Genomic DNA, 72,089 nt, shown 5'->3' with positions numbered 1-72,089 from the left:
AAATGATTTAATACAGCCAAAATTAGTCAGAGGGGGAAGGGATGGGAGGTGAGAGAGAAGGAAAGCTTTCCCTGGCAGCCTTTGAACCTGAAATTACTCTTAAAGTCACTGTTTGGGTGCAGAGGAGGGTGAACTTTAGCACTTTGCTTAAAGAAGTCCAAGAAGCATGATCTCTAGATGCCCCTTTGAATTGTCAGATCAGCTCCCCAGAGGTGTTTATGTGCTTTGTGGAGCTCTGTGAGAGCTGGCACCTTGAGCATCCTCATCGTGGTGAGGCATAGAGGTCAGTGGAGGAGAGGGGTGCAGCGTATCGGAGCATGGGATGGGAGTTACAAGAAAAGAGCTTACAAACAAAGAAGGGAAGCAGAAATCCAGAGCACTGACAGTCACTTGGACTGGGGCTGGGAAGTCATACATAATCCTTTCGAAGACTAGCCCTCCAAAGAAGCCATTGTTTGAGTCCTGGCATGATTTGTGCCTCTACTTACTATGGAAGAGTTTGTCTAATCATGTGAGGTCATGGGACTGTGATTTAATCGTTGTCAATTCCACTGCTAAATAGTATTGAAGTACTACAGGGGAGAAGATAGCACAGCTGACATTATGCAGTCTTAAACCTCTCTATGTCTATAGGTATCTGCATTCTTGCAACGGATTGGAGAAGGGGGGGTTTTCTCTCAAAACCTCAGGTTTACATTGAGACAAGTCATTGAAAGTGGAAACCAAACCAGTTCTTTGGGAAAACATTTTTAAGGAATGCTGCCAACTAGTATGTACTGGCCCTTGGTTTTGACATACACCCAGAGAGTGTTTTAATTAACTTTTCAAATAACCAAACAAAGAAACAGAAGAAAGAATGATGTCTCATCTTTTAGAAGGTCAAAATGTGCTCAGATGTCATAGAAATGGATACAGTGCAAGAGCCTAAAGAGACGTAGACATGTCAAAACACTTGGATCCCGCATCCCCTTAGAGTAGCTGTTTTCTTTCTGTTATCATGTTAAATGGAGGTAGAGCAGAAATGAATCTCCTGTTCAGACATGCTTAAGAGATAAGGCAGAGGTGGTGGTAGGCATCTCTTGTTTAGAGTGCCTTTTGCTATGTTGGGCCAAAGCGATGCGGGTGCTTAAAATAAATAGTCATATGATTATTTTGTAATGTGTTGCCCTGTTGCAATCATCAGCCCTATAAATGGATGTCAGCAGTTTTTATGAAGCCTTGGCATTCACCAGTGTGAAAGGTTAATGAGATTATTCTTTAGCTGGCACACTGCAGGGCATCTCATGTCTTCTGTCTGGGAAGTGATAAAAGGAGAAAGGTTGCAATGGGAAAACCTTTTAAACTCCAGTTTCTGTACTTGCCTCTAGCAGAGACCATCAGTCATGCTGAACTTTACTGAGAGCTCCCTAATGCACTTCACTTGAACTTGTAAAGTGCTCAAGTCAGCTTTTGTCCAAGCTGGGACCCCCCGATCAAACTGGTTCTATATGAAAGAGGTTGGTTTAGCAAAGGGAAGCTCATCCAATTTACTGAGCTAACCCCGGAGCCTGTACATAAAGAATTAACCAGTTCTACTGTGCATAGAAAATGAATTATATCAAACTGTGTGTCTGCACATGTGTGACCCCCCACTCATGGGGTGGATGGGCACTGCCTGGTCAAACAGCACTGCAACACAGCAAATATATAGTTAAAAGCAGAAATTGCTCTCATCTTGTTTCAGTGATCAGGAAGGCAATAAGTAAAGCTCTCTCAAACATGAAAATCAATTTATAATACTCAAGCTTACCCTGGGTGCAGGGTGGTTATAATAAGAAGGTGATGCTATTGTGAGTCTTTTTCTTCAAACCTCTAAACTGAATGATGAACTTACTGCAAGTAAAAATTGAGCCCAGCTCCCAAACTCTCACAAAGAACCTGCACACCTACAGGAAGGAATTTTTATGAAGGCGAAGATGTGACAAGAGACCTGTGACAGCTCTTAGGGGTGCTGAAAATAGGTAATTTCCCGAAGATATTTCCGTATCCAAGGCAGTGCATCTATTCAAACAGCTGAGGGTACAAACGGCTTGCAAATAAAATGTTTGCAGGTACCTGTGGCTGAAGGTGATTCAAAGGTTAGAAGACGAGAATAGCAACAGGAATAGCTGGGCTCTAATCCTGCAGGTGCTGTGGTGGCTTCACCTGCGGAGCTACTTGCATTTCTTCAGGGAATCCTTTTAAACCTGTCCTTCTGATCCAAGCTGATCCTTTTCTATCTCCATTTCCACCTCGTATCAGCACCAACAGCCTTTTCAGTTGTACCAGCTGAGCTGCCCAAAACAGAGCTGAGAAATGATCCAGGAGGAGGAGAGCGAGTCTCAGGCTTGGAGCATGGATCTTGCAGCATATATTCAGATCCAGCTGAATCCAAACAACTGGATGGGGACTAATTGTGAATAGGTGGTAACAAATGGGGCTGGAAACGTCTCAAAAAGCTGTCAGAACAGTAACGTGCTTGGTTGGCCCATCAGAGTATAAATTATTCTCACTTCTGGAGTGCCTTGTGGTCTTAGTACTTAATATACTCAGGTTTCCCAGAGCCCAGGGAAGGAAGGGAGCTGTAGAGGTACAAAATATCAGCGTTACAGTAAATTGCAGAAGGGAAGCACGTTGTCATTTCCATGTAAAAACAAATTGGAGCTGTGTGCTGACTGCCTGGTGGGTGGCGAGAGCAGCGCTGATGCTGTGATCTACAGCCTGCTGGAAAAGCAAAACCTGCCTGAGTAAACCTCACGTTTCTCCCCAGTGCTAAACAATTAAGCAGGGTGGAGGCTGGTTTCAAGCAGGCATAAATCTTTCTTCCCTCTGCTTGAATCTCACGCTGATAGGAGTGAGTTTTCTTATCGGCCTCTGATGGTAAGAAACAAGGATCTAGATAAAGTTGTTTATTCCAGTCAGGTATTGGCATGATGTGAGAAAACACACTGGGAGACCAGATGTTCGGGAGCTGGCCACCGCAGGCTTTTGCTCGGGAGCAGGAAAAGCGATTTTCCCTCCTTTTCCTTGGCCTCGCTTCGCCTGTTGTTATTTCCTACAAGCACCTCGACCTCTTCCTTGGTCAGTCGGGGAACTCATTAGAGCAAAGCACAGCTTCTCCTCCTCTGCACCCTCTCTTTGCAAGGCAGCTTTTGAATGCCATCAACACACAAATGATAAATAAGCCCCAGGACTCAGGAACACATTCAGCTGAATATAATGAATAGAATTTAAGCACATTCTTAGCAATCCGTTTGGCCACACCAGTAACCACCAATCTCGTGTAGGACGGTGTTGACAGCTCAGCTATTAGATAGCTTGTATCTCCTATATGTCAGAGAAATCGCCTGGCACTTGCAATCCCCTGGACACCAGTTCAGCAGGAATGGGCAATTAAGTTCCTTTAAGTCCCTATGGGTGGTTGGAGCAGAGTTGGCAGCATGGGCCAGTGGAAACTTGCTTGCTACTAGCGAGTTTCTTCCCCAGATGCACTAAATCCATCTCTTTCACCATGGGGAAGATTCACTCACAAAATAGGACCGCTTTTGTGGATGACATTGTTCTTTTGGGGTTTGCTTGGAGGAGTTTTTTTCCCAATTAATAGTATTTCAGTAGAAGCCAGACAGGAGAAAAACCACAATATGAGAATGTTCTTTAATCTTGATCAAATGTTTATTAAATCACTAATTACAGACAATGAGTTGAGTTGCGCAGTCTCATCTTTCTGTAAAGTGTCTGTAGTCTGCAAACACAATAGGAGTTAATCAAATGCCTACATAATCGTCCCTTTTAACCTTCTGATAAGGAAGTTCTTCCAGCCTGGCTGTACCTGCAGCAGTTCCTAACAGCGCATCTCAGCAGGTAGGATTCCTTCTGAGGGCAGCCTATTGTGCGCGGCATAGAAAATATTAGAAAGCACTTCATTAACCAATCTGAAATGAAAGCATTCAATCTTAATCCTGTCATCAGGGTTGCCTAATTAAAGGAACGGGCAGATTTATGGAGCTGCTATTTTTAACGGAGTCCCAGCACATCCAGTGCCTCGGCCCCTCGGTGGAAGTGATGTCAGCGGTTGCCCGAGCGAACATGAATTATGTTTACAATATCCCAGGAGAACTTTTGTATTTTTCAACTCCCACAGAAAACTATCATATTGAGCTTCAAATAGAAAACCTCAGGCAGGGCTCCAAGTGATTTACACAAGCTGAAGCTGCGGCTTTATTTTCCTTTCATATTTCATTGTACAATATCTTTTCCTGATTCCTTTCGGTGCCGTAAAATCCCGGTCTTTTGCAAGTCCCGGTTAAGGCAATTGGATACGTTTTCTTCTGGAACAAATTTTAGGGGTTCCTATAAAGTCGTCGTACATAACCCACATTTCTCTGGGGTCAGTGGGGAGAACGTTTGGTCAAACGAGATTAGGAATTTGAGAGGGTGTGCGCTGGGACACCTGTAAAAAGTGAATGTAGATCGTAACAGATGGGGAATGCATAAGAGAGAGCAGTCCCCTCTTGGCACTGTTGGCACCATCTCTGCTTCTTCCACCTCTTAAAGCCACGGTAATTTATTGAGAAACTTCCTTGTAAACAACTTGTTTATACAATGAGGGATCTCCAGGAGCATCTGTGAAACAGCCTCAGCCCCTTCCTTCCACCCTCTGTTTGAAATTGTTGCCTTTAGCGATGCTAAAGTGGAGAGGGGAAAGGTCCAAGTTTCAAAATGCAGCAGTACTCCAATGAGTGCTCAAAACAATCTCGATTTCAAAAGGCAAAGAAATCTGCCTCCTTCAAAACAAAAAACCCCACAAATCCAAACCCAACTGAGTAAAACCGTTCACAGAGGACAAACATTCAAGCTCAAACTACTTTCGGTATTTTGTTCTTAACATGTATTGATGAAAACCTTTTAGCATTATCCCTATATTTAGCATCGCAATAGATGTTCCACATCCCCACACTGCCATCGCTGCTCGTTTAAAAGCCTAATAGCTTAATTTATGACAGGTTTTCTTTCTAATGCCACTGTTTTCATTCTCATGAATTATAGATCCAGCTCTATATACAGTGTTGGTATCAGATGAAAACTAATAACTTCTCTTGATGAAGAAAAAGCATTAAGATAGAAAACTGCACTATTACAAAGGACAAATCTATTGATTTGGTTGGAAAAAAACAGGTCCTTTCTGGTTCCTGCTTGCAACAAGGCCTCAAACCTTCTCTCAGATTTTGCCTTCTTAATGCTGGGGGAAAGGAGCCATTGACTTCAGCAGGAATTTGATTTCTTTCTTACAGCAGACTAAAAAGCAGGATAAATGAATAAGAATCACAGCACTTAGTGGGCTAAATCCCTACTCTCTTGTCTAGCTGGGATGACCCCTGACTTTACTGTAATTTGTCATGACCTCTCCCAGCCTAAATATTCCTTCATGTATTCTGACCTGGACATTATCCACATCCATAGTTCAACATGTTTTACTACTATTAACCAACATTTCACTGCTATATCTGGACTCCTTCTTCCAGGGGATCCTATTAGCAAGAAATAACATTCCTTTTCTTGAATTCCTTCCCTCCTACGATAGCTTATGTTGGTAGAAGAGTGCAGATTGTTACACGTTGTAAACCAACGCAACAAAATACAGAGAAAGAATAAAACATCTAAGTCGTATTTGTTCTGAAGTTTGGAGAGAAAAACGCTGTCACTCGTCTAAATGTCTGCGCTTCCATGAGATGTTTCACTGTCTCCAGCGTGGAATTTGTGAATGGCTTGGGGGTGCTTCTCACTGCTTTTTATATTTATACCTTCTTCTTTTCTCCTCTTACACAAGGAATCTTGCCAAATTGTGCTTTTTCTCTTCTCTATCTCCTACCTCCATATCCTTCTTTTCACATTAGCTGGCAGCCTGTTATGTCCATATTCTGGCAATTTCTTTTGCAACCTCTTCATTCCAGGAGGAAGGAATGCAAAGGCCAGATAGTCAAGCATATCTTTGCAAATACTTCCAAGCTTCTTTTCCTCTTGTCAGACCACCCTAAAATAAATGTATTCTACACCTATAGTCTGAGGAATTTTTACAAGGCCACGCTTTCATGAAAAAGCATGGATCACAGTTGAGATAAGAATGCAAATGAATGCAGTTGTATATACAGTTGAATTGCAGAGGTATGAAGGTCTGGCAGATGTAACCAAGATGCTATTTTCTAATTGTTTCCTCACACAGAAACCATCTTCTTCGTCAAAGCCTGAGCAACTTACAGGAATACAATTTATCCCAGAGCCTGCTTCTGCCAGGAATAACTTTGCTATACTGACCTTCTGCCTAAACCCACTCAACATGGGCTGGAAAGCTGAATGGGTTTTTCTTGCTGTTTAGTTCTGTCTGTTCTGCTACTATTAGGGCAGCAGAATTGAATGACAAAAATTGCAATTAAAGGAGGAAAAAAGGGAAACAAAGAAAGTAGATTTAGAAACCAAAATGTTTTTAAAAATGCCATCTAATGTAGGTAGTGTCAGGTTGGGTAGGCTGAAGAAACCACCTGGAGTAAACATGGAGTAAATATCCTACAGGTTGAGGGAGCTCAGTGGATGTAGCGATACTATCACTCTTCCTAACCCCTGCTTTGTTCTGGAGGGCAGCAGAAATAGTCTCAGAACTAAGCAATCCCACCAAGAGTTTTCCATGAGACTCCTTTATTCAGCATTGCTGAATATTAGTTTACAGCAGCCCATGCTGTGCCTGGGAAATAGTAAATTAGTGGAGAATGGAGTGAATTTATTGCTGAATTTAATACTTTTTTGTTAGCATTAGTGCTCTATAGAGCTGCATAGCATCCAAGCAGCAACACCACATCTCCGAGCAAGATTCCTCTAATTACTTTATGTGGATCAATGTGGTTAGTTATTTCTTTCTCGGTAGCAAATATTGTGAGGTTGTTCTCGTTCAGTGGTAAATTGCATTTGTCAAGTACACGTTATGTTCTGAGGAGTGGTGGGTGATTTATCTTTACAAGGATCGTGTTGTGACTTGCTTGGACAATTCAGTGTTACTGGGGATGCCAGGTGAGCTACCTGCCAGGAGCTGATGGAGGCTGCTGCTGGTCATTTATCTCCAACACACACTGATGATACTGATATACTGCTATTAATTTTGTGGGACAATGGAAAGTGGCAAATATCGACAAGTTCCTGATGCTTAAAATGGAATTTTTGAGCAGTGGAAATGCTCACAGGATTTCACCAGTTGCTTATAAAAGAAGAAGAAAGCCTAAAAACTGTATTTCTGGAAGAGGCAGAAGCATTTGGTCTGTCAAAGCCTTGCAGAACTCTTTCATAGAAGACCAAAGCTGTGCTTGAAGGCAGCCCCTGCGGCTCGGTGGAGGCAGCCATAGGTCACCATGGTCCTTTCCCTGGGTGGCTGATAAAACCACCTCCATAAGCACAGTGCTCACTCCTCTGTTGCTTCCCAGGAGACCTCCGCTGGGCCCGTGGCACCTTCTCAGCTTGGACTCAGCCACGTCCACCCTCCAGCTCTGTCCGAGGGGCTGCTTGTCATTAGTTGGGCAGGCATGTGCCTACAGGAGACAATGAATGGCTTGAGAACAAACAAACCGACAATGTCACAGATATTATTGGATGTGAAACTGATATTTGAGATGAGCTAAATTTAACGGTGATTGTTTAAAATTCCTTCTATGTCTTTTCTATATTTCCTCCCCTGTTTCCCCACCGCCACCCGTGTTCCTACGGCTTTCATATTGCCGCACTGGGATGCGCTTGGCAGCAGAGGCTGCCTGGGAATCGCCAGTGCTGGAAGCCCTCAGATCCCCAGAATCCCATCATGAATCTAGGCATGGTTCCATTGGAAACCAGCCTTTGATTCACCAAAAGCTTGACATAGCCAAGATACATCAGATGAAACAATTTTGGGTTCTGCGGAAAAAGAATGACTTCCAAAAATATTCAAACCAGCTCTAACCACTACAACTTCAGCAGTGATGAGCTGCTACCTCTTAATCGACCCCGAGAATGGCTAGATTAGATATTTTGCTCCATTTTGAACGAATTATGGTCTCCTGAAACAAATACTTGTGGGTGGCTAAATTAGCCTTTGCAAATGTAGAAACTAATTTGGGTTAATTGTCAGTTAATCAGCTCAGAAAATGAACCTTAGGAGTTTCTCAAGAAAGGCATGCAACAAAGCCAGAAAGACAAGACACTTCTGATGTTTTTAAGGTAAAAGAATAACAAAGCAGGCTGGTAAAGAGCTTTTAGACTACTTTTGCACATCGTCAAAAGAATGGCAAGAGGAAAGAGATACGTTTTCCTCCTAGAAAGCAAAATCTTAGTGATTACTTACTTTCCTTGGAGCTGCACCTCTCTGTAATATCAGCTGTAGTAAGCCCTGATATACCTGTGACTAATTTGGGGGAGTAAAGAAAAGACAGTGAAGGAGGTTTCAGGATTGTTTTCAAACGACAAAAATTGGTATCTTAATTCCAGTTTGCTGAGCCACTTGCATGGGTTTGGAGATGATGGTCTTGAAACCCGTCCTCTCTTAAGGTAGCAGGAACATGTTACATTCCTCTGGTAGCCCAGGTTCCTCTACATTTTTTCATATAGAAATGATGGATGTGTTCATTCTGAAGATAACACCAAAGTGCCACGGACCATGTCAAGTTCCTCCACCACCGGCACACATCACCAAAACAAGGCATCTAGCCCTGTACCCGCTACTCCTGGGAAGCGCATCCTCTGGGAGACCGTGGGCTTCACCCAAACAAGTGGCATTAAAATCCAGCTGTGGCAGGGAATGGTGATTCAGCAGGTGCACTACTCCCTTTGAGAACCAGCACTCACATGTGAAGTTAGGAAGCTTCATGCTGCAGCACCTGGCATCCTTCAGGTGTCACATTAAAAAGGTTCTTACTCATGGAATAACACATCATTAAAGATCCTATGGCATGTTTCGCAAGTCGATACTCAGAAATGTTGGTGCACTGAGCAGATCTCATTACCTTCTGCCTCTTGAAATTTCTGTTTCCACTAAGGAAAGTGATTTCCTTCTTGTCAGGTGTGACTGGTAGCTGTATTTAACGGGTTCAAGCTTCCACGCTAGAAACTGTCTGCATTTCATTGGGAGGTTGTAGCTGAAATGATATGTTCTTGTCAATAACTGGATGCTTCTCAGGAGGGCAGTGTATCAATGTCAATCTGTTTTCCTCTGCTTCTCAAGCCGCTTTGTACACGGTACATGAACATACATTTGTGTTGGATGGAAATCCATGGGCAGTGGTATGAGCAGAGACCTCATTAGCAGGAACTGAGCACAAAGATCTGCGTTAGTTGCAGCGTGAATGTGTTGTATCGGTGTGAATTACCCGTGAAAGATTCAAATCGTTCATAGAGTGTCCCCAGGAGACAGTCAATGTCTTTGTAAGTGGTGAGATTAGGAAGGCTGGTATACTCCCTGTCATACAGGGATAATAAATTCAAACTGGAACAGAGAAGACATACTATTAACAGTAGGATTACTCTTATGAGATGAAGATAAAAACCTCCACCTATTTATCCTTGAAATGATGGCTCTGAATTAAAAATTGCATAAAGGTATTAAAGCTAACTGTTCAAGCTAAAGAAAGCATTAGGAGAACAAATGGCATTAAAATGGTGATGGGTATGATTAGGCTGAATACCAGATAACTTCCAGTAACCTGAGCAGAAAGATTCTGGAACTACCTTCCACTGGAGGCACTGGGAGCACAGAGGCTAATAGTTTTTAAGCTATAACTTAATCAGTTTATGTAATGGTTTATATGATGCAGCTGCAGAATACAAAACCTCTTTCAACCCGTATTTGTGGTCACACTTGAGCAAATAACTAAGATTAGCTCCCCAAGTACATTACCACACTGCTCATGCCCTCTTGCTATGTCTCTATCTGCTTATTGCTTGAACCTGTGACTTCCTCTGGTGCGTGTGGTATGCTTTGTACTGTGTGGTACCTCTAATCCCACTTCCTTTTGAATCACGCTCCATGCCAGTTTGTGTAAATCACTACTGATGTGGAAAAGAATGAATATGCATCTTACACAAAAGCAAAGACTCCTGTTTCAGGAATGCACTGGCAGTAATCCACCAGACAAAGATTTAACTTACAACCACAAGAATGGACATAACTGGTGAATGGTTGTCCTCCTGAGAGAGCCCAGGAATGCTGTTGGACTCCAGTCAATGCCACATACCCATTGCACATCTCTGTTACATATGCAGATCTACACAAAGCATGAGTCTTTGCTCTAGACGGACAATTTGTATGAAAGACAGGTTTTTACCACCCCACAAAAGCCTCTCAAGCCCATACCTTTTACTGGTACGTATTATTGCCTCAGGTGAAATGGTTGGTGATACTTGGTGTCATCAGTGGGCAATATTTGCTCCTTGAATATTAATACAAGAGACTGAGGAGCAGATGGACATGGCATGGTCTCTGCTTGCCTTTTCAAGGAGGTCCTCCCTCACCTTTGAGTATGTCTCAGGAGTATCAGACAGGGTTGACATCCCCTGTCATGATGTTCCAACTCCTGCTAAAATCCAGCCAGCAGAGCAGTGGTGAGAGCATTTATCCTCTATAGTCCAGTCTCCTGGTTGGCTCTGTTTTGGATCCAGAGAGACTCAACTTCATGTTGCTTTGTGGTTTTACTGTGGGAATACATAGGCCATGGATCAATGGAACTGCAGTCTACCTTTATGATCTCCTGGGGAGCCTGAAAGCCTTTTGTCTCTGTGATCAGCCCCTTTTCTTTGTCAGCACAGCAGTCTAATTGCTGGAGACTGTATCATGTTCAAACATTGCTGTGCAGGAAGCAAGTGGGAAATATAATGGGAATATAATCCCACCTGCAAACAGATCTCATTGTGGACTACATTTACATTGAATCGTCCAAAAATGAGTGTCTTTACTAGGAAAGAAGGTCCAAATATTAAGTGGTTAATAAGAAAACATGCTTGTGTTTGTTTGGATTTGGATTAGTTTAGCTTTCAGAGCTCAGATTGAATGATGTTGACCATATGGCAAATTATTGTTGTTTCTAGGGTGCTTAAGCAGTGTAATCAGTTCCAAGAAACTTTGCAGCACACCTCACTGACCAATTACCAGTGCTGGTACAGCTGAGTGGAAAGAGGTGGCAAAACATGGACAGGAGCTTGGAAGATGAATTCCTGATGTTATCCATCATTATGTTTTGTCAGGTGTCACTGAAGTTGTCTGCACTTTGAGTTTCTCTGCTTTAAAAACAGGCTTATAACATTGACCTCACACCCTATGAATTGATTAATTCCTATTGATAAAGTACTTTGTAGTATTCTGTTGGCAGGACTGAAGGAGTGCCCAGGGATGATACTGCTGTTCTGGCTCTTCTGGTGTGCCATTTCTTTTCACTGTGGCCTAATGGAGCCCCAGAGCCAGAGATGAAAAGAAATATGAACTTAGAAACAAGGAATCATTAGTATTGGCTGCTGTGAGCTTGATGACTATTTCAGAATTATTTTACTGCTATTAGTTATTATTTCAAATACATTTGCATTCATTCAAATCATCATAGAGTAAAAGAATGTAAACAGCATTTTGGACATAGCCAGACCAGCATCCATAGCTTTTTTTCCTCTCTCTAGTAGTAACAGGCTTTGAGGGCAATCCTGGAGGATGAACCAAGGGACTATCACCTAGTCTGAGAGCCCCCATTGGTTTTCATGTCTGAAAGACCAGGCTCTTCCATTGCCTGTATCCGTGGGATACCTTGGCAACACTAAGCTTCCACAGACTTTTCTTCATTTTTAAATCTCTCTCCTCTGACACTGCCCTTGTCAGATTGCTTGGAGGCAGATGATTAGCTTGGTGCCAACCATGCATCTAGCGCTGCGTGGTATATAAAATACCACCTCTGTCCTTTAAGATCCCGATTAAAGCTCCAGCTCTGCAGGATGCTGAGTGCCCTGGGAAATTCCTGCTTTCCTTCCGTTTCTTCAGCTAAAGTGTTGGGAAAACCATCATATTTCTCAAGCTGAGGTCCCCAAAAATTTTATCTAAGAGCTTAATAAATTAATTTTATGAATGGTTTACAGATGATGAAATGAGGAAACGTAACAGACTTGCTTTACACTCCCCAGGTAAGTTGCTATCAGTGCTAATGGGAAGTTGTAAAGTATTCCCCAGCTCTTACATTGCTCTCTGCATCCTGAATGAAGTCTCCAACATCCTTGTAACGATGCTTACAAAACTTAGCTTAACTTTCATTAAGAAAAATAAGAATCCTCACTCAGAGTAGATGCAAAGTACAGGAGTAGTGAGTGTGGTTCTCTCCTGCTATTTATACTGTACTTTCTGTCTGCTTTCTGCGGGTCAAATCCATTCAAACAACCGAAATCTGACCAGCGTCAGTTGTATCCCCTTCAACAAGCACAAGAAAGTCCCACTTAGAGAAGCTGCTGGCTCCAGGCAATGAAAACCCATGACCCACACAGCGGATGTGCTAATGGTCAGCTTCTGTATGTACCACTCCCAGCCTCTGCTCTGGCAGGGCGCGAGGACCGGGTCTCTGGTTTTATCCTCAGATTCTTACACAGCTGCTGGAGGGAAACTGAGTGACTCAGGAAATACATTGCAAATCTGTTCCATTCTGGCCACGCTCCAGAGTGAAACGGGGCTGTCCTGGCCGGCAGCACCGGGTGGGAATCCACACGGGACATTCTTCACATTCCAGGGCACGTGCTGCTAACCGAACAAAATAAACCCAAAACTTTCCACTGCAAACAGGCACTGAAAGACTTTCCCTCCCCGAGCATCCCAGGATTTGTATTGGGCATATTGTGGTACCAGCCCTTGTGCGAAGCAGAAGGGTAAGTGCACACTCAGAAAGGGCGAGTTGGTTTTCTCTCACCCTGCTTAAATATGTTGTTGGAGCAGCTTTGCAAATATAAGAAAGCAGACAGGTTGTCTTCATAGCCCTAAACTAAATAGTCGGAGCAGTCCCAGGCACAGCTACAGGTTGGGCAAAGAAGAGATTCAGAGCAGCCCTGCGGAGAAGCACTTGGGGGTTCTGGTCGATGAGAAAATGAACATGAGCCGGCTGCAGTGTGCGCTCACAGCCCAGAAAGCCAACCGTATCCTGGGCTGCATCAAAAGGAGTGTGACCAACAGGGCAAAGGAGGTGATCCTGTCCCTCTACTCTGCTCTTGTGAGACCTCACCTGGAGCATTGTGTGCAGTTCTGGTGTCCTCAACATAAAAAAGACATGGAACTGTTGGAACAAGTCCAGAGGAGGGCCACAAGGATGATCAGGGGACTGGAGCACCTCCTGTATGAAGACAGGCTGAGAAAGTTGGGGCTGTTCAGCCTGGAGAAGAGAAGGCTTCCAGTATCTGAAGTAGGCCTATAGGGATGCTGGGGAGTGACTATTCGTTAGGTACTGTAGTGATAAGACAAGGGGTAATGGGTTAAAACTTAAACAGGGGAAGTTTAGATTGGATCTAAGGAGGAAATTCTTTCCTGTGAGGGTGGTGAGGCACTGGAATCGGTTGCCCAGGGAGGTTGTGAGTGCTCCATCCCTGGCAGTGTTCAAGGCCAGGTTGGACGAAGCCTTGTGTGGGATGGTTTAGTGTGAGGTGTCCCTGCCCATGGCAGGGGGGTTGGAACTTGATGATCTTAAGGTCCTTTCCAACCCAAACTATTCTATGATTCTAATCCCTGTAAGGTCAGACCAAAGGCTCACTGACCCAGCACCTTGTCCCAAAGGGAGCCCATAGCAGGGGTCAGTGTGGAACAGGTCTATGTGTCCATTGGAATCCTTTATTTGCACTCTCTCCAGCCTCCAGCATTTAACAGATCAGGTGCTTGCCAGAGCCACCAGTAATATAATTTTATCTTAAAATACTCATACATGCAGAGCTGCTTATCCACAGCTGGTGAACAGGAGCACGTGAGCAGCACAGGGTGACTGCAATAGGTGACTTGATAGCAGAGGAAAATACAGCTGAAAGACTGCTCAGGAAGAGCTTTGTGTTTTAATTGCTGAAGACAGCTTTAATTGCCACCTTCAGCTGCTCGACAGGGGTTGCAGAGAAGGCAGACTCTACGTGCGCTGTAAGGACAAGCAGCAGCAGGGACAGGTTGCAGCGAGGGAAATTCTAGTTAGATGCAAGGGAAGAAATTTCACCGTGATAGTGATGAAGCTCACTCTGCTTTGAGCAGAGGGTTCCTTCTAGCCAGAATTATGCTTTGACCTGATGAATCTCTACCCACGATCTTTGACTTTACAAGGCTATAATCTTGATGAATTCAAAACTGTTTTCCCTAATTCTAGAGCCTTCGGTGTGCTGCCTGCATCCTCAGAGAGAGCAGTTTCTTCTGCATCACTCTGTACATCCTGAATGAATTTATTGCCCACCTTATTGTTAGATGTTATAGATCCCAGATTTAATTCAATAACTGTGTTGTTAGCCACCCATCACCAATACTTCCCTAGAATCCTCACTATATTTGTGTAATTTGTAGCTGCATCATTCCGTTGCTGTACCTCCCTCAGCTCTGTTTGTGATATGACATGTATTAGATACCACATTTCTTTCATCGTTAAGTCATTCCCTATTTCAGATGCAGAAAGTGTTGTCAAAACACTTTTAAAAAGAGAAATCAATGAAAACAAGGTCAAATCCCCTCATGTGAGTACAGATTTATTCATAGAATCATAGAATAGTTAGGGTTGGCAAAAACCTTAAGATCATCTCGTTTTAACTAGGGGATGGAAGACGATTGTCACAATAAAAGCGCTTTTAATCAGCAATTTTTGGTAACCTGTTCTAGAATGTTTCAGGTAGCATTTATTGTCTTCTATTGTCTCTGGTCCCAGATAACTGAACAAACACTTGTATGTCTGAGTTTCATCAGCTTCCCTGAGTGCCCTGTATCACACTGCGACCAGCTGGTGCCAAACTGCAAATGTACACTGCAGAACCATTGATGTCACAACTGGAATGTTTGGCTCACTGGTCATACATGGAACAGGGGAAGCAATCAGGACGGGGCTCTGAGCAGTGGGTGTTGTTTTGGCAGGCACAGCAGTGTGATGTGAAACACCACGTGAAATGCTGCTGAGCTGCGAGTGCAAACCCTGCCTGACCCCACACAGCTCCTAAAGGCTTGTGGGCTCCTTCCAAGCTCCTGATGTCTCTCACAATGGTCCTTTGATTCAAACCAGGGGCAGAATGAGTTAACATTTTGAATGACCAGTTGAAAAATTGGGCTGTGGAAGGAGCAGTCAATGCACGTGAGTCCCAAAGTCACCACCAGCCCACTGAGTTCATGCCAGCAGAACTATCCCCTCACCACCTCCTGTGCATAGGTTGCTTGCAGCAGTAGGCTAACCCATCTGGGGAGAAGCATTTCTCATCTTTTCACCATGGCTGGCATAAAAGCCAAAGTAAAATCACTTTAACTTCACCCCAGTCTTGCGCCCTGTTTGCAGCTTTGCTGACATTCCCAGAATCCTTGTGTCTTAGAGGAGCATTACCATTTCTGCTCCACAGATGAAGAATAGAGACGTGAAGGGATGGATTTTCAGCCATTCTCAGCATGCACTGAAGGGACCAAAGGAGGACAACTCTTAGATAGGCAGCCAGCTTTTTTCTTCCTGTTCTTCTCTTTTTTTGCCTCTTTCTTTTCAATGCTGAGCACTCAGCAGTTCTCAGCAGCCACATCTTTGAGAGGCTTAAATGGGCCTTGGACTTTTATATTAAGAGAAAGAAGCTGGCTGTTGAATGACTTGCCCAAGCTCACGCAGGGTGTCCATGGCAGAGCCAGCAATCGAACACAGATCTCCTAAGTCTCAGGCCAGCCTTAACCACAAGACCATTCTTCCTCTCACAAAGATGATCCCCATCCCATAGGAAAAATATTACAACAGGATTTAAGAAAAAATAAAATCCTATAAAAATACTTAAACCTGAACAAATATGTAATAATGGCTATTCAGAATCCATGCAGGGTCTAATCAAATCCATATTCCGTAACCTTAATTTAAAACAATCCCAATGTTATTTTTAGGTTTTGGATGTGGATTTATTGCTTCTATCAGCAGCATGTTTGGCACCCGATGCCACACAAAACTCTGCGTGTTTCATCAAAGAGCTGGCAAGGACCTGTATTTTCTGGACAGCTGCTGTGGGCTCGCAGCAAAGGAGAACTAGCAGCTTCATTTCCCTTACATGGTGGTTCGGATTAAAAGCCATCCCTGTTTGCTTATGCTTATGTTATTGTGCCATTAGAAATGCAGGGCCGGTCGTGTTACTGATAATGTAAGCAAGTCCTTGCTGATTTGTACTCCAAGCCACAATTTGGGATTAAAGCTTTAATTCCGGAGATAGGAGTTATGTAATGAAGCAGAACACGACTCCCCAAGCGATGCACTTGCTGACCTTCCAGGCCAGCGAGCAGAGGCTGCGGTGCTGCTCTCTGATACCCCACCTGAGCAATGTCTTCCAACCCCTTAGGACCAATTTCATTCTGCTCCTGGATTTCTCATGCGAGGTGTGCATGATGTGCAGGTTTGCAGAGGCCCCAGAGGTTGAGTCAAGCTGTAGGTGTTGTTTTCACATATGAAGGAGACAGTAAATGATGTTCTCTTCATAGTAATTGGAAGTAGAGGCACGTGGCGACGCATATCTTCTGATTCTTTTTCCTTTTTATTCATTGTTTCATGGCTCTGTAACTGCAGGATCAGTGAGAGGAACTAACCACAAAAATAGCGGTTTTTACAAGATTTATAACTTAATTTTGGTCAGGCAGGGACAAGAAACTCAAATACTTCTGGTAAACTAGAACAATGCGGCCGCTGTGAACTGAACTTGAAGGCTGCGCCCTGAAGAACTGCAAAGCATCTGTTTGTCCTTGTTTCCTCAGACCTTTTAAGCTTTCTTTATAGAAAAGGGTTAAAATCAACAGCAGAAAAAGGTGAGGTCATCAAAAGAGCTCAGGCCAACTGCAAAGCCAGGCTATTTCTCATGGTTTTACCCTGCATCTCGGTACCTGGTAGACCAGTGTCTCCTTTTTCATTATCCCACGAGTAATAAATACTCCATTTCAGCCCTCAATCACTGCTCTGGCCCGGAGCCTTCACAGCAGATGTGGTGGACAGCATTATAAAAATAGCAAGTAGACAGCAATGGCAAAGCTCAGGCTGGGCAGGAGGGGACCGGGAGCTCTGTGTGTGTTGTGTGGCTGTCAGACAGCCCTGATAATGGCAGTTCCTCTTTCGGGTTCATTCTGTGTCCTTCAGATGATGGGGCTGTGCATGCAAACTGTCTGAACTCACTCCGTTGTTGTTAAGGGACAACAATCAGTGCTTAAGTTTGTCATATCCATTTTAGAAACCTTTGGAGTTTGCCTTTGCAATTTCATATACTGTGCAGACTTAAGAATGTAGTCTGGGACAGAAAACCGTTTTGCTGCTGGATTAATGTAACATACAGAAGATGTGTCCTGCCCCTTCTGAAGCTTTTCCCTATGAAGTCAATGGTGTGCAGTGACTGAAGAGAGAATGTGCTTCAGAGAGCTGCAATGGTAGAAAATCTGATTCCATAACACTTTGTGTTCAGGTCAGTGGCAGCCCACATGCTGTCACAGCTGACCCTGGTCAGACCCTGGCTCCAAACTGATGCTTGGGTAGATGATCCAAGTTAAACATGCTCTTTCAGGGTGCTCCAAAACTGAATTGACACAAGCACATACTCCTGAAATAGGGCTCTGTGTAAGGTTTGTGATTTTGATGTATTATATGGAGAAAAGAAAGGCAATGTAAAAACAGCAGCCGTTGTCTGTCATTACCTCTTTATCTTGCTATGATATGTACGTCCAGCCTAGCTTCACTTTGCAAACCACTGTGGCTGAAAGCATCCATCATCCTGTCAGTTCAGCTGGATTAATTATGCTCAATCAAAAGGTTTCAGAAGAGGACAGAGGAGTCTGCAGCAGTTAATCCTGTCTGTTCAGGTTGTCGGGACATTGGCATTTTACACTTCAGTTCAATTACAAGACAAATCTGCTAATGGGACGTAATCTTTCAGAGTAAACAAGGAAGCAAAGCACTAATATTCTGGCAATTGATTTATGCAGGGTAAATGGCGCAGAGTAAAAGCTCCAGGAAGCCACACGAGTAACAACAGCCATAAGCTTCTCTAGTGCTGCTTTCCCTTCCCTTCTTCACAGGAAAAGAGAATCATTATGTGAAGTTTGGTTTTAATTGATCTGCATCCAGGCTTGGCCGAAAGGACGCACTGTACCTGGTGTGGTTCTCTCCCTTTTCTCTCTGCCCCCACTGTTTGCTTCCAAAGGGAGCCAGGATAACAAGTGAATCCTAAAAGCCTGTGCTGGAAAGGGTGAGACTCCAGGGCTCTATGTGCCTGCCCTGCAGGTGATGAGGGGGCTGCAGGGTGCTCGCTTGAGAGCTCATGAGCATGGGGCTGGGGATAATAAATAGGAACCCCCACCTCTTCCCTTTGGTCCTTCTCTCTCAGCTCATCTCTCCGTGGAAGGCACCAGTGAAGTCACCCAAAGCAAAGGCTCTGCAGAGGAATGAGTTGTGAGCTCTGAGCGCTCCTTTGACTAAACAGACCTTTAAAGGTTTAATTAAAAGCGATTTCAAAGTGATGTAATTGCCTTCCCACGCAATTTCCCAGGCGAGCTGATCGAACTATGGCTATGTAATTCCATGCACACGCACGTATCCACACACACACGCACACATCGCACACCCTGTTATCCCTGGCACATTTTTAGAACAGATGCAAGAGACATAAATGTGAATCCTTTGTAGTTTCTGCCTATTGCTTGGTTGCTTACAGCACGGCAGCTTTGTAACTCTGTCTAGTCACTAATACCCTCCAACAGCCATTTGGACATCATGTTTTCATTAAGCATTTATAGCAAACCAACTGCAATTAAAGATTTATAAATCCTATTGGATTACAGCGCAACCCAGAGCAAGACTTGACCCTGAGGTCAACTTTCCCGCTATCTTTTTCCTAAGGACAATAACATGTTGGGATCAGTTATCATCAGAAAGTGTGTGCGCTGCTTCTTCATGGGTTCGCCCAAGTGATTTTGGGTTTGATGGAAGCATTTTGTTTGGAACGTAGTATTGGTCAAAGGCCCTGAAAACTAGAACACACCAAAAACTGCAGTTCAGCTTGGAGAGACCTCCCAAACCGAACTCAGTTCTTTCAGCACTAGCAGGGATTCAGCATCTTATTAGATATAAATGTACTTTAAGCAATGCAACCGGGGCTCTCATCTGAAGGTTGATGCAGTGAGCTGAGCCCTGGTTTCCCAAGATCTGACCTCCTCTCAGAAGTGCTGCACCATCCAGAAAGCTGCACGGCACAGAGAAACGTGCTGCTGGATTAGCTTCAGGCATTCATCATAAGGAATTTAAGTGGTTATTTTGTTCTACAGGAGCCTTATGCCTCATCCCAGCAACTGTTGGTCTCGTTCATTCACCTCCATCTCCCATTAGCAAATTTCATTGGAAAGGATGCTGAAAGCAAAGAGTGAGCTATGGAAATCTGAAATTATACTGTGAAATGATGACATTGTCAGGATCAAAAAGGACTTTGCTACATCCAGACTTTTACAGCGCATTGGGAACTGAAGTCGTGTATAAATACTCTTTCTCAGAGTGCCCATGGGATTGGTTTTTTCCCAAGGACTTAAAGACTTTACAAGCTACTTTAAGGAAAATGGTATTTGCCCTTTCTGTTAAAAGCTGGACCACCCCATCCAGATTCAATCCAGCTTGATCTCTGCTCCCTCAGAATGAAGAGGGAGAGGGTTAAGGATTTGTTTACTGAGACTTTACCGACTGTTGGGTTGTGAATGCTTAAAATTACACCTCCAAATTCCCACTTAGTCATCGAGGAAGCAGACAGACTTCAGAACACTGCCCTCAATAAAGACCATGTGTCAGCGTAACCATGCTTTGGCTTGGAGAGAAGTCGTGCTCTGTTCACAGATGTATTTTTCCCTAATTTTCCAGTATTTTCCCCCTTTCTGGAAGACAAGTGTGTGCACGAGCTGTGCGGCACACCCCCAGTGCTCTTGCTTGTCAAAGGTGGGTTAATTGTTTCCGGAACAGGTATAGAAACGTGTGGGTCACAGCCTGATGGGTTCTATGCATTCATCTGCGGAGCAGATGAACTGCTGCACAGCTGGCTTAGAGCTCTGGCTCTCACTTTAGGGGGGGGGGGGGGGGGGGGTTGTGGAGGGTGGGCTTTGCCAGAGCAGAGCTGCAGCAGGAGGGACAATGGGGGCTGGCACAAGGCAGCTGATGTGGGACATGGATCTTAGCTTCATGTGAAAGTGCTCCTGTGCACCTCATGCAAAGCCGCTGCCCGCTTGCCATGAATATTCCCTGTGCATGGAAAAACTCCTCCTTTTCCAAACTTGGATTTGCAAGGGTTTCGTATGCTAGCCCAGGGTCAGGGAGGGGTGTGAGTTGTTCAGACCCAGCTTTTATAACGCAGTCTCCAGACCACAAAATCAACACTTTGCCTGTCAAAACTCAGCACTGAGTATTTCACTTCTGTTTGTACCTCGCCTGGATCTCCCCAGGGACCAGTGATAACATTTTGACTTGTGACAGATGCTTCCTTCATAAGGATATTTTCCAGGCTGACTTTTCCCCAGCTACCTCATAAAAATAGTCTCTTTTTATGTGAAACGAGTTATTGTAGCTGGGGATGTTGGTGGCATCCTTTAAATGTGTCTTTTGATTAAAAATGAAAAATACAATTCCAAAGTAATTAACATGTGTGTTATTGGATGTACACTGATGATTACATTATAGGACTGGTTATCAAAGGATTACAGTTAAGAGGTTTAATATTCTCCAGCTGATCCTGTAGTAAATTAATCTGGTCTGACCTTTACTGTTCTTTGTTATGTCACCATAGTATCGCTTCAGCTCTATCATCCCTTACCCCCTTTTCAGTGAAGTTAAAGAGTTTCAAAACCATATCTGTTAGGAGACAGTAACAAAGCAAAGCTTGGCTTGTTCATCGTATCACTGATCAGCTGAGTAAATCTGAACTGCAAACTGTTGCACCTCCACAAACCTCGTATTCTTGTTATAACCGCAGCAAACTGTGAAGAAATCCATCACCTCTATAGGGATTAGGTAAAATGGGAGTTGTTTGGTGCCACATACTTAATATATTAAGTGCTTTGTCCCTACAAGCAAAGCAAAATACAAGGCCACTACCTGCGTCTACCCACTCACATTCGAATCCCTCACGTTTAATTCCCGATGTCCACAAGAAGCCCACACAATTAAGTGTTTATATATGACAATACAATCTCACAGCCATGAGGTCGCACCGAGCAGAGTGGATTAAAAACCTGCTACCTCAATGTAATAGATTCAGACTTCATGGATAAGAAAAGCCGCATAATGACAGATTTCAGAGCTTTTTGTCTGACTCAGCAGAGAACAAAAGACTAAGCCAATTAAATAACTGACATCTGCTTTGATATACTTCTGCCTATCTCCATGTAAAGCAATCTTAATGGGTATATTTTACTACTATCAGAGCACATTTGTCACTGATCAGGTCTGTACAGATGACTTTTCCTATTGGAAGTGTTAAAATGCACGGCTGTTAGCAGTTAAACACACCATTGAACACGCACTCCAGGGCTCTGTACACCCAGGAGAACATCCAGCAAGCTCTCATGGAAACAGAGCCTGAGCCAGCTTTGCAACGTGCAAATACCTTGCTGATAAGCCACAGGGTGCACAAACCCAACCTGCTTAAAGGAGATGCAGAAGGAGGGAGTTTTCAGCCTCTGCTTCTTTCTCTCTGTGGGATATTTTATTTCCCTTTACTCTTTTCTGAGCTAAGGAGCCTGGGAGTAGAATGGCTGGGTTTTGGGTGAGGGTTTTTGCTCCCTTAGTCACTTATTGCTAGACTAGTGCTATTCTACCCCGTCCCTGGAGAATGCTCTTTATTAATCTGACATCAGTTTTCACATGCCCATCTAGCTGTTCTACCAGACCAACTCCTGTATCTCTCCGTACATAACTCCAGAGCATCCTCTGCTTCAGTTTTCCCTCTTGGTCTCTGAATTTGGATTGCCCATTTGATAGAAGGGACAGCACAAGTCTAGCACCTCAGAACAAATTGCCAGCTGAAATTTCTCATTCCTAAGGAAGAAAATATTCATGTTTCCCTGGAAACTTCAAGCATTGTTCAGTATAAATATAATCTTGGCATATTTGAGGAATTAAAGCTCCTCTCCCACCTCAGAAAAAAAAATATAGTGACATTTATCAAGCCTTTCCCCTGTAGCCTCTTCCTGGAAAGGGAATTAGATCTTCATTGTTCCCTTCAACCTGCCAAGGCCCTGACTTGAAATTGTTGCAGGGTTATCTACTGCAAAAAGCACCTTCCTCATGACCCTGAGGAGCTGTGGCACCACCCAACCTCATGATGAATGATGATGTAATACAGCAACCTGCTGAATATTCTTCTCATGAGAGCATCATCCTCTGGTACACCTTAAACCAAGCTTAGTAGAGCTGCAGAATACAGGGCAACATTATTCTCCCTTTCCTCTACAATCTAGAAGTTGGGTATTGGGTCTAAGCTAATCATCCAGGCCACTTCTTTGGTCACTTGAAAGGTAAAAGGCATCTTCAGGGAAGGATTTGTACCACCAACAGGAGTGAATCATCCCTTTCTCCTAGCTCACTCCAGGTGGAGCCTGAGACATCACCTTAGACACAATGCCCAACTCGTAGATGTTTAATATGATGTCACACAGATGCTTGTGTAGATGTCCTTGAAAGGAGGCAGTGTTTAGGGCCTGAGCTCTCATAGAGGCATTTTTATAGCCCAGAAATTATATTAATTTCCCCTTTCTCGTTTGGTTTCCTTTTTCCTACCTGTGCTCTGTTCACATGGGAGTTATCACTGGTCATTAAACCGAAGTATTCGCGTCGCAAAATGGAACAAGTGCGGAATTCCCAGCATCCATTTCATCAGGGCATGAAAACATGAAATCTGGCGTGTCATTCTCCAAAGGGTATGACTGTATTATATGTGAATCACAGGAGTTGGAAAGACACACCCAATCCTCCAGTTATGCAACAGTGTTTAAGAAATGAGGCTTTTTTGAGCTTCTATTCTTAATTTGCCAAAAGGAGTTGATTGCCCAAATCCATCAGTTGCCAGGAAATGCATGATGCTCAGTTCTGCTTTCATATGGCAACCTGAAAAATCTAATAAATAGGATTTATTCTTACTGATGCCATTTCAAGAAGTATTTCTGCACAATTGTAGGCACCTATAAATTAAGCTGTGCTCCTACAAATTAATCACAAATTTCCCAGTCTGTGTCTTAGCATTCCATTTGTTGATAGTAAGGATAATAAATTCACTTTATAGGTGCCCTGATAGTGCTATTGTTAGCATTGTCCTCATTTCCCTTTTATAAATTCCAGGTTTGGGTTACATAGAACACTGAAAAATTTTAATTGTTTGAACTGAAATTGTATGTGTGTAGGTTTCAGAACGTTTTTCATTGCCTTTTTCCCCCTCAAGCTAAGACAATTCACCTGTTTTCCCATTGTATAAACTAAATCCTGGGAACTGTTAAGCTACAAACTGGGAACCACAAAAAGTCTTCCACAAAACAAAAAGGCTTTATGAACCACCTTCTGATTTAGTTCATCAGCCAAGGGGTCCTTTCTCCAAAATAGCACAGTTTGTGGAAGTACTGCTCCATCACATATATCTCACTCCTTGTGGGATGTGATGCTCAGGTCCCAGAAGAACCTGGATACGTAAAAGTTGTAATAAGAAAGAAAACACTATTTAAATGTTTTTTATCAGTAAAAATAATGGAAACTTTGCTTGTTTTAGGATTATTCTGCTAAGAGCTGAAAACCAGACCCAGGCTGTTAACCCTCATAATGAGGAGTGCGGCTCTTCGCCTTTACCAGCACTATGTTCACTCACACCCACTGGTGATTCAGGCTTTGGTCATTTGAGTGCTACCTACACTCAGAAAAGTTAATTAAGATTAACAGAGTCTCTCCTGCAAACAATGGTGTCTCTGTTCTTTTAGTTCTTTTAGTAACTACTTCATTTCTGAAACCAGATCCCCTAAAACTGATTTGTGTTACAGGAGTAACTTTCCCTTATAATTAATTGATCGATTACTTAGTTAATTACTTAGTGATGTGATCATTCAGGTGTATTAGGGCAGCTGGTAGGGTTGATAATGATCTCTGACTAAGTGTATGGTTTGTACCTGCTTGTGTCTCAGCTTAGAAGATGAGGGGTGTGCTGGAGCAGAGGGAGAAGACTGGAGGGAGACCTGGAGCAGAGGGAGGGATTCCCCCCACCTCAGTCTGATCCTTCCTCTCATCACAATTTTTGTATTTTGAGGTCTTTTGATAACTTTTACTTGTTATTCAAAAAAAGTAAATATGGTGTCAAGTATGTGGGGTTTGAATAGAGGTTTTGCAGCATTTCCCTTCCTTTCCTCTGGCTCTATTAGTTCTGCAGCTCATCCTTCTCTTTCAGGGAAGTACCAACACAGTCTTAGCATTGAGCCACCAACAGTGTCCAAGGCCAGGTTGGACCAGGGCTCAGAGCAACCTGCCCTAGTGTAAGGTGTCCATGCCTGTGGCATGGGGTTGGAACTGAATGAGCTTTAAGGTCCTTTCTAACCCAAGCCATTCTGTGATTCTATATCATTCTCATGAGCAGGATGCCTGTGTACAGATCTGACACTGCTAGGTGCTGACACCACCAGAGATGCCGCTCGCTTACCATGATTCATCCTCTCTTGCTTCTGTACAGCCTGGGAGCAGTCTCACCAGCATGCAGTGAGCTGCTCGTAGCCCTCTGAGATCACACAGTCCTGTTGCATCATGTGCTCCAAGTGAAGAAAACTTTCTAGCTTTCTTATCCTACCACAGAATGGTTGGTTGGTTGGGTTGGGTTGGATTTTTGCTGTTTGGGGTTTTTGAAAGGAAGTTCAGTTGTCTGTGAATGGTATTTTACCAGTTGTCTGAAAAGTCTGTAAATGCATAATTCTATGCTTGAAGCATTCAATGAATAATCATGTTCTGGCTAGGAGACATAGAATCATAGAATAGTTTGGGTTGGAAAGGACCTTAAGATCACCCAGTTCCAACCCCCCTGCCATGGGCAGGGACACCTCACACTAAACCATCCCACCCAAGGCTCTGTCCAACTTGGCCTTGAACACCGCCAAGGATGGAGCATTCACAGCTTCCTTGGGCAACCCATTCCAGTGCCTCACCACCCTCACAGTAAAGAACTTCTTCCTTATATCCAATCTAAACTTCCCCTGTTTAAGTTTTAACCCGTTACCCCTTGTCCTATCACTACAGTCCCTAATGAAGAGTCCCTCCCCAGCATCCTTATAGCCCCCCTTCAGGTACTGGAAGGCTGCTCTGAGGTCTCCATGCAGCCTTCTCTTCTCCTTTCTCAGCCTGTCTTCATACATTTGTTTATTTCCCTTCTGTAAAGAATTGGATACATGATAACATCTCATTAATTGAAGTTCTAGTGCACCACTTTTAGAAAAATTATAGGCATTAAGGTTATTTTCTCCTAAAATGATCTGGGTTTATTTTGCTCTTAGCTGGCATTTCCATAAGAAAACGTAACAAACACTTAGTCCATTAAAGCTTCAGTGTGGATATTTGAATAGGATTCATTCCCTCTGGCCAGCTCAGCCTGCGATGATCCATTTTGGGTTATCATCAGAACCTGCCCATCTTCAAGCAAGAATTTGCAGCAATAGTGTTTCGAGTTGAGCATTTAATCTTCTTAACCAAATAAAAGTTGTTTTGTAGTGAACATCAGCTACAGCATTTCTAAAAATTAATATACCCAAATTGAAATGTCCATTCTTGAAAAAAAGGCTTTTTTTTTAATTTCCATTAAAACCTGGAATGTGCTCAGCTCCATTTCATCTCATAAAAGCCATCCTAATGGGGTTTCTATCTTTTGCCCTCTGCAATGAGTTTCAATTATACGTCGCCTTTGGTTTTTTCCATGTCTGGTTCATGATTTTAAAACAAGAATTCCTACTGTAACAGATCCCATTTTCCAAAGGCTTATTTTACAGTTGATTTTTGAATGAATTACAGCAAATCCCTGAACCTGCAGGAGTTTCAACCTCAGTGTCAAGTTTTGCAGGGCAGGCTTTCCTGTAGTTTTTAATATAACATTTTCCATTCACCTTTAACTAATCTCAACCCAGGATCATAAAGCAGAAGTACATGGAAAAAGTAGCTGGTGAAAAAGTAAGGGAGTCGTGCTTGAGTACTGAGCAGGTTTGTTTCATGGTTGACCAGTTCTCGTGTTCATATATAAAATGTAATACAAACTACTTGTATCTCCTTTCTTTCTAGCTGTAACTGACCTGCATTCACCTGGCCACTCAATACCCCTGGTTTTACCTTTCCAACACAATAGAAGTCCTTCTTTCCCCCCACCCTTTTCTCTTTCTTCTCCTTCTATTCAACTTCAGCACCATTTGGGAGAATGGAAAATTTAATTGATTTTCTCTAATGATGTCTCGGTGAGCGGATCAGGTTAACTGTGGACAGCAGCTGCAGTTTAATCTGTGAGTGTGCAGTTGGAAATCATGCACTCATTGGGTTACTGCACCTGACCAGGAGCCTGGCACACTGCCTGCACTGCCTTCGAAAATAAGACTCCGAGACAAGTCTAGAGATGTGCTGGTAGCTGTGTGCATGTATAGAATAAAGGAGGATAGAGAACCAGCCTTAGCCCTTTGAAAACAATATGGAATTTAGTGATTTTCTTAAGGAAGTCCAGAAAAGTTGCAGTTGAGAGCTCCTTTACTGTGAGGGTGATGAGGCACTGGCACAGGTTGCCCAAAGAAGTGGTAAATGCTCCATCCCTGCGGCGTTAAAGGCCAGGCTGGACAGAGCCTTGAGTGGTATGGTTTACTGTGAGGTGTCCCTGCCTATGGCAGTGGGTTGGAACTGGATGATCTTAAAGTCCTTTCCAACCCAAACCATTCTATGATTCTATAAATGTCATTATTGCATTTGGTGGTGTTAACCCTACCCTTACTGTACTATAATTGCCTCAAGAACCAGAAAGTGAAACAGAAACACTGAGGATAAAGGTAGGATAAATTCCAAACTACTTCATGCTGGTTAACAATCTAAAGGGTCAGGAAAGTATCAAAGTATTATGATTCTGAGCATTTGGATCCAGATTCTTAATTAAAAAGACAATTTCAACCCAATTGGAGTCATGATCTATATTTTCACCTTGAAACTGATTCTCTGTGTGAATACTGTTGAGGTTTGGGTTTGGGTCTTTTCCTCTAATAATTCACGTGTTTAAACATGAGTTATTTCACTACCAGAATATGCTTAGTTTCTCTTAGGAAACAACAAAAAAGCATATTTTAGGTGTCCCTAAAATAGAAAAGAGAAGCCAGTGTTTAGCTCATTAGATTTTTCCATTTGAAATCATTAATATTTTGCAATCTGGATGAAGCTGTGGATATTTGTACTCTGAAATGTCAGCCAGCATCTTGCAATTTCACATAGTCGTCATCATTTTACCGACTGCAGGTTCATATTACAAATTGACAGTAATACTTTTCAGGTCTGATTATTCCCTTTTTCTCTCTCCCTTACCCAAACTCTTAGACTTGAAAGAAAATCGAGATGCAGATTATAGTTCCAAGCAAATATATCACCTAAATACTGCAACGGCAGATGTCCTGCAAACTCTAGGGCAGGCTGGGCTCTTGTGCATCAGATACAGCTCTATAACATCAAAGGCAGTGGCAAACTTGAATTATTAAAGAAAGGTACCCAGATGATGCCCAAATGAAGGATATAGTTTAAAGGGTCAAGATGTAGTCTAACTTGTGGAATAAAGAGTAGCACATTAGTTATTTAAGAAAAGGTGGCAGAAAAACTGATACATGGCCATTATGAGATAACTTGTCCAAAGAAAAATCTCCTTCTCATCTCTGGGAACTTGAATTTGCCCCCAAACTCCATGTTTTCCCTGTGTTTTGCAAATCCTTTGCTTCCAATGCATTTTCTCACATGTCAGAGGGAATTCCCATGTGACATCAGCGCAGCACTCCAACAGGACTAGCAACCTGCAATGCAGGACAAGCTTGCACTTGAGCTCCCCGGCCAAATGTGTGAAGCACAAATGTACAAAGCACAGCTGCACTCGTACCCTCTAAACGTTTCACAAGGCTTTCTCTTCTAGAAAACGTGACCATTTGTCAGGTTCCAGCACTGAAAGCACTTTGAATCAAAGAACGCCACAAACTACAGCCTACAAACCCCTACTTCCATTTGTTCTTTCCTTTCTGCAGTCCATCTGGGAGGATTGGAGGGAGAAAACTCACCATCTTCTAAGGCACCGCAACAGGAGAGAGGGGAAGTTTAATGCAGTTCACCTATTCTGGCAGAGTAAGTATGTTCTCCTTTGCCTATATGTTCTCCAAGCCAATATAAAAGCTTTCTCTGTCCAAATACAGATACTTTTGTTGCTTTGAGCTCTGAAAGTGAGAGAATTTATTACTTGTAATTTTGCATTGTCCTGGATTAGAGGGCGATAGATGTACACTCGAGCCACTGTTGACATTCCTGGCATGTATAGATAGTACAGTCAGTTTACATTTACAAGCCAAAAACATAAAGAACAACCTTTTGTAAGCCGTTGCTTTTATTGTGACATCTCAGCTGCGCAGCTGTGCAGTCATCTCTGTGCCAAGGAGATGAAATCATCAACTTCTTTGAATTCTTGCTTTTATCAGAGCAGAGCTGCTATCATAATGGAAGGGCTAACTTCTTGCTAGGTTAATTGGGTTTCATTTGTCCTTTGTAGGAATCTGTTGACTCGACTGTCAGATGGCATTTATACAATGTTGATCCTCTTCAAAGCACTTCACCAGCATCAGTTATCTTGCAGACTCTTGCAAGCTCTGTGTTGCTGCTCTTTCCTCTGCAGTGTACAAAGGGGTTGTTGGTCTGATTTCTCAGGTCTAGCAGTCACACCTGAAAACTTATCCCAGGTTAACACAGGGAGAAACTGTCACAGATGAGGTTAGAAGAAGTAGGCGTGATGAGGTCCCCACTTGTACTCATACCTGAACGTTAATTCCCCAGCATCGTACAGTTCAGCCTGCCAGGGTATAGTGTATCCTGAAATGGAGGAAAATCACAGAACAAATACTTTTAAAAGGATCCTTAGCTTCAGGTATTTAGGATTAAACAGCATTTTTCTGCATTTCCCAAAAGGTTCGTCCAGAGCCAGACAAAACACCAAGGAACAGAACATGAAGATGGGTTTTCATTTGACAGGGACAAACATATAGAAGTGTTAGGGTTAGACTAAGAGTAATTAAACTAAGATGATGATTTCTTTACAAGGATTTAGGGTCCTGGGTACCAAAGTCACTTCTGATTGGGGATTTGGGAATTTGGTTGTGTCTTGTGTCTTTTAACTTTTCTGCTTCCCTGTTTGTGTCCTGTTCATCTCAAGTAACTCAGCTTTGGAGATGCAGCCTCAAGGACTGCTCGACTTCAGCACGGTGAAAAAAGGTTGACCACAAAAAAGAATGAAAACCTTTTAGCATCTTAACACTGATGCAGAAAAGCAGGCTACTATTACTGATAGACCTCAGAAATTATCTCTCTGCCCCAGTGTATTTGCATACAGTCAGAGAAGGAGGAGTACATACCTTCAACACTCATGAAAATGGGAGGAGAATCCAGGCTTATACCATGTCTGTGGTCAGATTTCTTTATCTTAAACAATTTCTAGGTTACAAGAGAACCAGTTGCCATCTCCCATGTGCATTGTATTGTTGTTGGAAGGTTAGCTTAGAGGTTTTTATCAATATGAAATAAGGTATAAAACTGGATTTCCTTTATCCTAGACTCCTTCTGTGGCACCAGGAGTCCTATGTAAGAGGAAATGTAATTCTAAAGCAAATTGTGTCACCAAGGCAGTCGGTGCAATCCCTGAGGGGTTAATATGTGTTTATAGCTTCCCTTTAAGGCTGCAGCTCTTCCTTGTAACAAGCAAAAGACAAATATTCCCAGAGAGGGAGAGGTGTGTGGCTGAACAAACACTTTGCTGAGGGCCAGAAGGCACTAAGGAAAGGAGCATAAGAAGGGAGACAACTCAGAGAAGATGCTGGGGTGGGGGAATGATTCACAGAACTTATGGGATCCTCACGAAAACATGACTCTTGGCCCATGGGAATTCTGCACAATGTTTATTCTTCCTTGCTTTACAAATATTCCTTTCTTTATAAAAATTAAGGAATTAATGTGATAGGATTGCACCGGGACAGACAAACTCTTTGCAGGATGTGTTTTGTGATGTTAAAGTAACTGTCCAACTACTGCAAGAATACTGATGACCAAAGCAGGGATGGATGCCCTGGACGCAGAGCATCCCCCTGTTCCCACTATTACACTAGTGGGAGCAGTGTCTCCACGCTTTCCTCTGCTGTCATTAGAGCTTAGAAAGGGCCCCTTTGCACCAGCTGTCTGAGTTTTTGAGAGCCTCTGTCACGCAGTTTCCAAACCGTAACGTTCTGCAGCGTTATTTCCTGCAAACTATTCCTAGCCGTTCCTAACTCAATTGTATTGAGCTCGAGCAGACTGGTACTGTTTCAGAGGAGTTTGCAGACAACAAATAGCAGCATTTGCTAAATACATGACTGCCAGATTCTACGTGGAAGAGTAATAAAATGCAAAGCACATAACTCAGCTCCACATAGCATGCTCTGGCTGCTTGCCCTTTTGCCTCTGAATTGCTTTTTGAATCCTTGCCCTGCCCAATACAAGTGAAATTATTCTAATTATACAGTTTGAAAGAGTCCCCGGTGACATGCTGGATACTGATAATTTCCTAGTTCACTGCAAAACAATTTCACATATAACGCAGATTACACAAAGGGTCATGAGCTCATAGAAACTCTGGAACTGTCTTGAAAGCTTTGTATTCTCTCTTGAGTCTAGGTCACATTTGGGTACGGATTAAAGAAAGATGATGAACCTTCTGTTATTTTTGAAGTGAGCTTCTAGATATTTTATTCTTCTTAATCTCAGATTTGCATCCTCTGAAGAAATAGAAATAGATCTGCTCTTTTCCTTATTCCATTTTCAGATGCCTGATGAATTAACCAGGTTGTGCTTGTCAGCTCTGTTTATTAAGATGGACCAAAACCAAGCCCCAGAGCCCAAACAACAACCAAAGCAAGTTCAACGTTGGATCCAGACTTTTTACCTGTTTTCCCTTTTGAATGACCCAAATCCAGTTTTTAAGGTAATTTTGATTAGGATTTGATCTATTTCTAATTGCTAAGAGAAGCAGAACCATAGTCTCGAGTACAGGAGATAAAATACAAAGATTTGGCTGTTTGTCAAGAACCTTTTTTCCAGAGTTATGCAACAAAGACTGTTTTTATCACCACTGTGGCAAAAATGAGCCTTCTAAATAGACACAGGAAGGTGGACATAGTACCTTCAGTCATCATTTTCTGTCTCTGCAGGTGACCATCCCAGCAGACTCAGGCAATGACAGGTTTTACACTAACATTGCCCTAATCTGCAAGAGCAGAAAGAGTGGGAATGTTCTTTTCCCTCACTGACTGTCTCACTCTCTGAGATTTGTTGCATCACTGAACATGTGCTTGTAACTACAACTCAGTATAATTGAGGTCATAAAATTATACAGCCAATTATGTAAAATGATCATTGTTAATCGTAATCATCTCTCATAGGATAAAATGGGAACAAACCCATTTGCACTTTGCAAAACTTGTGTTAAATAATTTTCTACGGCTGTTTATTACTTGCTGCCTTGAAGGTTGAATTTTCATCCAAATCTCAAAAATGGGCAATTGTCAGAGAGACTTCGTAGCCACATTGGGCTTCCCATCACAGAAAATCACCCACACGGAGTCGCTACTCGGGTGTCTTGGTCGTCTTGGTCTGTAATACCAAGCCTAAGGGATGTGACTTAACACTGGTCATCAGTCGCATCAAAAATATGAAGTGAGAAAGACCAGTATTCAGAAGAAGCAAAGGTCTCCATCCCCCTTTCCCTATTCCAAACTTGATGTATTTCCAAGAGTCAAAAACCAAAAGATGTGCTCTGTTGTTGTAATGTGCTCTGCTGTTGTAATGACCTCACCTGCAAAACACTACGCAGAGTCATGCCAGCACAGATTTTTCATGCATATGTAATATGCTGTTACCAAGCACTGGTTTTCATATTACTTCTTTGTTTGATCAACAGTTAAACAGCATTGCACCATGCAACAGCATGATGGGAGTAGGGAAACATGAAAACTCTGCCTTTGGTGACAGGGGTAGTGACTTTGATTAGCCAATAAACCAACCTAACTTTTAACAGAAGGCTACTCCTGGTTTCAGATGCACTGTTTGTATTTGTAAGCCTTGTTCCAGCTTCTTTATTCTCTTCTGTTTGTCTACTATTTTGTTATTTGAGTGGCTTTTTCGATTCTAATGTAGAAATGGGACTAGAAAAAGAAATAAACCTAGCACAGGGTAACTCTTTTTAGTCTCTGTAGGATGCACTGGCTCCAGTATTTTGAGCAGCTCTTCCTGCTTTGGAAAGCCTTTGGAAAGGAGTCAGTCTGGATAAAAATCTAACTTTTTGCTCTAAAACCACCTAAAATAGAAGACTAGTTGAATAGATCAGAGGAAATGCATTCCCCCTTTAAAATCAGGGACAAAAGTCAGTAATTTCTGGTAGGCCCAAGGGGTTCACCTGTGACATTTTAAAACCTAACAGAGCAATGTGGACATACTTTAAACTCATCCCTGATATTTTACGCTTCAGAAGATAACTGCAGGTAGTACATCTGTAAAGGCTAATAAAGTGCATGATATACCTGGTGGACTTGCTGTGAAAGGACCTGAAACAGGAGCTGAATTAATGCCAGAGATCCACTGCAGACCTATTGCTTTATCTCTGACCAGGATGGTCCAACACAGAGCACCCAGCTGCCCTTTTGGGGATGCTTTTGTTGGTCCTTTCTGATGTTAGGGAAATATCTCCACTGCTCTCTGTCTTTCCACTTGTAGTTACAAATAAGTTGGAGAGAATGATGTGCTGCTGTCTATTGCTCTTTGCAAAGAGAGGCCCCGTGCTCAAAGTTAGCCCTTTGGATGTGCTGGGGAGGAATTAAAAGCAAAAATAACTTTGGATCACAAAATCTGCAATCACAGTGCTTAGGCAGACAGGTTAAGGCCGTGCCTCCGTTGTGCTCCAGCTTACAACTGCTAGCAGGGTTTAGCAGGGGACTGCGATTTTTTCTAAGTTAAACTTGGACTGGATGTTATGGTGAACTTGTCTCTTTTATAATAAATATTTTCCCCCTAAAATTATGGAATTGTCTGTTTCATTTCAAACCGTTTCTTCACCCCAGGATTCAGAAAGAGCAATGTATTTTTAATGTGGAAATTTCTTGCACAGGTCCTTTCGTCCTTCGAGCCAAATCCCATTTTACATTTCTTAAAGATTTATTTATTGATACTTTTTTGGCCCACCTGATGAGTTACACAACTACATATCACAGACGGGATGTAACCACCAGTTTAAAAACCTTCTGAGAAGGGACTCGAAGCAGCCAAAGAAGCTTTATCAGTATCACGCTGATTTATTTAGCACGTACAGTGATTTACTACAGCGTTTGCTTTATGCTTGAAGAATTTTTTTCTTCACTTTTGGTCTTTTCTGAACAGTTGACACATGTAACCACTATTGTTTTCTAGTCTAATATTTTCAAGTTTTTAGGGTTTAAATCATCTCAATAAATAAAAACTTTCGGTTGAAACATGAGAAAGAAACTTTCTTTCCAACTACTCCTGACCATATGGCATGTTAAAGAGGGTTTTTTTTTTCTGTTTTCTGCTTCTGTTTGTTTTGTAATTAAGAAACTACTTGAATGAGAGAGAAGAAATACATACATCTTGCCAATCTTGGATCCTTTATTTCTTATAAAGCCAAACTTCTTTGAAGTTTCTGACAAATCTGGTTAATTTTGTTCCTATTACGCGCTAAGGTTCCAGTTCTTAGCTCAAGCTGGAAGTGCTGAAATGGCAGAAGCAGTTGGTATTGTAACTCTCATGAGATTTCCAGTAAAACCTTGGCAGTCTGGAAGGCTAAGCTCTGGACATTTTGGAAAGGTAACTAATTTAATATTTTCATACCTATGTCATTCATCTGTATGGATGGACAAGCTGTTAAGCTTTATCATTGAAGGAGGCATTGCCCAGAGCGTTTCTTGTGCTGCAGCATTCCTTCATTATTGCTGGGGAGCTGGCCCTAGCAGCGGCTTCTTGGAATGAAGAGATGCTCTTTTGCCTGGAAGAGCTTACATTTCAACAGCATTCTTTGTTAAAGGTCCTCTTATTTCCACAAACCCTTCTGTGAGCAATGCAGGTGGGGTCAGTCCTGACTGGGACGGGAAATCAAAGCTCACAAGTGTGAATGATTTGTTAAAAGCAATGGCAAAGTCAAAAGGAAAACACAGAGCTCTTGACTTCTCCTCTAGTGCCAAAACCACCAGGGCATCATTCTGCTCCCTTTGCAAGGAAAAAGCTGCTGGTCCATGTCTGGCTTTTCAAAGGCAGTGGCTATGGGGATTTTAAGACAGGCAGCTGTTGGGGAGTTTGGTACCCAGGCATGAGGCAGCCACGTGCTTTGCCAAACAAGTCCTTCCGCATCTTGAAAACCTGACCTTTTTCCTAGGCACAGAGCACTTCATAGTCCATTCTGTGAAGGTTTTAGAGCCCTCTCAGAGCTCCAGTTGTCATTTTTACCCTGTTGCTAAAATGTTTTCAGTGCCAAGCATGGATTCAGCAGTTTGCAGGGAGTGGAGGTTCCAAGCTCGTCGAGTGCAGTTCTGGTCATTTTTCCTATTGATAAATACACACCACGGATGACTCCCATCCCTTCCATTTCCAAAGACATAAACAAGCCACAGACCATTCTGAGTTTGAATCACAACCAAAGTAGCAAAGTCCCGAAATCCAGCACATTATCTCATGTTAAATACACTCCTGTTCGATATGATGAATATGCTTTCTACTTAATTGAAGTGTGACACACAAAGCAAAAAATGTTAATTGAATTTTATAGCCCATGAAAGTTGCCAGGTTCTGGGGAGATAATTTTGCTGAAGGGGTAACTTATCTTTTCAAGCTTTATTTCTTTCTGGGTTTGGAAGCATCGAAGAGGCATTAACTTGGAAAGGCAACACATTCGTTTATTGGCTTTGGGTTCTTGCAGCTAATGGCTATTTTATTTTTCAGAAAACATGCCTAACTTGGCTTTTAACTTCAGTTTGTGTAAAAATCTCATAAATGGGGAAAAAAACCCAACAAAAACCTGTTCATCAAACCTCTGAACTTGAGCCTTATCTCAGCTTTAATCTCAGCTTGAAATGGGGGCTGACTCCTGACCTGTTTCAGTTGAACATCCCATCACCTGCCAGACTTCTTCTCTGAAAGTACTTTTATGTTTCCTTGTAACTTAGACTGCATCAAATTTTACAGTAGTTCCTTCTGGGAAAGATTGCTGGAAACTTGTGCTTTGCTATAAATGCCCAATGAAGACAGGAAAAGAGCTGATTAGAGCGGTCATGATAGTAGTGACTGTTATAAACCATCGTGTATTGATTTGGGTTGTTTAGAAGGTTGGGGTTTTACACACCGAGTATTGATCAACGTATACAAATGAAGACATTTATAAGGTAATTGCTTCTCCTGCAAGTCCATGCAATATACTTAAAGTTTAGTAGCACTCTAACTGTGATCCTCAGTAAGCACATTATGCTGATGCAGAGACAGAAATTCTGCTCTAGGAATACGTGCACTCTCCATATTAAAAGACCCCTACTTGGCAAAACCTTTGCCAGTGCTGCCTGGAAGATCACATCTCACAGATCTCTGCCTCATGTTGTCTGTGTCACCAGCCTGAACCTCAGCTGTCAGAAAAAGCTTTGTAAGTGTATATAGAAAGGGGAATAGCTACTCTACTTATTCCCTCTGGGCCATTGGGGTGGGTAGTTCGTGCCTGTTCTATGCTTTGGGGAGATAAGTTTGCAATAAAAATGTGTATATTATGCACATGTATATGTATGTATGTGCTCTATAATAATACCAGAATACTTCTTGGGAAGTAGCGCTTCTTGATTTCGACTAGATTGGTTAAATTCGGGTCCACCATCAAGAAAAAAACCCAAACATGTCACTGACAGTAAAGTTCATCACTTTTTATCTAGTACATGACTGTTTCTATATGCAGGAAAAGACAGAAGACTGAGCAAACCCATATACTGGCTCATTGGCCAGTAGAACATGTTATTAGAGGAGCTATTAGCATTATTATTAAAGCATGCACTAGATATTAGTGGAGTCGCCAGACCCCTGTCTTGCTTCTTGTTACGCTTTTAGCCTTGGTGTTGATCAGAGGCACAAGTCAAGGTCAATTTAATTAGATAAAGCCAGTAGTGAATTTGGAACAGATCTAACACTGAGCATGGGGAGAAAAAAGAGACAATTAAAAAGAAAAGGAGATAAAAGGACAATAAAATAGTTCCAGCTGTTCTGTGGAATTTGTCATGTTCCCCCACACCGGCCAGGCTCTGCTCGGGGAGGGAATCCTGGACCACTTTGCTTAATGCACGCACCACCACCTGAAATGATGTTTGTCAACAAGCCAGTAACGACACATCCTAGCACCGCTGCTACCAGAAAAACTGCACTAACAACCTAGGAGATCTCTGGTACAGACCCAACCGCTTCTCATGTTTGCCTTCCTCAGCTTCCTTCGTGATAAAACAACCAGCTGGCAGATGTCTGCATGTCAAAGCATAGCGAAGTACAGTCTGTGGTTTTAAACTACATTATCCTCATCCCCATTAAGAAGAAATATAGCTCCTTATAATCCCCATTACACTCCTGCATAATTGTGAACAATCTGCTGTACTCTCTGGAGAGGAACCCGTGGATCTTAGCCTGTTTCTAACTAGTATTTTAAAAGCATCGCATTAAAGCCCACGTGTGTTCCTTGGGTTTTATGCAGAAATCACACTAATACACTTAAACACGAAATTCACTCATTTTCAATACGGAACATTTGTTTATCGATTCTTTTGCTACCCATTTGTTGATGTTACGAATCGTGACTCCCACAGGAGAAAGAGGAACAAGAACATGTACAGTCTGAGTGGAGAATTGTGATTCTGGTTGGGAATGGGTACTGAGGAAGCAGTAAACCAGCCATTAGGTAGAAGTACAACCTAGAGCACAGACCCATATATTTCCAAGCTCTTAATCAGCAAAACTCTGTATATGATTTCATAAAACAATAAGAAATCCCATGCTATTGGGTACAAGTTTCAAAACACTAATGCAGGGTCCTGATAGGTGATTCCTCTTTTTGAATTAATGAATAATATTGACTATGTGCTTGATAACCTGCTCCCACAGAACCATTTTCTGGTGTACCATGCAAGCACAGAATGTACAATACTAATTAGCTGCTTTGCCCATCTACTTAAAATGTTTTGCACATGCCAGCAAATGTAAATACGCAATTAGGGCGCATTTAGTTAAAAGGCAAAGGAAGATAAAGTACAACTATTATTAGCCAGAACAAAAATCTTCACAATCTTCATCCATATTGAAGGCAAATTAGTCTGCAAATCAGCTCAGCTGGTTATTTAAGGTTTGGAAAACAGTCTTAGGGTAGAAAGTACGACACTGAGTACTCTGATGGTGCGGGTGACTGTGGTTTTACGACTATTGTTACTATCAGCTCTTTGTTGTCTGCACACGTACTATTAAAAACACATAAGCCAAGTGTGAACGCAATTAGCATTAGGAAGTTGTGTTAACAAGAATGAGAAAAGTAGTCACAGGAGATCTTCATTACAGATGAGCAGTGTTAAATGTCAGTCGTATCAGATGGTTTGTGGTGTTGTGTGTTTCTCCTTAAATGTAGGAAGTAAATAAAATGCAGCTCATTGTCAGCTGAGTTTAATGGCAAAAACAAGTTTGAGGGGAAAAAAAGGAAAAAAGCATTTTTCCTCTTTCCTGTTGAGCATTTGCCTACTCCATATCTAGAAATGCTGCACTTCTCAGTGCTGGAGATTGCCTGGGATTATGAAATGCTGAAAGAGTTAGTGCCAGAGAAGATAAAAAGAACCTTCTTCCAGGGAATTTGAAGCATTCTTCACTCTGAAATGTTTCATTTTCAGGTTAGGGCTAATTCCCCTCTGTCTGAAACACAAGGACTTTTACAGGATCCTTGCTTCTGACCCCAAGGCTTGCTTTGCAGCAGCCTGACAACTTAGTTTCTTTCAAACTTACATAGGGAACTAATTAAAATAGAGTTGCTTAATTTCCATTGCAGGAAGTCTCAGCTTATGTCTAAAAGCTGACTGAAACATGGTGCTGTGTTATCCATTACTCCAGCTCCCAGTTAGCCCACTTGCATCCCAAACTTTCTCCACCTGAATTCCATGATTAAGGATGCACTGTGCTCATCAGTGAGGGTTTATCAGCATGGAAGTGATACCCAAGCCACAGCACTACCAGGATTTCCATTGCATTCCCTTGCTCTATCTGATGTTCTACATTCAGGCTCTGCCATCCCTGTGAGTGGAATCAGCAGCTGGGCTTTCCTGAGGAAGAAAAAGGTATGTTGATATGTAGACAAATAAGTTTGACATATGGAGGTGAAGCAGAGACTGCCACTCATCCTGTCAGTAAGAGTATTGCTGATTACCTTCAAGGCAAATTCTTACCTAGAATAATATCATTATTAAACACTACTTTCATTTAAATAAATAGTAGTTTTATTAGTATTTTATCTCTTCCCCTCTCTTCTTCTGAAGTTTAAATCCTACCTGTTTTGTACATAGCAAAGTGGTTTTTTTTCCCACATCCCTCCAATTCCAAGTAGGTTTCAGCAAAGCAAAACAGGGAGAAGCAGTTGAGAGCTAATGACTGATGCAGTCTGATATCAGACCCCAGATAGGCAGGGTTTATGCTTGTTAGATGTGTCTGCAAGTTCCAGAAAGCTAATTAAAGCTAAGCATATTCTTCTCATCTTACGGGTACGCTGTGCCTGTAAGATACAAGATACCAGAAAAGACTTCTGTTGCCCTGCTCCTTTAACTGTGTGTCAAAGCAGTGAACCCTAAATGAGTTTCATCTTTCTCAGGGTGTTGCTAGGCACTAATTAGCCTTGGGGCCTTGTAAAAAGGGGAGAAAGTGCAGTAAAGGATTTCTATGGAGATTGGTTTGTTGCCCATTCTAGAAATAAGCCCTACAGGAGCCTGTCATTGGAGGTTGCTGTGTCATTTATTCTCATGCAGTGGCTGTTCCAGGGATGGACTCTGGACTTACTAATACAGGTATATATTGCTGCTTCAGTGGGTATTTTAGCAAACTGATTTTCCTCACTCTGTAGCCAGGGATATAGCGTAACATCTCCAAAGCAGAGGGGAAAACAGAGCAAGATTCATCCTTTCCAGGTCTTTGTTAGTTTGGTTCAACTAAGGGAAACTTCCATCCTGGACCAGGATGTTTCTGATAACTGGTTTATTATGTCACTATAAAACAACAATAAAGCAGAGCAGATAACCCAGTCTCAGGTGAAGGAGGGCAGAGCTGAATAAAACCACAGGTCCTAATGTCCCACCCCTAATTAAATTCCTGATGACCTAAAGGGTGGAGGAGTGGGAATTGCCCTCAGTTCCCTGATAGCCTCAGCTCTATGTGCGCAAACCAAAGGCACTTTCGAATAAAGGGCTTTGGGAAACTGGATCTGGATTTGGCCTTACCCAGATACCCGCTTCTATTTATTTCATTTGAATGTTCCATTTACTGTGAAGGAAGGAAGTGGTGAGAAGGTCGAGGTACGTGCCCAGCCACAGAGTCCCAGCAGTTTACAGTAATCCCATGCTCCCAAGGATGGTCATATCCTTGGCAGGCTGATGCTAGCAGCAGGCCCACCTTAAAGTGCTTATGGCTGCTGTCAAGCCCTCATAACATGGCAGAGTACATCATGGTTGTGGATATCCCAGCCTTTCCTTATCCAATTTCCGACTGTTAATTTACCCTGTGCACTCTTGTAACTATGTAATCACAGTCAATTCCTTCATTGTTTGGGGTGATTGAATCCAAAGCTTTTGGGCTTTTCAGGTCATGTGTGCCAGACCTCAGAGTGACCCTCATTAACAATCCCTTGTTTCTCTTCCTCTTTCATGGATTTACTTTCCAGGATCAATCTTCTTCCAAAAATAATACTAATTTTGGCCCCATCCCCTACTCCCTTTCCCTCTGGTGTGTGTCTGGAGCAGTAAGGATAAGAACAAAGCTCTCTGTCTTTTAAAACACTTCACTTTCAACCACAGTTGGGTTCTTTTCTTTACATCCATTGTATTTCTAAGAGGGAAGATGAGGGGTTTTGCAGTAAAGGAGCTCTGTGCCCAGTGCTAGTGACTTGTGCAGCATCCCTGCTGGGCTTGTTCCCATCACTTTCTGATATGAAGAATTCATAACAAGGGGCATTAATGCACAATCATTCCAACGTACAACATCTACCCAACATATTTTGCATTCAAAAAAACCCACAAAGCAAGTAAAGTGAGGAATAATGCACAGGTATTGGGGTACACAGGGACAGAAGTAGCAGGAGAGGCTGCTCCTGGAATACCCTGTTCTATTTTGATGGCTGCAGCCACCGATCATAAAATCATAACAAGAAATTAGGTGAAGACCTTTACAGCAGAGTGACGCCATCCTCAAAATGAAATCACTGCAGGATCCAGTGGACCTTTCCATCACTTGCCAGCAAGGCTGGATGCCATTCTAGAGGAAGCACCGAGCTAAAAGCCTGGACTTCAGTGTCTGTGAGGCAGGGGGAGGCTAGGCAGAGACTAAGTGACACTTTGCCTCTCACCTTTAATTTGCATGAATCAGTGAAAACCAGACTCACTCCCTTTGAATGCACAAGCTTCAAGCTACGACAGAGTTTTATAGAGCTGTGAAGACTGCAGGGTAGCTGTAACGTGATCATAATATTTGCTCCCAGTGGAAGGACAAGAGAACTCACTGAGCTCTGTTTGTACTTGGGGAAAGAGCTGTGTTAATACCCTGTAGAGAAGGTGCTGCATTTGTACTTCATTCAGCAGCTCTTAGAATTCATGCCTGCTTCCCTGGGCAAGCATATGGGAAAGGATGTGGGCTATAAACCTCCCTGGGTAAGGGGGGAAGCATCGGAATCAGCCCTTTGCCCCATCACCAAACCCTGCTCCCCAGGGAGGACAGGTCACCATCAGCAAGCCCAGGATGGAGAAAGCTGCTGTCATTTGTCACCATCACCGTTTTTGTTGATTTAATAACAGGAACTGATCTATGTGCTGTGCTGTGTCCAGCAGATAAATGTGGGGTAGGATGGGCAGCTTTGCAAGAGCAAAGGGATGCAGAAGCTCTGTTCCATTTGCAAATTGCAGGGCAGGGCAGGAAGGGTGAAATGGAGAAGTGTTAATGCTCCATTAGCTTATCTGATGGGTGGAATGAGGATGGTTGGGTCTGAGGGTTGGGGATTTTTTTCATGTTTCCTATTGACAAACATTGCTTTCCTTGCTCTTCCTCTCATGGGGAAGAGTTAATCGACTTCCCTTCTTCCCTCCCTCTCCACCCAAGTGCTGCATGCTGTAGAGGGTCCAACTGCTGATGCTTTGCAGTGGCTGGTGGGAGCATCTGCCCCAGTGCTTCCCAAGCACACATCATCCCTGCTTCTTAACCTGAGCTTTGGGGTGGGAGAATCCCACCATTTTCCCACTTGCAGGCTGGGAGCAAGGGTAATTATCGCCATTACCTCAGCAGGCCTGACCTATTTTCACTGCCTGTGGTTCTGTGCTTTCCGGGAGCAATGTCACTGCTGTACAGTAAAGAAAGGGCCTTGTCTGAGCCAAGTGATATTTATTTAGAAGAAATTTTTTATATTAGAAAAAGAAGACTTTTAAGAGAAAACAGATTTTAAGGGCAATAAATCACTGCGTACGTCTACCTACAGCTCACTTATCCCCTGATGTTAGATAGATGGATCTGAAGGGGTTTGGGCTTTGCTACAGACTGCCTTTACTGGACAGCCCTGAGCTGCTGACTGCCCCTCCGATGCAAAGGGGGGACCAGTCCTGTGGTGCCTTACACCCAACTGTGGCTCAGCAGCTGTTTTAGTTTGGCTGGGACCTTGAAATTAGGCCATTGCCTTGTAATTGAGTCTTCAGCGTTTGCTGAGAGATGGTTTATTGTGTTGTCCTGCTCATTCCCTTCCCATTCAGACAGGAAAGTCTTATACAATAACTTCACCTCGTGGAAAAGGTCATGCACAGAGTTCACCAAACACTGTCTCTGTATTCCTTTGTTTATTGCTCAGTGTCCTTGTGCCCATCCCAGAAGCCACAAAAAAGGGGAAGATCTTTAAAAATACTCTGTTTTGGCACTTCCCCCATAATTTGGCAGTGTTTGGGTTGAGGCTTTTGGTTTACATTTATCCGAGTTTGAGAAAAATCAGGACAAAGCTCAGCTGGAGCTGCACAGTTTTGCTGAGTCTCACAGAGAACCCCCATGCAGAATTGCCGCAGGTTTTATAGGTCTCCATCCAGCCCATAAATCACTTGAGGTCGACTTGAAACTCAGCCCAGGTATGCCACAACACCCCAGGACTCATCCAGGCAGCAGCACAGAGGCTCAGGAAGACCTTCCCTGTGGTCAATTCCTGCTCTCCTGCTGACTTTCTATGTGCCCCATCCAGCCCTTTAACCTTCGGTGGTCCATTGCCACCAAACTTGGTGGCACACCATTACACACCCCACGTGCATTAACACCAACATCCTCGTATGAGTGATGTCCCGTGGTAACCACGGGCAGAGCTGTTATCACTCATTGCAAGCCATTCTTTCCTCTCCATGTGTTTTCATTGAGTGTCAGATGTGGAAAACCGAACAGGATGATCCCTCAGCATGTACCTTGTCTCTGCTGCCTGCTGGGAAGTCACAGCAGAAATGAAAAATGAGTGAGGGGAGGATTTAGGGAAGCAAAACACTGAATTGCTGAAAAGGCAGCAGGGCAAATTGAGTCCAGCTCCGCTGTGGTTTCGCTGGTCTTGATAGAGATGAATACTCAGATGTTCCACTGGTTTGTCAGCAGGCAATTGGTAAAAATCTTTTAGCACTTTTCCTTAAGGAGTGATCATTTTTTCTTCCCACAGAACTCCCGTGGGTATGACGAGGCATTCCCAAAGAGCACTCATGATCTCATCCTAGCTGACCCGACAAAGAAACCTTTAGCCCAAGCATGAACACTGATCGGCAAGTGCTCACTTATCATGGCACAATTGCCAGTTGATGCTCTGTTTGGTCTTGCATCAGTTTACCCACAAGGGTTTCCATGGAAATTAATATACAGTATCATACCTGTTCTATCATGCCCTATCTGCTGGGTTTTTCCACAGGGTGTACCACATGCCAGCTCCACAAATCCTTGAAAAGCTTTGGATCTATAGGGTAGTAATTACCCAGTGTCTGTGGAGCTAATCCAAAGCACACTGTGGGTCTGTGGAGCTGTGATTATGCTATAGTCTGTATGACTAGCTGACTGCTGCCGGATGCTTTCCCAGTCACAAGGTGTAATGTAACCCTTGCAGCCACTGGATGTTTTCCTACATTAAAAGCCTTTGCAGGGATTTTAGGGGTTGAATGTAATTCGGCTCCTGTAAACCTAGACTCAAGATTTTAGACCAGATTTATGGGTGGCAGGCCTCTCAACATGCAACTTTCCCAACTATGAGACTTGTGTATCTTTGGTGACAGGGTAAGGACCCATCCCCAGATCCCAGATCCCTATTGGTGTCTGCGTGCCTCTGTCTGGATTGTGTAATGGGAGATGCTGTGCTCCATGACCTGAGCCTCTTTCTCTTGCTGTGTGACCCTGTCTGTGAGACATGTGCTGGCTGGTGGATTAGGGACCTGGAAACCATCTGTGGCTTCACGGGAAGGAGAGGGGAGCAGGGGAGGTCAGCAGCCAAGCTCCTGGTGAACATGGTCAGCAGTGGGGTCTTTGCTCAGCTCTTTCCCTATGCTCTGCTTGAAACTGCTTTTCAGTCCAGCAGTCCAATATACAGCAATATCTAACAGCCACAGGCATCCCTCAAAGGGGACCCACCTCAAGAAGTGATGCGAGATCCCAGAACTGTGTGCATCCCATGTGCAGTGTCCTTAGCAAAGCTGTGAGATCCTAATGATCATTCTCTCTATTGCAAATTCAGTCATGACCACTATTCTCCCAACTTGGAGGGGCCATATAAGGCATAAAGGGGAAGATCAAGCCTTTAAATTGACCAGGAGGAAAAGATCAGTTGGGTATAGAGGTGTGAGAGGAAAGAGAGCAGCATTTCAAGGAGAAACCAGGGCTCAAGGGTGGGGTACTGATGGCCCAGCAGCACAAAGGGATGTTATCACATGGCTACACCCAGTAATTTTCACCTCATTTCCTTAAAACTCCTCCGGTTTCAGCCACCACCCATCAGAAATAGCATTGAATCAGCTGTGTTGCGTTGAGGGCAGGGGGTTTTCAGTAGTAGAGATGTTTTCCTCTGACATTAGGTCCTCTGAGAACCACTTTGGAGAGTGATTCGGACCACATCCAGAGGAAGACACAAGGTATATTCCTTTGTCTGTTGCTGTCAGTCGGTTTTGCAGGTCCTGCTATTATGCCAATGAATTTTCTTCTCATGTTTACCCACATTTATGCTGCAGGGACTTGAAGGTTATACAATGCATGCTTGGAGCAATATAATTTCATGCCCTTCAGAGACCTTAGAGGGTACAACAAGATCCCTGAAGCACAGAGAGCTCTGTGAAGTACTTGTGAGAATAGTGATAATTCATTTGCTTTGCCCGGTAGTTTCAGTTTGCATTCCAAGCATGGTTTTATGTGGGACTCTGGAATTTCTCATTAACTGTGGTACAATCATTTCTAACAGCTACTGAGGCATTTTACAAATGTTTACAGCTGGGACATGCAGTACAAAGGGGTGGAAGGTAGATATAATTGAAGCGAAGTTGGCTTAATACCACTAATTCATCAAGATAATTATGCTAGTTAAATCTTTACCCATAAGACATGCCCGTGCCACAGACGGAGGCAGTGACTGGTGACCTGATTGCTGTTAAAGAAGCTTGTAGACATAGTCAAGAGCTTCTGATGCAGCCTCAAGGAGGCAGATGGAGTCAAGCACATCTGGACATCACCATACAGCAACCTACCTGCACATCCACTTACAGTGGATGGTAGCTGCTCTGTAGTGTAGCTTGACACCAAGAAAAGGTAAGGAGGTGGGAAGGAACACCAGGAAGTCAATTAAGCTGCATAATATATCTCTTTTTTTCCCCTACGATCATACCTCCTGCAAACTGTCCATGTTCTTACTCTCTTGCTCTCTCTTAAGGCAGTAGATTGAGAGACAACAAATGGTCTGTATGGTTTTGCATGTCACTTTGGGGAAGGTTGTGTTCAGATTATTATATATATATATATACACTCTTCAGCTTCTTAGTGGCAAACCGGAACAAACTTTACAGAAAGCCCATTTCCACCCTCTAGTTTCTAAGGACGAGTATTGTAGCTTCCAGAAGGACTTTAATGGCAGGCAAAGTTGTTTTCTCCTTGAGAGATTGATAAGGTGAAACTTATATCTTGCAGCTGCCTTAGTCACTCTTGAAAGCATGCTCACTCTTTCCTCCAGCAGCCAACGAGACCCGGTGCTCCCCTCCTGGCACTGCTTGTGCCTGCACTTGAACTGGGGCCATTGGGTATGAGCTCTCATGACCAGAATGAGACCATACTGGGGTTCTGTTATAAAGGGGATCGATGCTTTAGCTGCAAAGAAAAGAAACTGAATCAGAATAGAGGTTGCTGGAGAGAGGACTTTTGAAAACATTTTCTGTTTCTAATTTTGGTAAGGAAATAGGCAATTACTGTCTTAAAAAATTAAATGTCATGAAATTTCAAACTGTGTCTGATAAATATCTCGCAGCTTGTGACAGAGGTTGCTGGAAATCTCCCCTAATAGCGGTGCCATGCTGGCCAAGAAATGTTAGCTCTGTGCTCTAGCCCTTTCTTCATGTGGGCTGGACTGGCCTGTAGTCAGATAAAAGAATCATCTGCTTAGTTTAGTTCTTAAAAACAAATCTGGGCCAGTCAGTCTTCACTTTATAGCAGCTATACCCAATCCATCCACAGACGTAATTAAAACTAGGAATTGGCCAGCACTAAACCACCATTTGCCAACTTACTAGAACTTTATGGAGGGAGTCTGAAACCTTGATCTATGTGTCTTCAAGCTTTGGCTGAGGTCCAGCTCTACCTACTACCCAAGAAGGCTTGCTTGGACGACATGTGCTCAGTTGGATGTGCATCCGCAAGGCAGACCAGCAGTGTTTACATGCTGGTATCTGAGTCACCTTCGCACTTCACTAGGTTGTAATGTCTCATGTAAAACATGGTCAGTAAGTTGGGTTTAAATGTCCACGTGTATATCTGGGTATCAGCCTGTCTTTAGGTTTTGTCTTAGGTGGTTTATTTGTCTCTAAGCCAGTCTTAGATGAACTTTCTGCCATATAATGATCTGCTCTTGAAGTACTTGGTTGAGTTAGGGGAATACCCTGACACCCATTGAACAGATGAGCATCAAACCCTAAGGTCCCCATTTTAAAGAGCCTAACAGTGCCATTAGTTCCTTCCCAAAGGACTTCTTGGTCTAAATCCCAGTCTTTTAAAGGAACTCCCTGGCTTCAAAGCCAAGGAGGAATCCCACCACTTTTGCCTGTGCTATTGGCCCCAAAACCACTTGTAAGCAGTTTCTTTCTTAGAAGATAGTCTCAGCCAATGAATTCCTCAGTGTTTTTCCTGAACGTCTGGAAATAGGCTTTCATGCTATAGTGTTTAACTTTGGAGAATGACATGAGATGCTTTATTCCTAGGAATCTATGAGGCTTGAAGACGGGGCAGGAAAAAGTGAATGAGTCTCTCCTGGTGTGCCATGCTGCTGTGGACTGGAGTTTCCTTAGTGTTTAGTACTCATTGGGAACCATACCACCATGTGTTGCCTTTACATCGCCATGGTTGCATCAGAGACAGCAGAAGCAGAGGTAGTCACCAACCCTGGTGGGATAGGATGCCCAGCTGAACACAGCGGCTTGGGCTTTAGTTTGCACTTGTGATGGAGCACAGCTCATCTGTCACCGCTACTACAGCCTGCCTGAGGCAATAGGAATTAATTACAAGGCTTGAAAAGAAAAGTCAATAACAGAATTGAAATATTCCCATAGGTTTCCCTTGAATTAGATCTCCCAGATAACGTCTGCTGATCGTAAAGTATGATGCCAGGTGAGATAATACTGCTAATTAGATGGACACTGCGCCCAGTCTTCAGCCAACCCTTGTGAAGCTCCATGAGGTCATGCATGAATAGGCTCCAAGGAGAGAGGCAAGGTGTCAATAAGGATGATTTTCTTCAATAGATTCACCTGTGATAAGCACATGCCAGTGACTCAGTGCAGGATGAGTAGGTGCTGGAATCTTCATATCCATGTAAAAATAAAGTAGTATAGAAAAATCCAGTAAGTGCCTCTTTTTACCCCCACAGATTCTATTTAAAACTAGAGATCTGGAATAAGACATCTGAGGCACAAAGCAAATACCCAGTGCCTGTAGAGATTTGCTGTTATCCCAGGATGCTCTGCTCGTGAGTTAATACTCTGTAGTATAGTGGGGAAAAAAAACCATGCACAAAGTTACTTCCAGTCAGTTCTGAGGTAGGTCCTGAGTGACCAAAATCCCTGTCCTTTGAAACGAATCCAGATGACACGAGTTGTGCAGGCTGTGTTCTGATTCAGCGTGGAATTTGGTTTTCCCATCATGTGAGAGAGAAAACATCCAGCCCAAAAAGGGAGTTGTCAGCTTGTACGCAAAGTCACTCATCAGAGAGAAAGGATGCTTCGAACATGGAAAGCAGAGAAGTGGGCTTAGCAACGCGCTAACTTTCTGTATTGCCTTGTGGACAAAACTGTCTTTGAAGGATTAGTAGCAAACTGAAAGCTCACTGGAAATCTCTCACTTGTTTGCTTTGGCTTCCAGAGCATTTCTAAGTGTAATTACTAGCAGTTGAGAAAAGCAGAAGACAAACAGTATCCTGTGGTTAGTGCACGAGGCAGTGGCTCAGGAGACATAGGTTGATTTCTGATCTCTCTCATGGTCCACTGTCACACAAGAAAAAGAGCCTTTAATTCAGCTGCAGCTCGGATCCTTTCCTTCAGCAGGGATGAAGCTGCCTTTTGTCTGCCCAGTGCCTGGGCTGCCAGCAGCACAGACAGCGACTCCTTGCATAAAGGTGCCTTAGCGAGCCCTTCGTGGCCTGCTGATGCTAATGTGATTCAGACAGTGATAATGATGTATCCTCCTTTAAAAGTGCTTCTATATAAGCCTTTCTTAACAGCGACATACTGCTTCAGATGGGGAAAATCCAAAGTTCCTGTGTGCAGATGCTCATCCTTTTAAGCCACTGGATAGGAATGGATTTGTGCTCTGCAAGAATGAATGTCTTTATTAAGATACGTGTTTGCTGGGCAGGGACGAATCTTTCCTTCGGAACACAGTGATTAAGGTTTAATTTTACTCTGGATTACAGGCAGCTCCTTTTGCAAGCCAGCCTTCATCCAAGTTTGCGCACGTATTGCCTGGAAATGAACGTTACTCTCCAACTGCTTAAGCAGCTTTGGGTAAGAAATTATGGTTTCAGGAAGATTAGGAGCATAAGAAAGATCTATGGGCTAAGAGGAAGTTAAAAGAAAGCACTGTCATGGGTTCAGGAAGGAATGCTGTCACCCATGAGGGTCTGAGTCTTCCCAATCCCTTGCAAGAGATGGCAAAAACAGCAAGTAGATGGAAAACAGATGGATTAGTGAAGGCGATGAATTTACAGATGATGAACGTGAAGACAGACAATATATGTGTATGCAAATATATATGTATATATGATCATATATATATATATACGGTCAAAATGGTCAGCAGGAAAACTTTTAGGCTTCAGTCTGCTTAGAGAAACAAATCAGTGGTTATGGTTCCAGAGGTTTTATTACACGGCAGCAAAAGTGAGGAAGATGGACAGAGGGTTGGAGGAGAAGTCGGGCAGAGGGAAAGGAGGCGATGGGAGCTAGAATGCAAATGTTTGCCTTGTTATGTGGTACCCAGATCATGCAGATCTTATCTCCTTTGATGTTTTCTTCATGGGTATATGCCTGTTCTGCCAGATAAAGGTATTTAAATCCCATATATGAGTATTTGTTCTTAAACACATATGTTTATCCCCTCTCTGAAAGCAATAGGGGGACAGTGTGGATATCCAATGAACATTTCATCCTTGCTATAGCGACAGCTTTGATTGTGAAACAGCTTGGAGTAAATTGCTGGTAATTTTTCACTATAAAAATAGTGGACATACATAATTTCTGTGTGTCGCAAGGAGAACAGCAGAAAACTAACGTGCCGTTATCTGAGTGCCAAAATCCCAGCCACGCATAGAAGTTAGTGTTTTTAAACTAGAGAATTAGTGTTACAATCATCCCTAATGAAGTGGATTCTGCTCATTTGTTATTTTCGAGTAGCTGCAGCTCTGCTCATCAATTCTTCATGTTATTCTTTGGCTGGTTCCTCGCGTTTGGGCTCTTTCCTGGTTTGATGTTTTGTCCTCCAGAGATTTCTCATGAATTTTTACTCTTTCCTCAGAGGGATCCTTTCTCTTCCTAATTCCAAATGAACGTTGTTGCTGCGCAATGGTGTAGCGAGAGGAGAAAGCCAGGCAGTGGAAACTCCTTTAACTGAATGACATGGAAAAACCCCTCTGGCTTCCTGTCAGCCAAAGAAGGTCGAACACAGAGCTACAACTCTGTCAATGGATCCTAAATCCAGTATTTAATATTGATCTCCAGCTTCACAAATACCGTATTGACAATGGTGACATCCATCCTGACATCAGCCTGATGAAATACAACCAGGACATATAAAAATGACCTCATACTGGCAGATTTGCTCACAGTAACCACTGCCACAAAACCAGAAAGGATCTTTTGTAAGCTTAATTAGTTATTAGTGATAATGTTTTATTAGAGGAGCTCTAGGTTGGAGAAGTATTACTTGCTTGCTACCCAGCTGTCTATGCTACGCTGTTCAGGCACGATGCTGAGGTGAGATCAAGGGGAGCTAAGCTGGGCTGCCTCAGTGGTTGGGTAGGGGGGGGTCTTTGAAATTGGTGATGCAATAAAAGCCAATAAAATGAGAACAGTATGAGACAGATCTCTGGGTTGTCTAAATAAAGCATGGCTGAGGTGACATCACTGGGGCAACAGTGATTTATACCAGCTGAGGATCTGGTCCATAAAGTTGGGAGTAACTCTTTCTGTGCTGTGATTTATGTGCTCCTGTTATTGACTGCTTAGGAATAAGCTCTCTGTTATAAACAACCTGGGAAGCAATGGAGGCAATTGTATCTTAATGAGACCATGGTTCAAAGCACTGCCCTGTTCCATTGACCCTTCTATAGATCAGAAAGTCTCTTTGATTTAATTACCTTACAGAACCCCAGACTAGACAGCTCCAAAAGTCATTTATGTCCCAATCTTTCTTTTCTTCTTTTTGGTGCACTTTATAGTGATTTACAATTCAGCCAAAGGGTCTCTTCAGACAACTGATGAGAAGTGTTTGCATGCAATTACATTGTTTCTTCATGGAAAAAAAAAAAAAAGCCCATTTTGAGACCGTAAAGGTCTTGTATCATTTCCCAAGCACAAAGAAGCTGCAGTTCTGCTTTTTAAGTCTAAAGGACCAAAAACATTAAGGATAGAATTAGGGGAATTTAAATTAGAGCCAACACTCTGCACACGCTGGGAATGTTCTCATTTGAAAGTTCACAATTCGGTCTTGTACACAGTTTTCAGCTGATGCTACAGGACTGCTCCACCAGGATTATCCCATCTCCAAGGGGATCCCCCCATCCTCCTTCAAATCTATGGGATAAAGCAATGGAAATAATGCGTTCACAAATGACTATTCTGTCTCAGAATGTCTCACAGCCTTTAACTAGATAAGGTTTAAGACATCTCCACAAATAAATGAAAATGAAAAATCCAGCTATTACATCTTATTGTCTTCTGGAGCAATGCTACACTGCATCCAGACGTGCAGCAAACAGCCTTGGCTCCTCTCTGATGCTTCCTCAGGGCTGTAGCCCATGGGATTTCCTTTCACTGCTGTCAGAGAAGGATGCTCATGGTCATCACAGCCCAAATTGAATGTAGCCAAGCCTGGGGACCGCAGCTATCCACGATGCCCTGTGCCCGGAGGTGGCTGATGGCCACTGAACCAGTGTGGGAGTTGTCTTCATGCTATCAAAAGTCTTAATAAATATTCAATAAACACCAGCCTCCCTGTCGAGTCTTTGGAAAAACCACTCCTCCCAAAGCCTTTCCCTCATCTCCGTATATTCAAAGGCGTTTCTGTTATAGTCACCAGAAGTCTCTGCATGATTTACAAGCAGACATCCCATTACATTTTCATTATTTATTGGAAAACACAATTCCCACTCACCTTTCTTCCATAATTCTCTCTGCACATCCCCTACGCTGACTGAGGAGCTGCCTTTTCCCTTTCCACTAAACCTTTCTCTCCCGGTACCTCCCCCTTGGCATTTTCCATCTCTTTCCTCTCTCCAACTGCAGATAGTTGGAGTTTCAGTCTGTAATGTCATGGTCTGACCTTGGCACAGCTGTGTCTGCCTCAGTCTCAGGAATTTAAAAGCAAGAGCCTGACACAGAAATGACTCAGGTCCTTTTGCCCTGGACATCAGCACAGCACCTGTGCTCAGGAAAGCACTGTCATTAATTACCTCATGCCATTAATTATCACCAGTGTTCAAAATGTAGCAGAATTCTGAACAAAGCATCCCATACAATGGCATATTTATACCCTGTGAATACACTTTTCTCTTTACTTTCAAACCCCATAAGCAGAAACATTCCCTCCCTCAGGAATTAAGTCTCCTGGGCAAAGTTATAATACATGTTAAGAGAGGAACTTTAACCCATGCTGTAAACCATATATTGATATTTAATAAACCTCTGCCTTTCTTTAACACAAACTATTATTATCCAAATTTCGGGGCTGGGTTGATGCTGCATCACATGGCACAGACAGGGGACAGGGTCTGCTGAAGTCATTGGAGGTTTAGGAACCAGAGACCTGCAGGACACAGAGCTTGCTTCACTCAGGTTTTGAAAGCTCTTCTAACACTTACCCGTGTAGTGCTGGTAGTTATGTTAGTGAGAGGACCTGGATCCTTACAGGGTTTAAGTGGGTACCATTCAATCAGTGCAGCCACACAGCATCACCTCGCCATAGTCTGGTATCTGTGAACCATCAGCAACACAGCCCCAGAGGACACAATACAAAAGGAAGATCAGTCTATGTGAAAAATGACACCAATAACAGCAGAATGAAGCCCTCCCATGTATCAAACATTATACGGCTGCAATCAAATCCTGTCCATTACCTGGCAAAATAGGATTAGAATTATGCCTGTAAGTTCCTCAAGGGGACAGATATGGTACATACGAAAGCTATATAGACTTCAGGGCCTCCCTGTCTCTCTGCAGTCAGATTTGCAGCTTGCTTTCAGAGATTACTGCAATGGGTGTCCTGGGGTTTGCACCTCTCCTATCTGGGTGCTGTGGACCTGCCACTGCACCCTCCTTGGGCAGCACAAATGCTCCCACCGCTTCCACCTGATGCAAACCTTGGGTGTCACACAAGCACAACTATAAAAGCCAGCCCAGTCTGCTTATTTATACTACAAATGCGACAAGAGGAACACAAATCACAGTGATGTACACTGCTGACGATGTGTCTGGGGCTTTTGACTAGTTGTAAATCACTGCAACACAGTGGAGCTTCAGAAAGTGAGATTGGTTTTGGTGTTATTTCAGTAATGTGGTGCTTCTATCAACATTAACACAGCCCTGCTGCATAAAACTAAAGGGGAAGAAAACTCTTCTTATTGTTTTTTGCTCCATATTTCCAAGTGTTCTCCTTAGGCCAGTTCTCAGCGTTCCCAAGTGATGGGGACTCCAACCCAGGCAGCAGTCCTGTTTATTTATAAGAATGAACCAGAGCCACACAAAAGGTTATGGCTACAGGCCAAATGTCTTTGACATCATAGCCTGTCATTAACGGCATAAATCCTCTGTGATTTCATTTCCCAGTCAGCAAACCAGCATCTATCACAGCTTATTTTAAAGGAAAAAAATGTCTAAACATTTACCTTCAAAGTCCAAACAGATCATATCGTTCCTTTCTGCTTTCCCAATATTAAATATATTCCCTTGCATATGGCATTTTTATTACAGGTTGCAACCAGTCACAGAGCTTGTTTGAGAAAGAGATACGGGCAAAGAGAAGCTTTCTTCTTGCTCTCTAAGGGGAAGAACAAAACCAGTATCTCGTTTCACAAAACCTTTGCTGACCACAATACTCTGCTGTTTCGCTGTATTTTTGTTTCCCTTCTTGTGCACCAGATCTTTATCTGGTCATTCATTTTGAGGGAGAAAAAGGTGAAAAAGGTTGCTCTCTGTGCTAGAGCCTCTTAAATCCAAGAGCATTTAAAGCGGACAGGCCCAAACAGTTTTCCTTTAGACCAAGCCTGGTTCTTCTTTCCCATAAAATGATTGTGGTTATATGCAAAACACAAGCAAACGACTCGGAGCACAAAGGACCAAATATACACATAATAGACTGAACATACATGCAATACCTGAGGATTTCAATTTGAACCACCTCAGTATTCTAAGTCTTACTGACCTTGGTGTATTTACTGGTGGATAACACTCTGCTTGATAAGCTGCCTTGGTATTTGCCCAGTGAATGCTGGATACATCAGATTGGGCCTAAAAAGTATAAGAGAAGTTTTCCAAACCAGGGCTGGTATTAAAACCTGCAGGAGTCAACTGGGAATTCTACACTTGTATACAAAAGTAGAGAGCCAGAGAGTCAGGTTTGAACTCAGCTTTTTGCATATAAACCGAAATCACAGAGATGAGTCCAGACTACGGCATTTGAGAGCAGGAGGACACAACAGGGCATATCCAGGTGGAAATATCCATAATACAATGCACAACAATGACTTATCAGCTCTCATCTCAAAAGCACCCTGGGAGAAGTTAATTAGACACAACTGCAGATTAATTCTGCGGTCAGAATGAATTTGAATGAGGAGAACGGGCTTCAGATCAAGCCCATTTCACGTCTGCTGCACAAGGGGCAGAATTACCCGGGCAATTTGGTACGCGGTGGCAGCAGCTTGGCAGAGGCAGCGAGCGTGGGTCCTCCTGATGCCAGTGCAAACGCCCAGAGGCTGTAGTTTCTCAGTCCCTGATGCGTTTTGGTCACAGGGGACGGAGCATCCCAAGGAGCCGCACACAGTGAGCACCATGCCAAGGGGCCAGGGCAATGCAGCTGGCCCCTTGTTCAGTATTCCCAGTGCAGAAAATAACACATAGGGGCACACGAGCAAGATTGGCTGAGCAAGCAAAGTCTCCCCTCTTCCTGTCCACCCTGCTGTGTTCAGAAGAGAAAGGACAGAACAGGAGCTGGACATTACAGTTCCCATTTGAGGCATCCCTCCTGCCTTCATCCCTGTACCCCAAAGCCCTCACCATCACCAAAGAACAACAAAAGGACCTCACGCATACCTTCACCAATGTAAATTAGATGTTTCCCTTTTGTGAGCTGTCTGGAATCTCAGGAGGCACCCGCAAGCGAACGCTACCCAGACGTGCAGACAGCACGGATGTGTCAGAGCGCTCATGCGAGAGCCAAAGTTAAAATATGCCTGCAAAGCACCAGTAGCTTCATTCTTATGACTAACACATCCCAAAGGTGCCATAACATGCACTGATGCAGTGAATTCTGGGGCGCTGGAAGGAGTACTGCGAGAGGAGGAGCTGGAGAGGAGAGTTTCTTAGGAAAGCCAACAAGTTCCTTTTCCACCATTTATCATGCTACTTTTACACTGGGAGTTAGCCTTTCCCTCTGACTGCAGAGATGAAAAGTCACACAACTCCAGCATGAATTAAGCCAGCCAAGGAAAAGAAAAGCAGCTTTCTCTGCTCCCCAGGGCATATATTATGCCTATTTGTTAACATTTGTTGATGCGTGGAGGAGAGAGACTTCAAGGAAGGAATGTGGTCATCTCCTATCTGAAGCAAAATCTACCACGTTGGAACGGGCTGAACGTGTTTAGTTAGGAAGACGTGTTAGGGGCAGTAATATATTTGAGTGGTCATGCTTGCATTCGTCAGTGCAAGTACTACAGTGTAGCACTGTGAGTAACAGTCACACAATGGACTCTTACAGTACCAGTGGAAATAATAACTGATACATCTGTAGCCTGGCAGCAGAAGGTGCGTGCCCAAAAAGAGCAGGATGTCAGACCTCAGCCATGGTTACAGAAGCTCCCAGGGTTTATGTGCTCCTGTGGATAATGAACTGGGTGTCAGCAAAACTCCATGAGCCTTTAGAGGAGATAAAGTTACCTGTAAGCGTGTTGGGAAGCTTCCTCCTGAACAGCCACCAGCAACGACCATCGTCTGAAGCAATCTTTCCAGGGACATGGAAACACCCGTGGAAGGAAACCTGCAGGAGCTGAAGTGTGTGAATGAGGCTTTCAAACAATACATCATGAATTATAGCTCAAATACATGCACATAATTTACATGTGTCACAAAACCTCCAAGTCTGAAACCCCAGGATATGAAAGGCTGCGGCTGTTGAATCATTTACTGTAACAGCAGTATCGGCATTAAAAAGGTGCTGCGATGCGATTCCTGCAGCAGATGAAAAGGAGGGACAATACATGCAAATGCTACTCACATTTTCTTTCCCTGCTCTCCCAGTGGTTTAATTTATACCTGATGAGACCACAGTTTTAAGAAGGAGAATGGCACATTAGTCTCACTGGTAATACCGCTCAGGATGAAAGCGCTCTCATTATTCGCAGTGAAAGATCCAGATTTGCTTAAACAAAGCTGTCACAACACGCTGAGGGCCAGGGATTCCTGGGGGAGCGGGTCTGACATATTTGAAGCCGATTTGCATTAATTTATGAATCTTGCAGAGTCTGTTTGTCCAATGGGTCTAAAGATGTTTAGTCAATGCATACCTCAAGTTAATTCAATGGCAAAGCTGACGGATAACGCGCCAAGGGCCGGGCGCAGCCATTCTGGCAACCCCTCCTCATTAAACACGGAGCCTAAAGAACGGCACAGGGAGTTAATGAGCTATAAATATTGAAAACACCAAGACGCTCCAACTGCATTGGAACGTGGCAGCTATGAAGGTAAATACCAAACCCACAGCGGTCCTCGAGGTCAAAGCTGGTGATGAGTGTCACTGGGATGAGAGAGACAAGAAGAGGGACAGAGCGAGAAGGGCAGAAATAAACTCCTGAGCCCACTGGGAGATAGACTGGAAAACCTGAGATAATGCCTCTAACACAGCTCCAGCCCTGGCTGTAATTAGGATAAACCAGGGCTTCCCTAATTGCTTTTAATCCCTTTGGCTTTGCATACAGGAGTGACCATGAACCAGCCCTGCAGCCTCCCTTCCCACCGATGCTCCGAGAGCAATTTCCCATATGGAATCAGGTTTACAGGGTGGCTGGGTACGGACGGGAGAAGGGAGGCTGAGAACACCGGGATCTACAAGAGCACCATCACCACCAGCACAGCCTTTGCAAAGCAGGATGCAGGTGACACTGCAGGTGACATTAAGCCTTCCTCCAATGAATTCATTGCTTTCCTTTTCCAGATACTGCTGTCACAACCACCCCAAACCCTGCAGACTGAGTGGCTTCACCTGAAGGAGACCAGTGTGCTACAAAGAGCAGATGGAGCATGTTTGCACTCCATTTGCTTTGAAACACAATGTGAGCATTTGAGCAGCTCCATACCTTTATTAACTTTATTCTTCCTTTAAAGCTTTTTCCCCCCCATCTTCAATTAGCTGCTGGGCTTCTTATTAGAGGGCAGACATCTCTTGCCAGACTCTTGCAGAAGAAAGAATGGAATTCCCTGTTTCCATCTGTAGATCACAGACACATCCTGAGTCAACTGCAGACAGCCAAAGCTCTCTTGCCTAAGGTGTAAACAGAGAAAATACCAACTTTTGATCTGCTTCTGCCTTTCCAGCACAAGTGAAGCCAGTGCAAGTATCAACATGGGAAAGAGAAAAAAGTGTTTGCTTGGTCTGCCTTGTGTTCTCTGTGTGCATGCAAAGGACTCACACAGAAATAAAGGGGTGAAGATGGAAGTGACCATTTCCATCCTTTCTGGGAGCTAACAGCCACTGCACCACTTGAGAATACCAAAAGACTTCAAAAATCAAGCTAAAGCAGTGTGATTTCTCTGGGTAATCTCTTTGCCCCAGGGTGAGATTCATCCCTGTTCTGCGCTATTAAACTGTAGAAATCTATCCCTTCCTCTTAACAGCCTATTATACGTCAATTAAATGGAACTCCAGTAATGATTTCAGTGGAAGCAGCATCTTAGAGTTCAATTAGTCTCGAGCAACACCAGCAACCAGATTGCTCTCAAAGCCCAATAATGAAGAAATTTCATAGGTAGTGATCCGAGTGCTCTGCTTTGTTCTGCACTGACAACTGAGCATCAGCACCTGCAGGCTGGAGGGGGCTCAGGCAGCACAGCAAGCCCCATGGCCCTGCTGCTCCAAGCCTGGATGAAATACAGGCATAGCCATAAGGCACCTTGCATGCAAAATAATTAATGAGTTAATTTGCATATCAAGAGCAGTTTATGCACAGCCAGATATTTTGCCTTTAAAAGAAAAAAAGCCAAAAAAAAACCAAAAGAGTTAGTAAAATATCGATGCTGGAAAGCAAAACCTTTGGTTTCCTACCTGCTGCAATAGGGAAAGTCTCCCCAGGGAGCCAGAGTGCCTCTTGCATCAGGAGGAAGCAGGGCTCACGTGGGAGTGAACCTGTTACCACTGGGAGGTGGAAAAAGGAAGGTATCCAGCAAGGAGAGGAAACCTCTCCTGCAGCTCATGACTCCCTTTTGCACAGCTTCCAAGGGTGGTTCTGTAGGTATTTCACATTCTAACACACATGTCATCTGAATGAGACTCAATGTGGATGATTCTTTAAATAAAATCTGTTTCCAGTGTCTATGGGCTGAAATCCAAGCAGTAAGGAAGGAAAAGTTTGGGGAATATTATGAAGAATAACATGAAACACACATATTGGTGAAGCAGGTGTGTTTGTAGCCCCTTTCTGTCCTGCCCACCCGAACCTATAAAAGGCATTGTTTTGCTTTTAACCACCTGGATTTGCACATTCAAACAAGCTGTAAATGTTACTGATTAAAGACTGTATTTCAGAGAAAACTTTAGAAGGAGAAAAAAAGAAAAACCTATGATCTGTTCAAGACTCATATTTCATTTTTATATTCTTGACCTTTCTATAGCTTTCATTGCTTTCACTTTACTGTCCCATCCCCAGACATCAGCAAACCAGCAAGAGCATCTCTGTGACCTGCAGGAGAGGACAAAGCAAAGGCAATGCATCAAGCTAAAAAGAGAGGGTTATGAAATAATGTTAACTCCTTATAAAATAAAGTCTACCCAAGGCATAAGATGAATGGCAGGATTCAGCTATGGATTTCAGAGCCACCTGGAGAACTGCCAGAAGCAAGGAGCAGCCTGCTGCAGGTCCCAGTGCGATGCTGATACTGTTCTTACCTCTGATGTTCATGCTGGGTGTGAATTGAATGGTCCATGTGATGTTGCTGGTGCTCACCTAGCAGCATGTGCTCCTGCGGAAGCATTCCTTCTCCTGGAAAGGACACGGTATTTTTCTCCTATAGAAGAAATACAGGATTGCTGTGAGCAGTTGCAAAGTGCCATTACTCTCAGCAGGCATTGCTCCCACACAGCTGCTCAATCACAAAGACTGATTCCTGTTCCCTCACCTGAAACTTCATCATTTTAAACTCAGACTCCACAACCACTCAGCTGGTTTTACTCATCCTCTAATTTCCATGGAAAGCCACTGCAGCTGTAGTGGGGTGGAGGGCAGAGTGGGGCTTTGCATGCTTGATGCTTGCTAGATGCATCAGCTAGTGTGGGAAGGAAGACATCTCAGCTCTTACCTTGCTGGCTAGCAGAGGATACTGTCTGTGTTTTGTTGCTGTATTTATGCTGACTCCACCTGACCGGACCAATGGCCAGCAAGAGAAGGGAAAGGCACTGACAGGAGAGGGTGCTAATGATTTAGGCAAGCGGAGTGAACCAGGCAGACTATGCAGAGACTGCTGCCCCAACAGCAAACATCAAAAGCCAGGCTCAGAGCAGTGAGCCGCTCTCACGGAGGGTACTTTACAGCAGGGAGAATAAGCAGATCCAGGCTGTGACAGCTCATCTGTATCTCTAAATCCAGCCCTGTAATTATTATCATTATTATAAGCTTTTCCAAGAGACCATTAGATGTGAAAAGTAAATTTGGTTTTATAAATGGAGTCATTCACGACAGGGTCAGGGCTCCATCCGAGGCATCATTTAACAGCACTGCAGGCTGATTAAAGGTCTGGGACATCATCAGAGGGTCACAACTGCACTGAAATGCTCCGTGGTCATCCTCAGCCTCTGCAGGGTGCTGCATTCCAGTGAGATCAGCAGTTTGAAGCTGAGTCATGGTTGGACAGCCTCAGCATCTGCCCTAAAGGCCACACACAGACACATGGGAAAGGAGCCTCCCAATGCACCAGATGAGGGCATTGAGTCCTTTCTTGGTTACTCCAGGCCCCGTTGTGCTTCCCCATCCCGTCACACAAACCCCAGCTCCACGCCTGCAACATCAGGCTCAGGACTGCAGACATGTACAAAGATTACCGCGAGCGTGTTTGGAATTGAGCTGAGCTGAGGAGCACCGTTTCCATAAGGGGATGTTCCAGGCAGACATAAAACACAGGGATTTGAAGATGAGTTTCCTGCTTAATTTTTTAATCCCTCTCCAAATCTTTCAATGCGCTTGCTTTCATTCCCCACCACCCCCCCCCCCTTCCCTTTCTTTGTAGTTCATGCAGACTTGGAGGGTTTTTTCCATTTCATACAACCTGTAATTCATGATCTGGAGCTCTGCAGCTCCAGGCAGGACCTTGAGAAAGCCCCTCTGCCTCTCTGGGGCAGATCTTCCTTCTGTTCCAAGTTGCCTTATGCTGCACTGCCTTTATGTTCCCATCTGGGAAATAATGATGGTATAATGGTGGTATCACCTTTCCTCCTGCCTTTTGTCAAGGGAGAGAACGACCTGGCTGTTCCCAAAGTGCTTCGGACAATGCTTGTGCTCAGCCAGCCATAAACACAGCTTTATAATGTATAATAACCTCCAGACCCTCCTCCTGGCTCATTTACACACAGGCTGCACGCATCAATTAATTCTCTTTTTTTTTTTTATTTATTTAGAAATAATAAAATAAGACATAATATATAAAAATCTGTACAATCCACAATTTGTGCAGTACATTAGGAAGACTTTGATACAAAAAGGCTGCAAACAGGAAAATAGTAATGGACAACTGTCAGATGCCTAGATTGTTCACCTCACAATAGCTGCAGGCCAAAAGTCATTACAAAATCAGTTTCTCATTGGCTGTGGGATGGCAACTACGCAGCACCCTTCTGCTGTACAATGGTCATGAGCAGCCATAATTTAAAGACATTACAGTACTTCTCAGTTTTACCTTGTAATCCATCATGAAAAAGAAGACCGAAGAGAACAAATGAAGTATCTGGACCCTTTGTCTTTTCCGAGAAGAGCGAGTGCTGAACTAACAACACAGAAGTTTATCATGGCTGGGAGAGAATATCCTTAAACACAGTGAGTAAGTGATGCTTTCTACCCTTGCTGCTTAACCAAGGACACCTCGCACGGAAGGGACAGAGGAAGGAGGAGATCCATCCCCACCTGCCTCGGAAATGCTTTTGTCACTGCCCTGCACGCAGGATTTTGTTTTAGACAATGTGTCTCATTCAAGTATTTTCAGGGAAGGGCAGAAATAACATATTCCCCCCAGCCCCTAAGCGAAATACAGCATAAACCTTCTGTGCGAGCCGCTTGAGCCAACTTTATCCTTGATAAAGAGGCCGAACCAATGTGGGTTGGAGTCTGTGGGTAGAGCTCAGTCCATTTGAAGGGCCCCTAATGAAGCATCAGCTTGGCCCAGGCTCACCAGGAACTGAAGAAACGCTGTCAGTCACTGTAGTCCTTGCAAATAACAGTACTTTTAAAGGACTAACCCAATTTGCTGCTGTGGAACTGTGCTACAACAGTCTGTCCTACACCGGCCTTACCGGGGTTGAGAAATACAGAACTGATGGACAAAGGGGAAAGGGTACCATGGAGTGTAACATTGCAGGTCTCTTTCTAGCAGCTTCCCGGAGCCAGAGGCTGAGTGCAATTCTGCAATGTTAAGATTCAACCGGCAAAGACAAAGGGTTATGAAAGAAAAGAGAAGAAAAAGAAGGTGGCAGAGAGTGCAGTGGATTTACCTCAATGCACGCCCTCGACAAGTCGAGCACTCGGAAAGCTGGGAATTCTTGAAAAATGCCAGTAACTAGAACAGGTTTTCAAATGAAGTCCATGCTTAAAAAATAAATAAAGAGAAGCCCATAGCATTAGGAATCCTATAAGGCTTGCAAGTATTTGCTAAAACTCATGCTAACCGGTAGCATCTAGGTACTAGCTAGCCGAGACTGCCGAGCAGGATTTGTACTTTGTGTGGCCTCTTCTTTTTCTTCTTCTCCTTGTCCTCCTTTACAGACTTCTATTTACATTTGGCTTTAAATATGAAAATACTTGATAAACTTTATAAAATGTACATTTCAAAAATAGTTCTGAAAAACTGACTTGAAAAACAAAACAAAATGAAGAAACACCCCCCCCCCCAAGCCCCAAACCTCTGCACCACAAATGGTAAGGGGAGGGGATTTTCACTTCTTTTTTTTCTCTGAATTTCTTTTCCTTTAAAGAAACGAGTTGGATCCTGCATTTCCCATCCCTCAAATATCTCAAGTATCGTTTAGTGGGAACATTGTGCACCTAAGGGATGCTGATCTGGAGAATAGGACCCTTTTCTCCTGGTCAGCCTCCCTTTTCCATCCCTTCCCCATTGTGTTTCCATGCACTCTCTGTGTCACTGAATACTCTTTGGTTTAGGTTTTACAAGAATATCACAATAGCAGCACTAGCAGCACTCAGTTGTCTTCACTGTTGACCCAGAAACTGCAATCCAATTGCCTTTATATATTCAGCATTTCCCTCCTTTCACATTCCCCACCCCAGTAACAGCCTTAGTACTTGCATTTAATCATCTGCCCTCTCTAGTAGCCAAATCCATGTTTACAATGTCGCATTTCCACAGTTTCGAACCCACCCAACTGCAGATACCATCTTATCAGAAACCATTTCATTGCAGGCATTTCTTTCAGGCAGGGCTGGAAGGGGCCAGAGGCCTTCACAGATATCCGTTTGCAGAAGACATTAGACCTAGAACAAGCTGTTTTTTAATGGCATACAGTGATCCAATACTGCAAGAGTTGACTAGGATTATCGTCCCCACCACCACCCTTTTCCACCCGCTCCTTGGGGAGCCGGTGTGAAGCACAGGTTCACCATCTCCTTGATCTTAGAGGCACAGAGAATTTAAAGCCTTCTGGGTGAAGGAGCCAAAACACTGCTAGAGCCAGAGCTTCAATCAAAGTCACATCATCTGCTCAGAGCTTGGTGATGTGTCTTGTCCACTGACCACTCCTTGTTTACTGGGGAAAGGGAGCAGGAGGTGGACCTTGCTTTGTAGTCTCATCCTCTCCAAATCATAGAATGGTTTGGGTTGGAAAGGACCTTAAAGCTCATCCAGTTCCAAACCCCTGCCACGGGCAGGGACCCCTTCCACGGGCAGGGACCCCTTCCACTAGAGCAGCTTGCTCCAAGCCCCATCCAACCTGGCCTTGAACACTGCCAGGGATGGGGCATTCGCAACTTCCTTGGGCAACCTGCTCCCGTGCCTCACCACCCTCACAGTAAAGAATTTCTTCCTTATATGCAACCTAAATCTCCCTTCCTCTCTCAATGAGATGGAAAATACCCTCTCTCTGACACCACTGCCCTGCTGAAGAGAAGCATTTATTGCAAAACACAACTACGATCCCTGCGCCATTCCCAAGTGCTGTGTTATAAAAGCTGTTTTCTCTTTTCCTCTCCATTACCCTCTCCTTTTCTCTTCAAAAACCTCTTCCTGGGGAGATTTCCCTACACAGCTCATCTGTGCCTCAAGCCTGGACCTCAGCTTTGCGTGGTCCTGGCATGGTTTGAGCAGTAACACAATGGAGCCAGGGGCTCAGGGCAGATGCCTGCAGAGGGTGGCTCAGTTTTGGGGAGGCTGAGGTCCAGCACTGGTTTGGGACACTTGCCCTTCTGCTCAAGAGGACAGCTGGGTGCTTGTCTGCTTTCCCCCAACTGCATTTCTCCTTAGGGATTCTTTTCCCATAGAAGAGCATGGGGGGAAGGGGAGGAGTCCTAGCCCACTTCAGATCCGAGTCTTAAGCTTTTTGAATAAGGTGCAAAATAAAGGTCTTAAAAAGAAATGAGAAAAAAAAAAAAAAATAAAACAAAAAAAAAGTGACTGAGGTTTGATTTTTTTTTTAAGCAGCCTTTTTTTCTTTTTTTTTTTTCCTTTTTTTTTTTTTCTTTTTTAAAATAAACTCCACTGTGCAAAACTCTGCATTTTCTTTGGTATCCATTTAGGTAGTTTTAACGTAGTACTTTGTCTATGTGTCTCTATATATATTTTATTTCCTTTAGACAGAGAATTAAATTCTCCTCCCCCCCCAAATCACAATTTTGCTGGAGGCAACTGATTGGCCTGATACTACATAATGCCCCTTACGTAATTGGAAAGAGAGAAATTGATTCGAGCTCTCAACCTACTGGCCTCAAAAGGAGTTTAGACTTTCTGGCAACATCGGCCTCTCTGAAGCTTTTCAACCCCAAAAGTTCAACACTGACTTTTTCTGGTTTGAGTTTTTAAATTACACAAGAGAAAAAAAAAAAAAATACAAAACTACACTGCAACAAAAATAACCATTTGTGTTCATGTAGTTAGCAGCAGCTCGTTAAAAAATAATTATAATAATAATAATAAGGCAGATTCTTGCCTTTGTTATGCCATTAAAAACATTCTTGTTCCCTAGAGAGAAGCATTCTGGAAAAAGTTGAAAACAAAAATAATAATAACCCAACCAAAGCTTGCCTGCAAGTTCAAGTTTTGTAAAAAAATATATACATAATTTATTCTACAACATATGTGCCTTCTGTTCATACTTAGACATGTTTAGTGCTTTGTGTTTAGAGTTCAGTTCCTGTCGTCCCTCCTCTGAGGACAGCCCTAAAACCAGCCCGGGTTTCTCAGGTCTGCTTGCCTTCACACCGCTCTTCAACAGTACCGTTGTCTGAAAACTGTTCTGGGCCAACTTCTCAGGTCAACGTGCCTTTGACCGATAGGTGTATTGGTTTTCCTTTCAACCACAAGAGAGAGGAAGAGTCCGTCAGTCATATTTCCGACTCCCGCCGTAGCGGCCGTGGCTCTAGAGGCACCCCTGCTTGGTTGTGGTGGTCCATGTCCGGGTGGGTGTCTGTGCTCATGCTCTCAGGCACCCCAGTGTCAATCTCGTCCTCCTCTTTGCTGGTGAGGGCCACTTCGTTCTCGTAGCAAAAGGAGTTTGCGTTAGAGAGAATGTACTTCTTTTCTGCTAAGTCTCTGGCACTACAGATGGGTGTGTTGGGCACTTCGTATGTTTTGTGGAACCTCGAGTAGTCCACTTTGTAGTAGTTTTTCTCTTCAAAGAGTACGGGCTCGTAGCGGTGGCCCCAGAGGATTTCGTTTGCCAGGTATGAGCTACGGCACTGGGTAGTCATGGCAGTAGCCTCCACCATGCCCTCTAATATTACTACAATTTCAAAGTCAGCATTGTCCATGTCTTGTTTGCTCAAGTCATACAAAGGACTGTCTTCATCTATTTCATGTACTATTGTAATTGGGGAGACCAGGAATATGCGGTCTATCCCGCTGTCAAAGCCTACATTGATGTCTATTTGATCCAAGGGGATGTACTCCCCTTCTGACGTGATCCTGGATTTGAGGAGCTGTGCTCGCACGTGTGCCTCCACCAAGTGGCTTTTCCTCAGGTTTCCAACACGCCACATCAGGCACAGCTTTCCGTCTCTCATGGCCACCACGGCATTGTGGCTGAAGACTAGAGTTTCATTTCTCTTTTTTGGCTTAGCCATCTTTGCCATGACAGCACCAATGATGAAGGCATCAATGATGCAGCCTACTATAGACTGGAAAACCACCATGAACACTGCGATGGGGCACTCGTCTGTGACACACCTGAAGCCATAGCCGATCGTGGTCTGGGTCTCGATGGAGAACAGAAAGGCTGCGGTGAAGCTGCTCACTTGAGAGACGCAAGGTTTGCTGTTCTCTTGATTCTCCAGATCCCCATGCAACAGTGCAATCAACCAAAACACACAGCCAAAAAAAAGCCAGGAGAGGATGAAAGTCAGGCAGAAGATAACTAACATCCACCTCCAGCGGATGTCCACGCAAGTGGTGAAGATATCTGCCAGGTATCGCTGTCCCTTCTCGCCCACGTTAATGAACTGGACGTTGCAGTGGCCATCTTTCTTGACAAAGCGGCTCCTGCACTGCTGTCTGGTGTGTACCTTACTCTTGCCATTCCCAAAGCCGTTGGCAACGGCCATGGTTGCCAGCTTCATGCCGTCCTCCTCCGAAGACACGATGCTGTAGCGGTTGGTTCGCACGCTGCCCATCACTACTGCTGTGGACTCGGGTGCTTCTGCTTTAGAAAACAGTCTGAGTTTCTGCAAAACCCTTTGGAGAAACAGTTTTGAAAGTTCTAGAGGAACACACACACGTGGAAAAACTGGGGAGAGGCTGGAGTCCCCAAAAGCCCTTGGATCCACCCGGGACAGTCTTCTGGCATGCAGAGTTAGCTTAACAAGCAACCGTCATAGGGATGGCATGGTCTGCAAGAGAAAGAGAAACGCCGTGTTAGATCCTGGGGGAAAAGGGTAAGGAATCAAACCTGAAAGAAACAACTGAAATTACTCCCATGGACCTGCAGGAAGTTTCCTTATTCTTAATGACAGCATTTTCTGGAACACGTCATGCTCATGGTTGTGTATTGACAGGAGTGACTTCATTACAACAAAGACGGCATCACCCTTCCCACATGAAAGCACTGAAGTGATCATAGAATCATAGATTTGTTTGGGTTGGAAGGGGCCTTGAAGCTCAACCAGTTCTAACCCCCTGCCATGGGCAGGGGCACCTTGTGCTAGACCAAGCTGCTCAATCATGTCACAAGCCTCTGAGCAATGTGCACTTTAAAGCTGGACATGCAAATAATCTACCTACTATTTACACCTTTCTGTTTATTTTGAAACAAACAATCAGCATTAACATCCATCTGTTCCAATACAAACACTAAAGCAGGTTTTAGTGACATACACTGTGTCTCCTGGACTGTTTTAACTACAGCAAACAAGGGAGCATGTAAAAGGGAAGGTGTCGCGTACTGAGAAAAGCAATAAACTTGGACAACGCAAATGTCAGTGGTCTCCATGAAATTACACTGCGCGTAACTTAGCTTTTTGATTAAGCAAAACCAAAGGAGTTGTGTGCTCTCTGCAAAAGGCATTAGTTCCTCTTTAACTGCAGAAACTTGTTGAGATCTGCATGGTTTTTACACTTACATTAGGCTTAAGCTGTTCAAAGTAAACTAAATCTCGTAACAGCCCTCATCTGCTCCTGCTAACACAACTAGCAAAGGGCCACAGTGGAGAACGACTGGCCAAGTGTCTTCCTAACACCTTTGGTAGCGAGTAACAGCACCTTCCCTTCAGGAGCCTGGGGCAGCCAGTTCCATCTCCAACGGGTAATGGTTCTGAGTGTCCCGTGGGTCTTAAATGTCAGCAATTAAGACTGAGCAGAGAGGCTACAAAATCTTCTTCCTGAGGGTAGAAGCCACCAAACTTGTTTCAGGGAGGTCTGGCTTAGACCCAGGTTTAGCTTTTAACAAGTGCGTCATCCATTAAGTCATGTACTGTATATCAGGAAATGTAATTGAAATACTGCAGAGAAGAGATGCCTTAATGCAACTGCTCCGTCCACGCATGCGCCCCATGAGGAAATCAAACTACAACCCAGTGACGAGGAATGTTTGTTATGGAAGAAGAGAATTCAATGTCATTTACAGTAGAGGGGGATTAAATCACAGCGTTCTTTGTAAATGAGAATCATCAAAACCCATCTGAGTTTGTCCAAAACCCAACAAAACTGCAGCGGCTCGACCTCTGCCCACAAAAGAGTTGCAGGACACTGCGGCTATTCCTTGGATCCGTATCTAACAGCAGCGGTAGATAAGAGTTTATCTCCTTTCCCAAAGGCAGCTCCGAAAGCCCTGCAGATGTGTTCCAAAAACTTGAGGGATTTCAAACAGCTTCTCAGCCCTCCCACAACCTCCAACCACATTACAAGGGCTTTAGCTCAGCAGACACTTGTTAGGAAAGGAGCAGGTGACACACACAAAACACCATCGCCCTCCCGTTGCAGGCAGGCTGCTGTTCCCTCTGGAATCTCCTTCGGGATTACATTTACCTTCTCTTTTCCCCTCTCTTCTGTATGCTGTGCAGGAATGCATCCCCACGCCTACTTGCCCACATTAGTCATCTGTGACTTCAGCACCATACAAGACATTTTGGCAGCTTTTGGTGGGTTCGGTAATGCCGGGTCTGAGAGCAGCTCCCAGCCATGCAGGCTCACAGCAGGGCTGCCTAAAACCTGTCTGACTGCCCTGCCTACACCACTAAGGATTCACTTTTTCACCCCTCGCACCTTTCTGATCGCGGTGTTTCCCATTCCCATCAGGATATCATTCTCAAAATTAAAAAAGAACTCTTTTAATGTTCATGTAAATTATTTATTTTGGCTGAAAAATACATTTATTGCTTTTAACCTGAACGTGGGGGGGAAGTGAAATTACTGTTGATACACCGCACACAAAAACCTCCTTGAAAACCCGTTGCATTGGTCTGCAAATCGATCACTTTCGTAAGCCACATCCTATAATCACAGTCGTGTTCAACTTCCACATTCAAAGTCTGTTTGATTCCCAGCTGATGGAAACACGCAGCCTGGGAAGCAGTTTATCATTAAGTCTTTGTTTTCTCCCCTGCATTCTCTCTTGGATTTTAGAGGAAAACTTGTGGTGGAGGGCAAGATAAGCTGTAAAGCCTCAAGTGTCTGAATACGCAGCTTCCCCCACAGAAGTCTTGACTTGAGGACATTTGTTTGAATTCCACAAATCACTGGAATCATAACGGCAGCTTCCTGCAGGGAGCTGCCTGCATTTAGAAGTTTGAAGCCTGAATTAGGTGCTGTACATTGTATAATTGCGAATGGGCGAGCACCTTCTGCCTCCTGTACCTGGCCCAGCATTTCTCCTCCGTCACTGCCCTGGGAGCAGACCTGCACTGATTTGGCTCTACCCATCCATAAATCCATAACCTGGGCTGTGCCTGGGGCAGCCGGTGCTACCGTTACAGACTGCTTGAGGATTATACCACAAAGCTCTGGCATGCTCCACCGCAGCGTGGTCGGCTTCTTGTACAGCACAAATCCCTTCTCTTCCTTGTGTGTGCTTGGAGTGGGGAGGATGCCGGGATGGGAGCACAACCAACACTGTGTACAGGGACCAGCTCTGGTGGTGCTCCTGCTTGTGGCACCACAGGCTGTGTAAACCCCTGGCAGATCCACTGGCTCTAGCTCACACCTTGTTGATGCTCACCATGACCTCCCCAAATGGAGGTTCCCCCCAAAAAAGTCCCAGAAACAAGCAAACCAGTGTGAAAATCTAATAGTACTTCTTCTTTTGCTAATCCACCTGCAGCTCAAAGGCAAAACAAGTTGCTGCCCCTCCCTCCCCCCCATGCCATTATCAGCTGTTGGTGGCACCCAAAACGCCAAGTTAGTGGAGGACCAGCCCTGCATCCCCACCAGAAAGAAGCCAACCCCATACCCAACAACCAACCCAAATGTTGGTGCATTTTGGCCCTGAGCACTGCATCCAGACATGCACACACGCAGCTGTAAATTCAATCATCACGAGGTGTGTTGTTACTGTTATTAATCCAGGCTACCTTTCCTCCTGGAAGAGGATACAAGACTAGAGCATTACCGGGATGGGATGAGATGGGATGGGAGAGCCCTGGGCTTGCTCTGCTGCAAGGGGATGCTCGGGGGAGCAGAGAGAAACGGGACCATGCTGCATCTACAGCATTTCTGAACCAGAGCTGGTGGAAATGATGAGGAGGAGCCTGAACCCTCACTTTCCCCTTAGGAAGCATCCCCCTCAAGACCTGCCCCCAGGAAAGACGTTCACATCCCACATCAAACTCTGCAACAAACAGCTCGAAGGGAATTTGTGCAGAAGGTTTAGTAGAGAACAAAACCTCCAAAGTGCAAAACGAACCGCGGGGGTAGAAAGAGGAGCACTAATGAGAGTTTGGAGCCGCTATTCCCAGGCTGCCGGCTCTCAGCCCTGCGGAGCGACAGGGCACATGTTGCTACGGGAGCACCAGCACTACCTTGGCCCAGCGCCTTCCCCTGTGCAAAGGAACAAAGGAGCTCCTCGCCCCAGCAAAGCCCGTTCCCACATTCCCCGATCCCTGTAACCCTTCTCCAGACCCCCACGTTGCTTAAAAGTCATTCCCAAGGGCTTCTCCGCGGGTTCGGGTAGGATTCAAGTTACACAAAGTGCTGAGATACCTTCAGGAGAAGGATCGGGGGGGGACAAATCAAACCCCCCTCAAACAGATAATGAAGAGAAACGGGTGCAAGGAAATAGGGGAGAGGAACGGGCGAGCGCGTTTGCATCTGACGCCGGGGGTGTTTGGTGACAGAACAGCTCCGAGGCGGCAGCCGGCACCAGGGGGGGTGCGCGATGCACCGGCTGCAGGGTGCAAAGCAAACAAGTGTCAAGGTAAGGCTGGAACACGGAACAAGTGCGGCTGCCGGCGGCGCGGGGAGGCGGCAGCAGCCGGGGCCGACCGAGCACAGGGACCCGCTCGGCACCGGCCACACGCACCGAGGGGATCCCGCACACGCATCGGGATGAGGAAAGGCTCAGCCCCGGACCCCGCACACGCACCGAGGTCCAGGCATAAGCACCGGGCGGCACCGGCTCAGCCCCGGACCCCGCACACGCACCGGGAGGAAGCCTTGGCGCAAGCACCGAGGGGTCCCGGCACAAGCACCGGGGGGATCCCGGTTGCCCCGTCCCCCGGAAGATGACACAGCAGGCACTGAACCCCAGCGAATAAATCTGCCATTCCTTTCAGTATTTTTTCCTTTCACTGTCATGAACAAAGTGGAAACAATACCTAGAGCCTCCTCACCGGCTCCCCAGCTGCAGGGGCTTTAATTTCTTCCTATCTTGATTTGTCAGGAGGATTAAAAATAAAGAAACTCCCCCTCCCCGTTTCCATAACTCCAATGAATGAAGTTACAGGTTCATTTCCCAACCCTCTCAAACATTTCGGACACTCCTTTCAAAAACACGCATCTCCTCTCCAAAGCTTGAGACTTCTGACCTCTCTCTTGTACAGGAAACAACAGGCGAGAAGAATGGGAAGGGATGGAGCGGGGCTGCTCCTGCTGTCATGCGAACTTCCAGCCCTTCCCCAGGATAAAATATCTCGGGAGAGGCGGGGGGGGGGAGTGGGAAGCAGCTGGTGCATGGAAAGTTATGAACACAAACAGATGCTGCAAGCAGATGCTCGAGTGCTCCCGGCATACCTATCTAATTATTTTAGGCGCTGAGAATAGCTGGTGGACGGTGCATGAGAAACGCAGGAGTTCCCCCTCCGAGCGGCCATACCCAAGCGCGCAACACAACCACGGGCAAAGGAAGCTTTATCCCGGGAGCTGCGCGGCGCGGAGCGCGCACCGAGCCAGCTCCCGGCGCATCGCCAGCATTCCCGGGAGCAAGGGGCATCCCGAGGCGCTCCTTACCTGCCGGTGGCCGTTCGGGAGGCGCGGGCAGTTAACGTGCTGTAAAGATCCAGCAGCGGGTTGGGTTGGAGTGGAGCGGGGTGGGGTGGGGGGGGGCACACGCAAGCCCGGCCCCGGTGCCCGCCGGCCGCACCGCTCGCAACTGAGCCACCGCGCAAGCCGCTGCCCGGTTTTGCGGGCTGCCATGTGATGTTTAATAGCGGCCCCGCCGTCTCCGCCCCCCCGCGCTGCCCCGCGCCAATGGCAGGCGGGAGGCCGGGCCGAGCCGAGCCGCGCCGGGGCAAAGCGGCGGAGAGCGCGGGGGGCGCGGCGGGGCCGGGTGCGGGGAGCCCCGGTAGGGAGGGGAGGGGAGGAGAGGAGGGGAGGGTCCCCGGGGCAGCGGGTGACGGGGGTGGGCGGACCCCGGAGTGGACGGACCCTGGAGGGGAGGGTCCTGGAGCGCTGCGACCCCGGAGCTGCGGGTCCCGCGGGCGGCGGGTCCCCAGAGTGGAGAGACCCCGGAGCGCCGGGTCCCGGGGGCTGCAGGACCCCGCAGCAGCTCCCCGAAGCGAAGGGACCCCGGAGTGCTCCT

At 44.3% G+C, this 72,089-nt stretch overlaps 1 protein-coding gene and 1 long non-coding RNA gene across 4 annotated transcripts; both read right to left on the bottom strand.

The window, feature by feature from the left end:
- Positions 1-51,052: 51,052 nt before the first annotated feature.
- Positions 51,053-58,886, bottom strand: LOC136021510 (uncharacterized). 3 transcript variants are annotated; one of them, XR_010615801.1, is made up of 7 exons: positions 58,822-58,886; positions 57,301-57,485; positions 56,512-56,601; positions 55,886-55,994; positions 53,617-53,768; positions 52,594-52,705; positions 51,053-51,307 (listed from the first exon to the last, which is right to left on the bottom strand). It is a non-coding gene; the product is annotated as an uncharacterized LOC136021510 (long non-coding RNA). The 3 variants fall into 3 exon arrangements; XR_010615800.1 differs by lacking the exon at positions 58,822-58,886 and adding an exon at positions 58,266-58,354; XR_010615802.1 differs by lacking the exon at positions 58,822-58,886 and adding an exon at positions 58,266-58,354 and having other exon boundaries at positions 55,886-55,985.
- A 1,915-nt stretch (positions 58,887-60,801) lies between these two features.
- KCNJ2 (potassium inwardly rectifying channel subfamily J member 2) lies at positions 60,802-71,603 on the bottom strand. The gene is made up of 2 exons (XM_065693632.1): positions 71,519-71,603; positions 60,802-66,471 (listed from the first exon to the last, which is right to left on the bottom strand). Exon 2 carries the CDS (start codon positions 66,253-66,255, stop codon positions 64,972-64,974), a length of 1,284 nt encoding a protein of 427 aa, XP_065549704.1. The 5' UTR covers positions 66,256-66,471; positions 71,519-71,603; the 3' UTR covers positions 60,802-64,971.
- Positions 71,604-72,089: the final 486 nt, after the last annotated feature.

Source organism: Lathamus discolor, chromosome 13, assembly GCF_037157495.1.
Source record: "Lathamus discolor isolate bLatDis1 chromosome 13, bLatDis1.hap1, whole genome shotgun sequence".
Lineage (NCBI taxonomy): Eukaryota > Metazoa > Chordata > Aves > Psittaciformes > Psittacidae > Lathamus > Lathamus discolor.
Note: the sequence above shows the minus strand (reverse complement) of the source record. Positions and strands in the feature narration are given on the sequence as shown.

Excerpts from the sequence above, each read along its gene's own strand:
- KCNJ2 (XM_065693632.1), bottom strand. The coding sequence starts at position 66,255 with ATGGGCAGCGTGCGAACCAACCGCTACAGCATCGTGTCTTCGGAGGAG.